Here is a 72,089-nt window from a genome sequence, read left to right as displayed (position 1 = left end):
TTTGAAGCAGGAAAAGGCTCCGCCTTCAAGGAATACGTAGATGAAGTCCCCAAGTTTGAGAATCGGGTATTCAAACACGGGTGGCTCAAGGCCCTTGATGCCGCTGGGGTTACATTGGACTTGCCAATTCCATATGAGCAGGTGGACGTTGAGCCACTTGAGTCTGACCCCGAGGATTGATCTGGGAGGCATTCGAATTTTATGAAATGCTTTCACTTTTGATGTATGTTTTTGTTTTAAGGGCTTTTGGTGGTTCCGAGTAGTTTTCATGTATAAATTGGTTACTATCTGCGCTCAATTTATTAATGAAAATTACCTTGTCATTTCACTACTACTTATGCGCAGTTTGTGATGTTGTGCTGGTGAAGTATTTTTGCCTTTCACTACTTTAGATAAAATGATTATTCTGTTGAGCTTTCTAAGATTGAATATCTTGGCAATATTGACTTATCATTCATATGCCGAATAATTTGATGAATCTTCCCTTAAGCCAATTAGATTAATAAATCTGTCCCTGCCATAGTTGAGAATACGCCGGATGGGCGCATGGATTCTGCCTCTGCCCTAGGCGGTTCATGATCATTCGGGCGCCGGAAGAGACGAACTTAAGAGTTTTGAAGAATCGATTCATGGGTCGGCTGGGGCGCATAAGCCGAATATATATTGATGAATCTGCCCTTAAGCCGATTAGATTAATAAATCTGCCCCTGCCATAATTGGTTTATGGTCATGATACGCCGGATGGGCGCATGGATTCTGCCCCTGCCCCAGGCGGTTCATGATCCTTTGAGCTCCAGAAAAGACGAACTTAAGAGTTCTGAAGAATCGATTCATGGGCCGGCTGGGGCGCATAAGCCGAATATTTATTGATGAATCTGCCCTAAAGCCGATTAGATTAATAAATCTGCCCCTGCTGTAATTGGCTTATAGACATGATACGCCGGATGGGCGCATGGATTCTGCCCCTGCCCCAGGCGGTTCATGATCATTTGGGCGTCGGAAGAGACGAACTTAAGAGTTCTGAAGAATCGATTCAAGGGCCGGCTGGGGCACATAAGCCGAATATTTATTGATGAATCTGCCCTTAAGCTGATTAGATTAATAAATCAGCCCTTGCCGTAATTGGCTCATGGACATGATACGCCGGATGGGCGCATGGATTCTGCCCCTGCCCCAGGCGGTTCATGATCATTCGGGCATCGTAAGAGACGAACTTAAGAGTTCTGAAGAATCGATTCATGGGCCGGCTGGGGCGCATAAGTCGAATATATATTGATGAATCTGCCCTTAAGCCGATTAGATTAATAAATCTGCCCCTGTCCTAATTGGCTCATGGACATGATACGCCGGATGGGCATATGGATTCTGCCCCTGCCCCACGAGGGTCGACTCAGTTGGTGCCAGGTGATTGAGTTTTTCACAATTAATGAGATTGCCTCGGGGGTGCTGCCTTCGTAAAGGATAAAGCAACAAAGGTACAACTGTTATGAGCTTAGTGAACAACTGACTCCAGCTCTTGAAGGAAGATTCATCGTGTGAATGTCGAACAGACTCTTTTTTAACAGTAGAGGGAAAGCGAGGACGCTAGCTGAGCTGGGCAGAGATATGAATCGAGGTGGTGACCCTTCACGCATAGGGAGTAGGAGTTCTAGGGATCGAGAGAGGCGTCAGTCTCCTCGACGTCGAAGTAGGTTGCCCAGGCGGGACAAGCAGTCGCAGGGCAAATCTCCGCAACCCCGAGTCGAAAGGGGATCTGACGCGAATCCGTGCCCATTAAGCTTTACGATATTTGTGGGGAATAAACCCATGACAAAGGCGGGCTCGATCGTTCGAGACTCGAATGTAGCGGTCGAGTTTGCTCGACAAATTTTTCCTCCTGAGGTTCAGCAGTCAATGGTAGGTCGACAGGACTACGAAGTATTTCGTGAAGGCATTCACGGGGCAGTGAAGGGGTTTTACACTGCCTATGAAATTGGCATTCACCGCGCACTGCCCACCGAGAAATGGAGATGAGGGAGGAATGTATTCGAAGTTTAGAAGCTCGCGCGAAGGCGGCTGAGCGTGATTTAAGGAAGGTTAGGGCGGCTCAGGCACAACCTGTCGGGCAGGGAAACCCAATCGTGGAAGAAAGGGTTACCCAGCGACTCATCAGTACCGCGCTCGCCGATCGTGAGACGGTGAGTATGTTCGCAATGGAGTCTGCGAAGGGGAGGGCCTGTGAAAAAGGTTTTCATGAAGGCCGAAAAGTTGGAATCGAAAAGACCAAGGAGAAGCTTGCCGAAGAGGTTTGCCGATGTGAAAATTGTGGATTTAGGCACGGTTGGATCAAGGCATCTCAGGCCATGGAAGTTCTTCGAGCGTTGGGCATTGATTCGGTATCGCCACTCTATCAGAGTAAACATTTTCCATTTTCTGCTTTTGAAGTCGAGAAGAGTGAGGATGAGGGTGACGCCGTATAAGGATACTCATTGTAAGGTTGAAATGCAGATCACGCTCAAAGCTATGTAATTTATTGTTTGATTGAATAAAAACATTCTATTTATAAATATTTCGTTGCAGTTCGTATTCGACATATACATGTTTCGTTTTATTGCGTAAATGTTTGAATGAATGTATAAGCATCGATCGGCCCGAGTATCTGTTAAATGTCTAGTGATACGCCGGTTTATAGGCAAGGTTGGCCCATACATGATATTCGTTTTAGTCTTGAATAAGGCCATTGTAATTGGGCCATTTGTAACTAGGCCATTTATCTGTGATCGTCGTCTAGATTACTAGGTCATTGTAGCTTGAGGAAGCCGAAAACCAGTGAATGGAGTGGCTGCGGCAAATTCGTCCTGACTCGGGGCTTGGATGTTTGGCCGGTTGGATTGATAATTCTGTCCTTGCCCAGCCAGTGCATGTGCTTCAAAAAGCCCTTTGGATAACTAGGCAGTGGTGAATGTCGACCGACGTTGGTCTCATGGAGTTTAGCGTTAATGAAATCACTTCAGGATTGGGGCCTCGAGATCGCTACCAGTATTGAGAATAAAGGGAGTGGGCACCTCGCGCAAATAAACACGATTGATTCCTCATCACTTGTTATGTGGGGTGAGATAAGTGGGGATGTGTGTTAGAGAAGCTCGAACTTCGGCCAAGCATGGTGTTGCAATGGATCGCAGCAGAGAACCCACCCGTATGGGAGGTAGGGCGTCCAAAAGATGGCATGAGTCTTCAAGTCGTCGAAGCAGATCGCCCCGAAAGGAGAGACAATGACCGTTGAGTTTATCCTTCCTTGTCTTGGATCTTTGCCTTGACATTGTCAATGGTATTAGGGGAAGTTTGGCAATGTGCAAGTCATGGGCTTGGGCATAATTGGCTCAAGGCATTGCAAGCCGTGGAGGACTTCCGGGCGATAGGTGTTGATTTGGCGCTGCCGTTTTGCCAACGCGTCTTTTCCCCTTTTTCGCTTTTGAGGTTGAAAATGGATATTGTAATGTTCAAATGCGGGTTGCATTTATGTAACTACGGTTTTAATCAAATAAAATGTTTCATTTCGAACGTTTGCGCCTTATTCCGGGCTTTTTTATATATTCAATTAGGCACTTCGTTTCGCATACTGGCATATTTTGTTTCGTTCATGCGGACTTGTAGTTTGTGTAATAATTTTCGTATGTAACAAGGGGTCCATAAGATGTGCCCAATTCGCTAAGTTGACGAATGGGGTTGCGTTCAATTATAGTCCGATTCGGCTTAGCTTAGATACTTGGCCGACCGACGTAATGAATCAGCCTGTGCATGTGAGCTTTAGGAGCCGAATGGGGATATGATTTGCAGAAGGGGCTCCAAATCCAGAGGCTCAATCGGCCCTGAGGTGTCATGCACCGTAGGGCACTTCGAATCCAGAGGCTTATTTGAGCCAATTGTGATATCCACGAAGGGCGCTCCGAATCCGGAGACTTATTTGAGCCAATCATGATATCCACGAAAGGCGCTCCGAATCCGGAGACTTATTTGAGCCAATCGTGATATCCACGAAGGGCGCTCCGAATTCGGAGACTTAATCAGCCCCAACGTGTTTTGCACCGAAGGGGACTCTAAATCCGGAGGCTTATTTGAGCCAATCGTGATATCTACGAAGGGCGTTCCGAATCCGAAGACTTAATTGGCCCCAACGTGTTTTGCACCGAAGGGGGCTCTGAATCCGGAGGCTTAATCGGCCCTGAGGTGTCATGCACCGTAGGGCGCTCCAAATCTAGAGGCTTAATCGGCCCTGAGGTGTCATGCACCGTAGGGCGCTCCGAATCTGGAGGCTTAATCGGCCCTGAGGTGTCATGCACCGTAGGGCGCTCCGAATCCGGAGGCTTATTTGAGCCAATCGTGATATCCACAAAGGGCGCTCCGAATTCGGAGACTTAATCGGCCCCAACGTGTTTTGCACCGAAGGGGGCTCCAAATTCGGAGGCTTAATCGGCCCCAATGTGTTTTGCACCGAAGGGAGCTCCGAATCCGGAGGCTTAATCGGCCTTAAGGTGTCATGCACCGTAGGGTGCTCTGAATCCAGAGGCTTAATCGGCCTTGAGGTGTCATGCACCATAGGGCGCTTTGAATTCGGAGGCTTATTTGAGCCAATCGTGATATCCACGAAGGGCGCTCCGAATCCGGAGACTTAATCGGCCCCAACGTGTTTTGCACCGAAGGGGGCTCTGAATCCGGAGGCTTAATCGGCCCTGAGGTGTCATGCACCGTAGGGCGCTCCGAATCCGGAGGCTTATTGACACTAATGGGAAGTGAATTGCACGATGGAAAAAGATGAAACTTTTCATTGCAGAAGTTAGCCAAATACAAGTATCAAAGCCCACAAGTCGGGTTAGTGATAGAACTTTCACAAAACTGTTCATGCTGACTGCCGGCAGCCACGGATCTCTTCAACGCCACGGGCTATCGGGAAGCGCATAAGCTGATGATAGGTGCTTGGCACGGCCTGCATGATATGCAACCAGGTTCGCCCCATGATGACATTATACGGCGAAGGAAGCTTTATGACCAAGAATTCAACCTTGACTGTTCTGGAGCCCGCTCGAACGGGTAGTGTGATCTTCCCCAGCGGGTACTCTGGATTCGTGTTGAAGCCGAATAACGGATAAGGTGCCAGAGACAGATCTGACTCGTTGAAGCCGAGTTTGATGAGGGTCTCATAATACATAACCTCCGACGTACTCCCTGGATCTATGAGAATGCGTTCAACGGTAAACTGGTTTACGTGTAATCTGATGATCAACGGATCAATGTGGGAGATTGTCATGCCGACAAGATCAGAATCGTTGAAAGCAATACTCGGAGCTTTTTTTCGGCCGTTTGGTTGGAGTATGTTGCTCTCGGGGGACTGGATGCGATTGATTTGTATGCATGGTTAGAGGTGCTGGTAGGCTGTATATCATATGGATCATGCCAAGTGGAGGTGAATCTTGTCTTAAGGCTAGTGCCTTAGTTGGGTTGCCTTTTCTTACGTACTGTTGCAGCCGGCCGTCTTGCACCAGTTCCTCCAAGTGATCCTTTAATGCGTAGCAACTTTCAGTTTCGTGGCCATGATCTTTGTGATACTCGCAGCGCTTATCCCGCCTTTGTGTGTCAGGAGGGCCTACCATCTTCAACGGCCATTTGAAGAACGGGAGATGTTGGATTTTGGTCATTACCGCATTGATCGGCTCTGTCAGTTCCGTATATTTTTTGTCGGTACGTCTCGTGCGCCTGCTGTCAACTTGCAGTTGTTCATTCGTTCGGTGAGAGCACTGATCGTTCGATCGGCGAGAATCCCGCCTTTTATCTCGTTTACCCGCTGCTATGGTTCTGGGCTTTGAGGCGGTACGGAACTTATTGGCTGAGCAATTTCACGGCAGGCCGTTTTACTAGATACGCGTCCGGCTTTAACCCGCAAGGCATCCTCCTCTACCTTGCAGTATTCTTCAACTCTCTTCATCAACCCCCAGACCGTTTTGGGTGGTCTCCTGGTCAAGGAACTGCGGAGGGCATTATCTGGTTGCAATCCCATTTTGAAGGCGGTGATGGCCATAGAGTCATTGCAAGCATCGTCAACAAGATTAAAGCATTCCCAATAGCGCGCCGAATACGCTCTCAGTGTTTCTTTAGGTTGAATTTGCATCGCCCAGAGAGAGTCTTCTTATTTCAGCTGGACCTCGTTGGTGATAAATCTGGACCAGAAGGACTTCTATAATTGATGGAAGCTTTTGACCGAAGCCGGCTCCAGTTTATAATACCACCTGACTGCCAGAGGTCCCAAGCTGCTGGGGAATATTCGGCACATGAGGGCCTCGTTGTCTGCATGCAATGTCATGGATTGCTTGTAGTGACAGATGTGATCGGTTGGGTCTGATTTTCCATCGTAGAGGGTAAATGACGGAGCTTTGAACTTCTTGGGTAGAATTGTCCTTGCAATCCGTCGGACAAAGGGATCGTGCTGATCTTTTTCATCCGAACTGTTTCTCCTGTGCTTATTCCTTGTTCTTAGACTTTTCTCGGAGGAGCTAGAGGTTTCGGATCGTCCTTTCTTGTCGGGCTCCGTGGATAATGAGTTAGAGTCACTATCGGTGTCCCTTGGTCGGGCTCGAGGTCCTTGTTTACCTGCCCTTGGAGGTCGTTCGGGATCTTGGCGCGCGGCTTCTCTGGATTTCACTACTTCCAAGGCCAAATCTTGACGGAGACGTTCATTTTCAGTGATCATATTCTCCAGTCTCTGTTCATTCTGCTTTGCTTGTTCCATAATTGCTTGCATTGTTTCTTGTGCTTGGTGAGTCGAAGTTCAAAGCACGTCTTGCAGCGATGGTTTCTTTTCCGAGCATATTTGCTGGGGTAAGGTCATCCCTCTGTGTAATCTCGTCAGTGGCTACCAGAGGATCTTCGGTTATGCCTTCCATGGATGTATTCGAGTATTCCCACAAACGGCGCCAATTGTGGGAAAGTGGTTTGGAAATACCCTTCTGATCTTGGGAGACGCTAGGAGTCCTCAGATAGTCGCCTGAAAGGAAATAAACACTCCGACGTGGGTGCCAGAATTAGCACTCCGACAGACAAGTCAGTCTCCAGCTTTAGATTACTTGTATTCTAAGTTAAATAAGGAGATTCTTACCCTTCTTTTTTCTCCCCCTTCTTTGTCTGTAGTTCCTGTATTTATACTTGTTTGCTGGGCCTCGGGGCTAGGGCCTACTCGTTACTCATTGTCCTCTCTCATATTCGGCTCCATGGATTTACGCTTATCCGGCCTATCTATTGTATTCGGCCTTCTGAGCGCGCCGGACAACGCCGAATAGTGTGTTCTGCAGAGTACGCTCTTCCCGGCATTGCCAAATATTCGGCTCCCACACATCTCTAAATTTTATTTTTCGTCGCAAAATAAATTCCCACTTTCAAAAATTTTGGTGGAAAATTTGGGCACCATATTAGAGACGAAAAATTCTGTCACTATTGTAAAAATTTTCAGAGACAAATACAATTTCATCACCTATAATTTAAGAGGACAAAACGACGCCGTTTTGTCTCCCAAATCACTCTTCCCAAATTACTCTTCTCTTTTGCACTCTTTCTCTCACTCTCTCACCCAGTCTCATCTCTCTCTCTCTGGTCTGAGCTCATGAAACCCTCTCACCGATCTCTTCCTTGCCCTCTCACATGCACACGAGCACTGCCGAAAACCCTCTCTCTCTGTTCGAATCGCAGCATCGAAAGCCCTCTCTCTCCGTTCGAATCTCACCACCGGAAGCCCTCTTTTCTATTCGTTTTGCTTCACTGATGTGGCACCACTGACACCCTCTGGCCTTTCCTCCCCTATCCCCACCAGCTTCGGCTGACTTAACACCACAACTCTCTCTTTTCAATCCAACCAAAATCTCTCTGATCTCTCCATCGATATGTTTCAGGTAATTCAATCTTCTTCCTCACCCCTTAATTTCTCAATTTCTTCATTTTCTTTTTTCTTTTCCCTTGAATCAGATCAATCTCTCTCTAGAAGATAGGCTATTTGAATGTCTGCCTATGTATTTTGATTGTTTGGTTCAATTCCATAGAAGAAAAAGGTAGGTAACCTGATATATATATATATATATATATGTGTGTGTATGTATGTATTTATGTATTGTTGGGAATATGTATGTATATATTTCTGTATATGCGAGTAATCATTCGTGGAGCTACATAACCCCACTCAAAATTCGGATTTTCTTTTCTTTAGATATGTATGTTTATGCAAAAGTTTAGGAGTTTTAGAAATTTAAGGCAGTGGAATAATTAGAAAATTAAAATTGGGTTTTTTTTTTTTTTGTGTGTGTGTGTGTGTGATTGAATCTTGCATTTGGAGAGTGATTTATGGAGGGAAAAGGAAAGTGAGTGGAAAAATGAATGAAAGATAAACAAAATGAGCCGATTGTATGAACAGTGTCTAAAATTAAAAATTCAAACTAGGAGCTTTGTTGAGTTGTTGTTGGTGGTGCTTTTTTTTTCCCCCTCCTTAATTATTACATAAACTATAATAATAGTTTGATTTTTAAATTTGATTTTGATAAAACGCAATTGTAGTCGTCTGGTTATGTGATGTATATGAGGCAATTAACAGATTTAATTATTGTTCTTTTTTTTTTTTGGTCCTGTCTTGTTGTTGTTATTGTTTATGTATGTGTCTTTTGTGTTAATTTTGTGTTTTTGGTTCTGAAATTAGTTTATATGATTTTCATGATATACATTAAAGTTAGGCTTACCAGCTTTTTTATCTTGACATTTTTATCATTGTTTAGATTTCAAATTGGAATTGATGTCGGTACTACTTTCGTTCTTTCTTTTGCCATTCAAGGTGAATCGCAATCCTTCATTTCCATACATGCAGATATGTCCTGTTTATTTTCATTTTTCCATTTTGTATAAGAATTTCAAGTGGGCCTTACAATGTTGGGTGGTTACTCCAACCTTATGTAACATGTGTATGTGGTGTATTTGTTATGACAAAGATGAGTGTGACTTTCAAGGGCCATCTGGATTGTATTTCAGGATTAACTGTTAGAGGTATGGATTTGACTTGGTGCTTTTAGACTTTATTTATGGTGCCATGAAACCATCTTAATTAAATCCCTTTTCATTTCTCTTGTAGGTCGTTTTCTTTTTAGTTCCTCCTTTGATAAAACAGTCCATGTATGGTCTCTGTAGATATATACCTTGCAGTGAACATTTGTTAAAATTTGTCAGTTAATCCAACTAGCATCAAATTATTGCTTAATGGTTTTATATTCTTTGTGGCACACCTTTTTGTAAATAATGTAGAACCATTTCAAGCTTGTCAAAAAGTGACTTTTCGGTACTCCTCTTGTTAACAAAATCTATGCTAAAAACATGAGTGTAGCACCCAGAAAATTTTCTTGCAAACTTCTGTTACAAAATATTCTGACAAAGTATTAAAAAAATCTAACTAAAATAAAATCATACTAAAAAAGTAAACCCAGTTTACTTCCTATTTAATGGGGCTCTAGGAGGGGTAGATTGGGTGCAGGTTCAACCCACAACCTCAAGGTAAGTAGACCAAGTTTTAACCATTGAAACTAATATATTGGAAGTAAAAAAGTTCAATTATAAATTTGAAAAACCTTTTAAGTTTCAAATTTTGCAAATCACTATTAATTAAATCATAAATATGATAGAATGAATGACTTATTTTCATTTTGCAGTCTTGTAGTTTCCTATTTAAATATCCTTTTATACTGAGATTCATTAGTGGATCTACCCGTTGTAGGATTTTACTCACTTGCATACATTTATGGGTCATGAGCATAAAATTACGGCTATAGTTTTCACAGATGAAGAACAACCATTGTGCATAAGTGGTGATGGTGGAGTTGGCATATACATCTGGGGTATTACTGATCCATTTGGTCAAGAACTAATAAAGAAACTGTTTGAGCAAAAAGATTGGCGCTATACTGGTATTCATGCCCTTGCCATTTCTGGAACTGGATACCTATATACTGGTAGTGGAGATAAGTCAATAAAGGCATGGTCCTTGTAGGTAATGGGCTTATACTCATTTTGTGACCACTCTGGTTACACAGTAATTTTATTGCTTTGGAATCTGAAAATTGAGGTTTTGTTTAATTTTTATTCAGGATTACTCTCTGTCCTGTACTATGAATGGGCATAAGTCAGTTGTCTCTACTCTAGCAGTTTGTAACGGGGTTCGTTATAGTGGAAGTTAGGATGGAATTGTCCGGTTATGGTGTCTTAGTGATCACAATCCTTTGACAGTATTAGGGGAGGATGCACCTGGAAATGTGACCTTTGTTTTGTCTCTTGCTACTTATGGGGATGCTCTTGTTGTGGCTCATGAGAATGGGTGTATGATGGTAATGTATTTTTTAAACCCTACTTAACTTGGTTGTATTTGGTCATATTTCTATAGGCACTACTTGGAAGTTGGAACTGCTAGGGGAATATAATGACACAACATCAGTCACATCACTTAATTTTCCTCAACTCAAGTTATTCACGTTGCATAGTCACCAAAAGTTACCAATAAAGTAGCTACGATACCATGCAAGAACTATAAGTCTCAAAATGTGTGAATTGGCTTGTAAAATAACTTGGAATTTTTTATTCTTAGGTTTGGAGTATTTGGGCTAAAACTCTGACAAATTTTTTTAATGAAGGCCATCACTGGATTGGCATCATATCAATGCACTACAAAATGATAAAGAGTTCCTAATTAAATTTAGTACCACACAATCATTTTCTTTCCTCTTTGTTCTTTCAGATTTAGAAAAATGTTGTGCTTCTGAAATCCAAACAAGTTCACAATGGTGCCATTTTTTCTGTTGGAATGGAGGGGAAGTAGCTTTTTACAGGGGGTTGGGACAAGGTTGTTAATGTGCAGGTAAATTTTGTAGTATATTGCATAGATTCTATGTCAATCACCCTTCTAAGTCCTGAGCTTTTTTTTTTTTTTTTTTTTTTTTTGAATTGACTGCGTTGTTGATGCTAACCTAGATAAGAATTTATGCTATGAACCATTGGAACTTCCAAGAAGTTTTTTTTATTGAATTTGATACTTTACTCTCTCTTTTTTATGAATAAATGTGATGCTCTTCTCAAAGTAATATTTATATTTTTTTGTTCAATGTTTTCTCTAATTTATATAATTTGGATCATCCTGCATTTTGTTGAAGGCTCGTGAGCTTGTCTACTGATTTTCAGGAACTATTAGGGGATGAGTTTGGAATAGATGCCACGAGCCTTGGATCTATTGCCTTGGATCTATTAACAGTTGAGTGAACTTACCTCTAAGTTCTCTAGAGTGTTTTCCTTTTATCTTGTTGTGAGTTGATGGGTTTTACCTTATGTATTGCTTTGGTTTTTGTTGAGGGTTGAGTGACAATAGACGTGGCTCCCCATTGGAACAAGCACATGACAACTAGTTTGAAAACTACTTTGAATTATGAATTATGAATTTTTCTAACACTTAAGCTTGAAAATAAGCCATTGATGGACAAAATAGTAAAATATGAACAAGAAGGCCCAGAAAACATTATGAACACCTCGAGAGGAACCAATGTAAATTGTGAAAACTTATAGAACAAGCACAAGACTTCCAATTTAAAAACTACTTTGAAATTTAAAAATTTCCAACATTTAAGCATGAAAATAAGCCATTGAAGGGAAAAATTGTTAAATAGGCACGAAAAGGTCTAGAAATTATCATGAACACCTTGGGACGGATCAACATAAGTTGTGAAAACTTACAGAACAATCATAGGACTCTCGGTTGGAAAAACATTTAGGCTTGAAAACAGGCCGTTAGGGAGTAAAATCCTGAAATAGTCGTTCAACATCTCGGGAGAGACCGATGTGAGTTGTGAAACTTACGGAACTAGCACGGGAGTCTCGGTTTGAAAACTAAGTCCAAAAATACACTTTTTCACACTTCAGCTTAAAAATAGGCCATCGGAGGCCAAAATCGTGCAACAGCCACGAGACGGCCCAGGGAACACCTCAAACACCTCGGGAGGGACCAATGTGAGTTGTGGAAAATTACGGAACTAGCACAGGACTCCCGGTTTGAAAACTAAGTCCAAAAATGTACTTTTTCACACTTAAGCTTGAAAATAGGCCATCGGAGGTCAAAATCGTGCAATAGCCATGAGACGGCCTAGGGAACACCTCAAACACCTCAGGAGGGACCAATGTGAGTTGTGGAAACTTACGGAACTAGCACGGGACTCTCGGTTTGAAAACTAAGTTGAAAAATGAGCTTTTTCACACTTAAGCTTCAAACTAGGCCATCGGGGGCCAAAATCGTGCAACAGTCATGAGTCGGCCCGGGGAACATGTCAAACACCTTGGGAGGGACCAATGTGAGTTATGGAAACTTACAGAACTAGCACGAGACTCCCGGTTTGAAAATTAAGTCGAAAAATGTACTTTTTCACACTTAAGCTTCAAACTAGGCCATCGGGGGCTAAAATCGTGCAACAGCCACGGGACGGCCTGGGGAACACATCAAACACCTTGGGAGGGACCAATGTGAGCTGTGAAAACTTACGAAATTAGCATGGGACTCCCGGTTTGAAAACTAAGTCGAAAAACACACTTTTCCATACTTAAGCTTGAAATAGACCACCGGAGGCCAAAATCGTGCAACAGTCACGAGACGGCCCAGGGAACACGTCAAACACCTCGTGAGGGACCAATGTGAGTTGTGGAAACTTATGGAACTAGCACGGGGCTCCCGATTTGAAAACTAAGTCCAAAAATGTACTTTTTCACACTTAAGCTTGAAAATAAGCCATCGGAGGCCAAAATCGTGCAATAGCCATGAGACGGCCTAGGGAACACGTCAAACACCTCCGGAGGGACCAATGTGAGTTGTGGAAACTTGTGGAACTAGCACAGGACTCTCGGTTTGAAAACTAAGTCGAAAAATACACTTTTTCACACTTAAGCCTGAAAATAGGCCATCAGAGGCCAAAATCGTGCAACAGTCACGAGATGGCCCAAGGAACACCTCAAGCACCTTGGGAGGGACCAATGTGAGTTGTGGAAACTTACGGAACTAGCACGGGACTCCTAGTTTGAAAACTAAGTCGAAAAATGAACTTTTTCACACTTAAGTTTCAAATTAGGCCATCGGGGGCCAAAATCGTGCAACAGCCACGAGACCACCCGGGAAACACCTCAAACACCTTGGGAGGGACCAATGTGAGTTGTGGAAACTTACGGAACTAGCACAGGACTCCCGATTTGAAAACTAAGTCAAAAAATATAATTTTTCACACTTAAGCTTGAAAATAGGCCACTGAAGGCCAAAATTGTGCAACAGGCACGAGACGGCCCGAGGAACACGTCAAACACCTCGGGAGGGACCAATATGAGTTGTGAAAACTTACAGAACTAGCACGGGACTCCCGTTTTGAAAACTATGTCCAAAATGCCCATTTTCACACTTAAGCTTGAAAATAGGCCATCGGAGGCCAAAATCGTGCAATAGCCATGTGACGGCTCGGAGAACATCTCAAATAGCTCGTGAGGGACCAATGTGAGTTGTGGAAACCTAAGGAACTAGAATGGAACTCCCAGTTTGAAAACTAAGTCGAAAAATGTACTTTTTCACACTTAAGCTTCAAACTAGGCCATCGGGGGCCAAAATCGTGCAACAGCCACGAGATGGCCCGGGGAACACGTCAAACACCTCGGGAGGGCCCAATGTGAGATGTGGAAACTTATGGAACTAGCACGGGACTCCTGGTTTGAAAACTAAGTCCAAAAATGCATTTTTTCACACTTAAGCTTGAAAATAGGCCATCAGAGGCCAAAATCGTGGAACAGGCACGAGACGGCCCGGGGAACACCGTAAACACCTCGGGAGGAACCAATGTGAGTTATGGAAACTTACAGAACTAGCACTGGACTCCCGGTTTGAAAACTAATTCAAAAAATGCATGTTAAATTATATATTTTATGGATAAGATAATAATTGTCTAACTTGCATTTTTTTTTTTTTGTGTTTCTTTTTTTTTTTCAAATTCGAGATTTGATATGGACATGTGTGGTAATTTGGAGGGCAGATGGTAGCTCATTTTGTGTTTTTGTTCATATTACCTTACATGTATTTTGGTTGCGTTGTAAATTTTATATTTTTCTTGGTATTACAGGGCATGTTTGGTAATCCGCGCTTGATATTTTATTTTTGTTGATATTCGTAGACTTGTTTTTTGTTGGATATTAGGAGATGTGTTTGGTAATCAGCATGCGGTTGATATTATATTTTTGTGGATATTAGTAGACATTTTTTGTGGATATTAGGAGACATGTTTATAATCCGCATGTAGTTCATATTGTATTTTTGTGCATAGTGCTGAAATTCGATTGTGGTGTTTATGAAAATGAACAGATTTTTGTATTGATTTGTAATAGATATTTTATTGAACATGTTATTGAAATGCGCAGGGAATTGTTCCTGAAAAGAAAAAATTTCGGAAGAAAATAGTATCCCCATTTTCAAAATTTTTAATTTTTATTAGTGACGAAATAAAAAAATGTCACTATTAGTTTTCAAAAAACATGGAGAATAATTTTGTCACATTTGCTGAATATTTCATCGCTAAATTGAAATATTTGGTAACAAAATGTTTTTTGTCATTGAAGAATTTTCTTTTCTGCTCATTTTAGTGACGAATTTTTTTGTCACCTTAATCTATATCATTGGTGAGGAAAACTTTCGTCACTAAAATCTATTTGGTGACGAAATATTTTGTCGCCAAAAACAATTAAAATGAAATATTATTTAGTTTTGGTGACGAAATTGATGTTATAGAGGACGAAAAATTCAACATTCGGAGACGAAACATTTCGTCGCCAAAAATAAAAAATAGGCGACGAAATTATTTTTCATCACCAGGCACTTTCAGCGACGACGTATAGGCCACGAACGTGGTGACAAATTTTTTTCATCGCAGATCACTTTAGTGATGAAATTTTGATGTTTGGAGAAAAAATCAGTCTGCCACCAAAGGCTTTTTTGTTGTAGTGCTATAATCATCTCCTTTTTGGCTAGTATAATGATGTTAACCAAATTTCTACAAAAATCTCCCTTTTTCTCACGTGCACCCATGCTAAGTTGGATATCCATCTATCTTCCTCACTTATTGGCCCAATTGGTCAAATTCTCTTTAGTCCTAGTGTTACCCTTCCAATTTCCTCTTTCTCAACCCCTTCTGGCATTTATTTCTCAATCTCTTCTACTTGGATTTTTCTAGCTTACTGTTTTTCTTAGTTTTACTGCTTTCACATGTCTTTCCTTTACCCTTTGCTTTTTTACTAGCTCGCACTTTCCTCCTTGTTTCCTTGTCATCCCCTTCTATTTCTAAATCCCCCTTAGTGTTTTTCCATCCATGAACCCTAGACAAATTGTTTAGGTTCCACCATTTAATTTGTACATCTTCCAAGCACTACTCTTCGATGAAATAGAGGCTATCCAAGTCTTCTTCCAAATCATCCAATCCCTGCTCAGGTACATCTTCCCTGATAACACTAATAGAGAATGCATCAAGTAAGATGACATTTGGTTTTGGATAGTTAGCCAAAAGTATATATCTGCTGGGATCGTATCCTTCTTCTGGCAACTTCCTGATTTCTATCATTGGCACCTCCGTCATTTTTGCTTTGGGTTTTGTCTCTTCCTTTATCTTCTTCTCTTTTTCTTTCTCTATCACTAACTCTCATTCTCTAGATTCTATCACCACAAGGTAGTGGGGTTCTAATTAAGATTGAGGTGCATCCATCATGCACATACCAGTGCCCTCGGGAATGTGAACCTTAGGTTAGAGTGAGTGGGAAGGAGTAATCGTAACATGCCTGGGAGGGTATTCGCACGCGTTAAACAGTTCGGACCCTTAGTCTCTTCGATCTAGTCTCACGAGTGCAATATAAAATGTAAATAAGAGTCCAGATTTGACAACTTTTAGAAAATCTATTTTATTGCAAAAATATTTTCCATAAAGGGACTGCATCATCAGATCTCAAAGTTACCACCTAATATTTTGAGAGAATTAGAAAACTCGTGACTTGTGCCAAGGCCACTGTTCATCATAACCAATAATGCTTGGCTCGAACCTTAGGTATGAGGGGGGAAGGTCATTAATTGAGCACTCCGCACACCCAATCAAAAGATCAGCCTTTACTTACCATGATATGATTTTTTTTTCCTTTATGTGTTCATGTTTTAATTTATTTAATAAATCCTAAAAACTACCATGTGAAGCAAACACATATAGACTGTGTTATTCAGTTTGGAACAATTTGATTTCATCATTTTGAAGATGTTTTGAATAGTGAATGAAGGTGGACGATATAAGATCTGGTGTTGTTGAAGGTGTTTCAGCAAGTGATTTCAGTTGTATTGAACTTGCTTTGCCTAATTTATTTTCTCAGTTGAGGTTGAGATACAAACAAAAGAGTATTAAGGTTGATAAAATATTGATAAAATATGCCCCTCTTTGTGCACCCAATGCCAATGAGTTGGTCCGAGTAAATGTGTATGATCGGAGGTTAGATAGTAATGACAGTCTGCAGGCGTATTTTATTTTCCCTGTTGATTGTCAATGCGAGTTAGTCTATTATGGGAATGGTTATTGTTCAATTAACGACAAACAGGTGCCATAGATGGTGAAGTGTCGACTTGAAAATTCGAATATTAAAAGACGGATTACATATTGTAAAATGAACGGATATTTGAAGTATTCTACGAGTGACATGCCAGATGATTCACAAATGAGGGCCCCCTCTATTGTTATGTTGTCTACAAAATATACTAATGATAATGTTGATGTTTGGCACTATGCTCCAACCAAGGCCATTCTGATTCTAACACGGACTATGTTTATCGGTTTACCTAGAAGCAAAGAGATTTGTTGTTAGGAGGTTTTGGGAAAAGTGGTTCAGTTATTCATGAACGCAGAGGTCGTCTAAGTTTGTCTGAGATTGATGTATGCAGAGGTGGTGATGGTGCTAGTGATGTTGATCCTGGTCCATCAATTTCAGAGGTGGATCAATTTTATTCCAAATTAAATAACACAACATTCACTCATTGGCATGCATAGAGTTATATCAAATAAGCACAGAGCCACATGGTAGAATGCTAAACATAATAAAAAACTACACACAGGGGGGATGCTAAGACATAAAAACTTATATATTTACCGACGTCCCTCAAATAGGCACAAAAAAAAAAATTAGTAAAACATGCATGATTCTATATACAAGATCCTAATGCAATTCACTCATGAAATACAACTACCGATCCGACTTCTAATATATGACATGTAAATCAACTCAAGACATGAGGTAGTGCCCAAAATCACATAATGATCAATTAAACTCATAGATGCAAATTTAGTCGGATCTTAAGGCATAAAGCATGGATGCAAAGGATGGATATGTTGGCAAGAATAGTGCACTACATATTTAAAGAATACGGAAAGCAAATAAAAGAACGGGATAGAAAGAAGCGGGGCGGGGAATTATTGCATCATTTGAATATTACATATCCGAATAAAAGGAGGAATAAAAATATTACATGTCAGAATTGAAATGTGTGAGCTGCGTGTTCAACATGAGGTATATGAGCTGCGTGTTCAGAATTGAGGTATATGAGCTGTGCGTTCAGAATTGAAATGTGTGAGCCGCGTGCTTAACATGAGGTTTATGAGCTGCTTGTTCAGAATTGAGGTATATGAGCTGCGTGTTCAGAATTGAAGTGGATGAGCTGCGTGTTCAACATAAAGTGTAAGCTGTGCGTTCGGAATTGAAATGTGTGCTGCTTGTTCACAATCAAAATGGGCTGCGTGTTTAGAAATTCAAAAGTTCGGGCTGCGTGTTCGACTTTCAACAAGTGTGTGCAGCGCGTTCACATTCAAAATATGAGCTGCGTGTTCAGAAATTCAAAAGTTTGTGTAGACACCCCATTTTTGACCGACCTTAAGACTCAGACGTCACCAGTTGAGCGCTTGGTGATGTTGCATATTGCGCTCGTTCAGAAGTTTCAGAGTCGCGGCCGTGAGCCCTGCCTCCGGATTTCCGAACCCTCTTCTGTGCTTTGCCTCGGTTTGCGAACCAGACTCGGTTTTCTTTCTTTCTTTTCCTGAGGGGAGGGAGAGGTCCCGTAGACCATCTCTCAATGGCCGTGGGCTACATTTCGTGGCCGTAGGCCATTTTGCCCATTTCGGAGTCCGGTTCCCAGTTTTCGGAGCTGTCAGGCCGTGTGCCTAGGTTCGGGACCGCTCAACCGTCTCCGTTTGCTCTGAATTTTGGCATGCATCTTATTTACTCCCTTTCGAGGGACACTGGGGTCTGAGAAACCCACTTCGTGGCCGAACGCCACTTTCGGTGTTTAACGGGCAGTTTCCGGGACCCCGAACTGCGTGTTTTGGCCCCCGAACATTCGTTTTGCATTGGTTTTCATTCATTTTTGGCAGGTACCTCTGTTTTATCACTAGGAAGGCCGTAGAAGGGTGGGAGGCCAGCAATTGTTGCAGCAACCAGTTTTTTACTCCTCCGGCGCCCTCCGACGCCCGTTTTTCGCACTTCCGGGCCAATGTTGAACACCTTGGAGCCATTTTCTTCAAACCCAAACCACATATTTGTGATGTACACACATGGGAGGACCCTAAAAGTTCATGGCCGGCCACTAATGCTCCTTGACCCTTTTGAACCCCTCCTTCCGAGCCAATGTTGAACACCCTTGGGCCACTTTCTTGAACTTTGAACCACATATTTGTGATGTACACATATGGGAGGACCCTAAACGTTTATGGCTGGCCATTAATTCCTTTTGACCCTTTTGAACCCCTCCTAAAATTGGCTTGTTCTCTCTCCTGTTTTAGAATTTCCAAATTCGAACCACAGGGTTGTGAAGAGGAGACCTGGGAGGCCACCAATATGTGGTGGCCGGCCGCTATTTCAAGTTGACCCTTTTGACCCCTAGCTGGCCGGCTAGGGGGGGTGGCCGGCCGGCCACTTTCAAGCCCAAAAACCAGTCGGCCATTTTCCTTGTGCCAGGAACTTTACAGCTGTGTAGCCCTTTCCCCCAGAAAATATCCCAATCCGGGGGATATTTTGTGGGGGAAAGCTTGCCTCCTTTCCCCCCACCTTTACACCCTCCTTTTGATCCTTATAACCAGCTGTCATTGTTTGTTATGGGGGTTAGAAAATTTGTTCTTCAAGCCTCAAGACACAAATCCTCCTCCATCCCTCTCATTTTCCTAAAAATCCTTAAGTCCTATACCTTATTTTCTTCATCACCACCAAGCTCTACCACCACCACTCCAATCCAGCAGAAAGGGGAGGAATTCCAGCAGCTAAGAGGCAACAAATTTGGCCCAAGAAGTAACAAAAGAATTGGTCTTCAAGGGTAAGTTGCAATTTCCCCTTTTTGGCCCTTTTCTTGGATCTTTTGCAAGCCATCCATGCTTTTTGCTTTGAGCTCCGGCCATAACTGAAAGTGGCCTTATTTTGAGCTCATTTTCATGTCTCATTAAGGGCTCAACCCTGTTTGAGCCCTCCATATGCCACTTGCTTCAATACCCTTCGTAAATACCGTTTTCTTGCATGATTTTTTTAGCTCGTGTGTAATCTTTTTTGGAGCATGACATAAACTGTAAATAGGATTATTTTGAGCCCCTCTTCAACATTGAAGAAGGGATCAACACTGTTTGGGACCTCCATGTTATACTTGCCTTTATGCTCCCCTTTTGGTCCCATTTTTGCATGCTATGGAAGCCTATCATGCTTTGGTTTTTGGCCATTTTACAGTTCTGTAAACATGCTTATTTTTTGTCCCTCTTCAATGTTGTAGAAGGGAATTTTTCAGTTTGGGCTTTGTATATACCACTTGCCTCTTTGGCCACCTCTTGGTCTGTTTTCTTGCGTAAGAACTTAGCCTTATCTATGTTTATTTTTGAGGTTTTTACATTTCTGTGAAAGTGCTTATTTTTGGTCCCTCTTCAATGTTGTTGAAGGGTCCTAACCCATTTGGAGTTTGCAGCTGTGAGTTGCTTCATAATCTCATGTTTAGGGCCATTTACACATGCTAATTTTACCCTATCTTTGCTTGCTGTTTGGCCATGTTTTGTACTAGAAAAATGCTAATTTTGGGACTGCCTTGCTTCTGTATTTTCATTGCATATCCATATTGTGCATGTTTGGTATAGCTATAGGCCATTTCGGGTCCCAAAATTCATGTTTCGGGACTATTCCTTGCATCGGGTGTGTTTTCGCCTCATTTCAGGGCTGTTTTCCCCCACATTTCAGTGTTGAAATCCATTAACATGTTCCCATATCATATTTTCATACCATATTGCATTGCGTATGCCATTGCCTCGGTTTACGTGCCCGTGTGCACGCGTTTCGAGGCACTTCATTTTCATTCACCGGCCTCTTATGTGAGTGTGGCTGAGGCTCTCTCATGTTAGCATAAGTCCATGCTGCATTCTATATGCCATTTTTGCCATATTGCATTGCAAATGCCATTGCCTCGGTTTGCGTGCCCGTGTGCACGCATTTCGAGGCACTTCATTTTCATTCACCGGCATCTTATGTGAGTGTGACTGAGGCTCTCTCGTGTTAGTATAAGTCCATGTTGCATTCTATATGCCATTTTTGCCATATTGCATTGCAAATGTCATTGCCTCGGTTTGCGTGCCCGTGTGCACGCATTTCGAGGCACTTCATTTTCATTCACCGGCATCTTATGTGAGGGCGGCTGAGGCTCTCTCATGTTAGTATAAGTCCATGTTGCATCCTATCTGCCATTTCCATGCCATATTGCATTGCGTATGCCATTGCCTCGGTTTGCGTGCCCGTGTGCACGCGTTTCGAGGCACTTCATTTTCATCCATCGGCCTCTTATGTGAGTGTGGCTGAGGCTCTCTCATGTTAGTATAAGTCCATGTTGCATTTTATATGCCATTTTAGCCATTGCATTGCGTATGCCATCGCCTCGGTTTGCGTGCCCGTGTGCACGCATTTCGAGGCACTTCATTTTCATTCGCCGGCCTCTTATGTGAGTGCGGCTGAGGCTCTCTCATGTTAGTATAAGTCCATGTTGCATTCCGTATGCCATTTCCATGCCATTTGCATTGCGTATGCAATTTTCTAGGTTTGCGTGCCCGTGTGCACGCATTTCGAGGCATCTCATTTTCATAGCATTGTGCATGCTAGGCTGTATCTTAGTTGCATTCATGCATATCATGCATATTGCATCCTGTTCGGAATAGGAGTTAGCCCGGGCACAGGAAACGAGGTGCGTTTCGTACTCCGAGTGACGAGACGTGTCTCAATTCCCTAGTCACCGATACTCCGGATTACCCATGATGGAGTTAGGTCTTTTTGTGTTTATATGTGCATTCATTCTATATTGAGTTGCACATTTCGATTCCTCTGCCATCATGCATCGATATGCGTGATTGGTGGCACGAGGATCGAGACATGCATATATCTGTGAAAATACATTGTTATGCCCCTTTCCTGCTCTCTGTTGCAGCAAATCAAGAATCAGCGGTCTTCCGAGGCTTGGCGCGCATTTCAAGAAAAGGTGTAAACAGAGGCTAGTTGGGGCATCCCAGTGGATTTCCGCGCAAGGCAGCCCAGACATGCATCATCCATCAAAAGCAAGGCAGTCCCTGGCTTGCATGCCAGTTTTACAGCTTTCTTAGTTAATTTGTTAATTAATTAGGAATTTGTATATTATTCGGACTGTAATATTCTTTTATTCGGGACTGTATATTTATTCAGACCCTCTGTGTGAGAGCACAACTGTAATAAGTGTGCGTGAGTGTGTTGTATGTCTTCCAACCCCACGTCTTTCTTCCCTTTTATTTATCCGCTTTTGATGGTTAGATTAGGGCATATTTCAATTAGCATATAGTATGATAGCATGTTTGCATCATTCATCTATTTTTGCATGCACCGGGCTCGGCGCATCATACTAACTGCATTTGTATTTCAAATTGAATACATGATAGTTGTAGCATTTCATATGCCATCTTAGAATAGCCGAGCTTGCTATAGTTGCATTTTGCATGTGTTGCATTAGGCATTTCTGTACGCTTAGGATCATGCATGATTTCTAATGTAGTTTCTGTCTTGGCTTGGAGTACTCGGTAAGTTTTATGCTTTAGCATCCTTGCATGCGTGTGAGTGACTGCCATGAATAGCATGCTTACCATGAGGCTAAATGCTTATGTGACATAACTGCCTGAATGCCTGTGGGTGAAGGTTGGGTTATTTAGATTGGAACAATTCATCAAATGTTTGTTTTAAGCCCACTAGATAGTGGCAAAACCATTGTTTTTCTAAGCCCACCCGAGGGTGGCAAATCCATGACTTAGCCTACCTGCGGGTAGCAAACCATTTTCAAAACAAACAAACATGAAATGTTTTGTTCTAATTCAGACGACACAGTCTATACTTGTATGCTGTGCGCATCACATAGTAACCTAGGCTAATAAATGGAATAAGAACATACAATGTTTTCAAAAATAGATATCATGGTTAGTAGAGGCCGGTCTATGACCGGGCGAGCGGGGGTGGTCACGAAGTGACCTTCCCCAATCATACCCAAGTTCCCGAGCCGAGGCAACTTTGGCGATGACGGACACGTGGCCTTTGGCAACGAGTCAGGGTTTCCTAAATTTCCCGAAATAAAATATTTAGGTAGCGATTCTGTATCTGGCAAAGCAGTCCATGTTTGGCACTTCTTTCAAAAAATCTATTTTTTCTCAAAACGATTTGCCGGATTTGGACTCTTTGGTTCAGACTTAGAACCGTGACAAATTTGAGAGTCCTGAGCTGTAGTGACCCCAAAATGAACAGAACGGGAGCTCGTTCCTCCCGGAGCGTTCGGGGACGTCTACAGTTTCTGGCGACTCTGCTGGGGACTTAGAGAGCTTGACTCGAACTCATGATATCTGTTTTTGACTACACACTAGTGATTCTTTGCATTGCATTTGCGTTGGCGCGCCTAGGACACCGTGTTTGCCATCTGCTATTCCTGAACGGTTTGCCGGAGGCTTGTCTTGTCAAGGCATGACCATAAGGCTGACCGGTTGTGGGCTCTGCCAGTATGGGAACACAAGCCCCGGTTTTACCGGGGCTCCCTCTTTGACCATTCGACCTAGTGCATATTCGGATCCGTAGTGACCATTCCAAACTAGGACAGGTTGCTTACCCGTTTATAGGTTGTTTGAAACCACTGCGTGCGTAGTGAAACCCTAGCTCCTGACAAAATAGGACAGGGAAACCCTACCCCAACATAGGGGTGTTTTGGCTCTCACTTATCTGTTATGTGCTTTAGAGTGCGTCTCTACAGGAATGCATGTATCAGTTTACAAGTTTGGGCATCAGGCCTGCGGGCATTACTATCAGTATTTGGGAGTCAGCTTTACCTGTGGGTATCAGACTCAGATTTTGGGGCAGAATTCAGTAGAGGGCACACTCATTCAACTATGCTCATATCTGTTCAGATGGAATCAGGCTGAGGTGCTGTCTGTTTTCTCTTTTGCTAGGTAGTCTTGGAACTATAGCTTCAGAAGGCTCTGATATCCCCCGAGGTTCATCGAACTTGTGCTGATAGACTTTGTCAGGTCAGAGATTCAGTTCAAGGGTAATCAGTGTTCCTTTACCAGAAGCAGGGTAAAAAGGGCTAGTCGGGCACAAATCACCGGTTCAGCAGTTACCAGATCAGTGGCCCTTATCCACCCCACCAGTGAACAGTCAGGCTGAGGTCTCAGTTTCTACTGCAGGGATAGATACCACTCAGTCAGATGGAACAGCAAAACACGTCAGGGATGGAGGCCATGATGCGTCAGATGCAAGAAAGCATGAAACTCATGCAGCAGGATGCTGCCCGTCAGGAGGAATTTTCCAAACAGCAGACTGCGATCATGGCTCAGCAGGCCGAGCTCATCATCAAGCTGCAACAGCAAAGCGACGCGTCCGCTTCACAACAAGTTCCTCCCCCAATAGGAGCTCCAGCACCTGGGGAGACGCCAAACGTCCAGGATGATACGGACATTCCAAGCGGGCCGGCTCCGCCCCCAATCTTACCCCAACTATCCAAAACACCTACCAATCTACCGGACTCTCCCTCCGAGTTCGAGGTTGACCCCACAGCGTTGAAGTTGAGCAAGCTCGAAAAGCTGTTCAAGAAATCCCAGGGGGTAAAGTCCATCCCGGGCATTGAGGACGGGTACACCGACGCAGCTGTAACTCTGCCGGACAGGTTCAAAATGCCTCACATCGACCGTTTTGACGGGTCAGGAGATCCCATGGTCCACTTGAGCTTGTTTTCAGATGTTTTGCGCCCGATGGGCTTGACAAGATTACAGAAGCTCTCCCTTTTTGGCAGGACCCTGTCAGGTATTGCGGTCACCTGGTATGCCAAATTGGAGGATTCAGTAAAACAAAGCTGGGAGGAGATGGTCGAGGCCTTCGTCGCACAATATTCATACAATACCCAAATCGAGATTACGACCCGTGATCTTGAGACGATGAGGCAGGAGCCGAAGGAGAGCTTCTCAGAATTCGTGACCCGCTGGAGAGCCAAAGCCTCAATGATGACCATTAGGCTAACAGATAAGGATCAAATACGGATGATTGTGCGCAATCTCCAGCCCAAGCTAATGCAGAAAATGATTGTGATCCCTTTCCCTACCTTTCCAGACTTGCATGAGATGGGAGTGCAGATCGAGGATGCTATGAAGCAGGGCCTTTTTGACCAGGAGAAGGAGCAGCCCAAGAGGGCGTTTTCCCGCAGTTCGAATGCGACCACCAGTGGTGATGCAGCTGCAAGATCTTCTGATGTGGGCATGGTGGCTACCACCGTATCAAAAACAGCTACCCCATTCGCCGGTGCGTCCGGAAGTAGCTCGCAAGCAGCCAAACATCCACCCCAAGCCAAGAAGGTTTTCACCTCACTTTATATGCCTTTGTCAAAGGCTCTAGGGGCTTTGATCAAGAAAGGGCATCTGAAGCCCCTGGAGCCGCAGCCATTACCAAAGAACCTCCCTCTCTCGCACAACCCAGCCGACTACTGTGCCTTCCATCAGCGAGCTGGCCATGACACTGACATGTGCTTTCGCCTCCGCCACGAAATACAAGATCTGATCGACAATGGGGTCATCCCCGCACCAGGTCCTGCAAAGTCTATCGGCACTTGACCAGTGAACTTGTAGGGGATAATGTGATGTGATCGAGGGATGAACCACCTGCAGGCGGCGCTCAGTTTACCCCAGATATGGCGTATGGCACGCACCGTTTTGAGCAGTTGACGAATACTACATTCTGACTTGGGTATTGGGTCAGTCTTGTTGTTTTGTTTTGAGTCTGTCTTTTTGTTTTGAGTCAGTCTCTTTTGTTTTGGGTCTGTCTTGTTGTATCGAGTCAGTCCTGTTGTATAGGAGTCAGGTGATCCCAGGGGGTGTTGCCTCGGGCATCACCATTTTGTTTTGTGCTTGTCTTTTCGTTTTGTTTTGAGTCTATTTCTGTCAGGGAGCCAGTTGTGCCAACAGATTCTGAATGAAACAGCAGTGGTTTTTCATGCTTTGTGCTTGCTTCTGCTCTGTGCCAGTTGTGCTAGAAAGTTTGAATGAAATAGCGGTACTCTTCGCCTACTCTTCTGCACCCCAAAATCATTGCGTTGACCTAAGTTTTTTAAAACTTTTTGAACACTGCGGTGAAAACGAAGAGGAAGTAATTCCTCGGGTTTTGCAAAAATTTGATCATTTGAGAGAAAGAGAGGCGTGCTAAGCCCTTAATGAATGAAATCATGCTTGTTAGCGTGAGTACTGAGAAGGACCCTGGCTTGATCCAGACTAGTTTCACACTATCTTCAGCGCGAGCGATTTGTCGCTTTCTTAAAAATTTTCAAAAACAAAATGTTTTGCGCGGTCCTGCGAAGACCTGTGTGGAATCACTCTTGAGATTGTGCAGCCTAGGATCGCTCTCAGCCTCGAGACTCAACCCCTTCACTTCCAAACCTTGAACTTGAATTCAGAAGGCTCAACGGTCAACTACGATCTGAGGCCTGTGTGGCCAAATTTGAAGCAGCCCTCGAACAAGAGGCCAGGAAAGTCAGATCAAAAAGATCAGAAGAAGCTTGCAAACCTAGAACAAAAGTACCCCTCGAACTAGGGGCAAAGATATCAGACATGCTCGAAGAGCTGAAGATGAGTCCTCTTGCAAATCAACAGCCACTCTCCTGGATACGGATGGCTTCGAAACCCTATAACCATTTGGCATGGACCAAGCTACACTTTTACCCTTGAGAGGCTCGCTGGGCCGAAAGCCCGGAAGGGCAACCCAGGCAAAAGTTAGAGCAAGAGAAAAATACAAAAAAGAGAACAAAAAAAAGAAATATGCAAAGAAAAGAACAAAAAAGAAAAATCAAAAAAAAAAGAAGAGAAAAGAAATGAAAAGAATTGAAAAGAAAAGAAAAACAAAGCTCGCAAGGTCGAAAACCCGCGACGGGCGCCTTGGCAAAAGTTAGAGCCTAAAAAGGAGAGGTTAATACCCGAGTGTACCTTAACCCCGAACTACGTGAGGCTTGATTCCCATCTTTGGGATACGTAGGCAACTTCATTCTGAAGTCCAACCGTAAAACAATTCGATTGTGTCCATGTAATGGTTTTGATCATCTTTGCCTTCTCTGTATCCGAAAGACGGATTGTGTTCGTCACTCTGAGGACTGCCTACAATGCGCTGCGGTGCCATCCAAACAAGGGGCAACTTTCCGTTGCTATTCAATGCACCGCGGTGTCATTCAAACAAGGGGCAACTTTCCGTTGCCATTCAATGCGCTGCGGTGCTATCTAGACAAGGGGCAACTTTCCGTTGCCATTCAGAACACCGCAGTGTCGTTTCAAACGAGGGGCAACTTTCCGTTGCCATGCAGTGCTATTCAGACAAGGGGCAATTTTCCATTGCTATGGATCCGAGGTTGTGCATCTCGAGAGTAGGTTCCGTGCTCGTTGAGCAGTGGTCGTTTGCAAAAATAGTTTTTGAGAATTTTTACTGAGGTTGACTAACCTTTTCGAAAAGTATTCCATTTTCAAAACTGGACCATTTCTTGGACCCAAAAGAGGAAAATTGTCAGTGCTCACAGCCTAACTTGCATGATTTTAAATCAAAAAATTGAACAAGCATGTTAATCTAACTCTCATTTTGGTCAAAATTTTTTAGGAGAAAACTAAAACAAAAAATGGTCAAGATGATGAACTAGGGGCACGGTTGAGTCAGGCTTCCTGTCTTTCCCATTGTCACCATATTTGCCAGAAAAGGGCACAACAAAGGGCATAAAGCTCTCTCATCCTCCAAGCAGCGAGGTATCAAGCCGAGTGCGAAGCACGAATTGGAATGGATCAAGATGCTCCATTCCCTCATCCGGCGCATCGACAGATGTCACCAAAGGAAATAGCCGCGAGCTGATTATGTTGGGCGTGAGCCCGCAACTTCCTGTTCATCCATCAACCTCCCAGGGGAGGGATGAAAACGAGAGATTGAAGAATAGAGAGATGTACGATGAGAGAAAACGTGAGAAAAGGGCTTTTTCAGAAAAAACAGAGCCTGAGGGCCGAGTGATGTGAGAATCACAAATGAGAAAGGGTGGGAAACACTACCCGGTGAAATAGGCTCCCTGTGTACGTCTGTGTGTCGTGTCTTTCGTTTTGTTTATCTCGATTCTTGCTTTGAGTCGTTCCGAGCGTGTCTCGATGTGTTTAGGTTGTTTTACTTTGTTTTTCCTTTGTTGAGTTGTGTCTAGGCTGTGTGCCTTTTATTTCCTTGTTGAGTCGCTTTGCTGTGTTCAGTCGTAGGCTCAAAACCTGGTCGAGAACTCATTTCTTAATTTCAAAAATAAAATCGTTTTGCGCTCCGAGTGCCGTGCCGTTCTCCACATCTGTGCAAAATAAGATTCGTTCTTTCATAAAACTGCAGGGTTCAACCCAGGTCATGCGAGAACAGTAGAACTAGGACCTATCTGAAGCTATATATGGTTCCGGACTGCAAAGCAAAAGCAAAAGAGGAAAATGTCGGGTATCTGAGTTTGTTTCAACTTTAGTAAGTTCCGAGACTACATTTTGTGTGTACCTCTTCAAAGTCTTGCCAAAGCTCCGAAGTATGAGTGTGCCTCTACCTCAAGCTCAAGATCAAGTCTGCTTCAAGCCAAAATGGCAATCGAAGTGCTCCCTCAGAAAACCAGCCCCTGCCAGATGCATCTTGGCTGTGTTTGCAATGAGTTCCTAGGAGACCAACTGCGACGGTGGAAACTAGAGTTCGGACGGCTATTGCCTAGAACGCAAAGGTTCAGAATTTCTGAGACTAAAGTCTGGTTTAAATACCCAGGGGTCTATCCTCGGCTTGAAATCTGTATGGCAGCCCCATAGATTGAGATAGCATGTGAATGCGCCTCGATTCTGGATACTGAATCAACCTAGTCTGTTACCCCGTTGGAGAATAGGGAAAGTTGTGAACATAACCAGGAAGGAAAGGTAGTAACTGCAGTTTGGAAGTACAATCAAGAAAGTGCAAGGAGAACCCACTCTTTTCAGCTCAAAATGTTTCTGCGGAATTTTCAACTCATGTCTTCGATGTGTAACTCATCGTCAGTCGGCATGCACGAGGTGTACCCTTTTTGGAATGTATGGTGACCCCTTCGAGAAGTAAATCGGAGGTTGCGTTTGGAATTTGGTCTACTTAAGGCTTGCATGCCCTTATTCGGTATTTTTGTGTCAAATATGCGTTGTCACGCACACTCCACTTGCATTGTTATGCATCCTTCCACCAGCATTGTTATGCACATCTATCTAGCATTATTATGCTCATTACTTGCATTGTTATGCACCCACTTCACTAGCATTGTTATGCTCATTGCTTGCATTGTTATGCACATTTATCTAGCATTGTTATGCTCATTCGTTGCATTGTTATGCACATTTATCTAGCATTGTTATGCTCATTGCTTGCATTGTTATGCACATCTATCTAGCATTGTTATGCTCATTACTTGCATTGTTATGTACACTTCACCTGCATCGTTATGCACCTTTTCACTTGCAATTGTCATCTTTTCTCCTCTCGCATGCGGCGCGTTAGGACATCTTCAGTTTCGAACATTCGGATGAGTTCCGGTGTTCATTCTTACCTTTTCTCTCTTGCATGTGATATGCTGAGAAGTTTTCTCTTGCGTGTGATACGCTGAGAAATTTCCCTTTTCTCTCTTGCATGTGATATGCTGAGAGGTTTTCTCTTGCGTGTGATACGCTGAGAAGTTTGCCTTTTCTCTCTTGCATGTGATATGCTGAGAAGGTTTTCTCTTGCGTGTGATACGCTGAGAAATTTATCTTTCCTCCCTTGCATGTGATATGCTGAGAGGTTTTCTCTTGCGTGTGATACGCTGAGAAGTTTCCCTTTTCTCTCTTGCGTGTGATACGCTGAGAAATTTATCTTTCCTCCCCTGCATGTGATATGCTGAGAGGTTTTCTCTTGCGTGTGATACGCTGAGAAATTTATCTTTTCTCTCTTGCATGTGATATGCTGAGCAGTTTTCTCTTGCGTGTGATACGCTGAGAAATCTCCCTTTTCTCTCTTGCATGTGATATGCTGAGCGGCTTTCTCTTGCGTGTGATACGCTGAGGAATTTGCCTTTCTTCTCTTGCGTGTGATACGCTGAGAAGTTTACCTTTCCTCTTTTGCGTATGATACGCTGAGAGGTTTACCTTTTTCCTCTCCTATGTGTGATGCGCAGAGAGATGTTGTGTGTAAGACTCCGGGTTTTCTCAGTAGTCGCTTTTAGCCTTCTCCGCGTGAGACGCGGTGAGAATTGCATAATTTTCTTACATCCTTTCTGCATGAAATGTAGTTAGATTTGTATTCACTTGCTTAAAATTGTCGCATATTTGCTTCATTACAGCTCTCTTTGCATGATCATGAGTGATAACCGGCTTCGCGTAGCGTATAAGTCCAACTTTCAAAACCGACTTCGCGTAGCGTATAAGTCCAACTTTCAAAACCGGCTTCGCGTCGCGTATAAGTCCAATCTTCAAAATCTTCTTGCATATCATTTTGCATTTTGCCCCTGCCTGAGGGCATGCCTGCGGGCACATCTTTGTCTATCTTGTATGTTTTTCTAAGTCTTCGGCCTTGTCAAAAATGGGTCGTCTCTGGGGTTTGACATTCACTCCCGTCACTTGTGACTTCCGAGTTCTGTCAAAGAGGGGCAACTGTAGACACCCCATTTTTGACCGACCTTAAGACTTAGACGTCACCAGTTGAGCGCTTGGTGATGTTGCATATCGCGCTCGTTCAGAAGTTTCAGAGTCGCGGCCATGAGCCCTGCCTCCGGATTTCCGAACCCTCTTCTGTGCTTTGCCTCGGTTTGCGAACCAGGCTCGGTTTTCTTTCTTTCTTTTCCTGAGGGGAGGGAGAGGTCCCGTAGACCATCTCTCAATGGCCGTGGGCTACATTTCGTGGCCGTAGGCCATTTTGCCCATTTCGGAGTCCAGTTCCCGGTTTTCGGAGCTGTCAGGCCGTGTGCCTAGGTTCGGGACCGCTCAACCGTCTCCGTTTGCTCTGAATTTTGGCATGCATCTTATTTACTCCCTTTTGAGGGACACTGGGGTCTGAGAAACCCACTTCGTGGCCGAACGCCACTTTCGGTGTTTAACGGGCAGTTTCCGGGACCCCGAACTGCGTGTTTTGGCCCCCGAACATTCGTTTTGCATTGGTTTTCGTTCATTTTTGGCAGGTACCTCTGTTTTATCACTAGGAAGGCCATAGAAGGGTGGGAGGCCAGCAATTGTTGCAGCAACCAGTTTTTTACTCCTCCGGCGCCCTCCGACGCCCGTTTTTCGCACTTCCGGGCCAATGTTGAACACCTTGGAGCCATTTTCTTCAAACCCAAACCACATATTTGTGATGTATACACATGGGAGGACCCTAAAAGTTCATGGCCGGCCACTAATGCTCATTGACCCTTTTGAACCCCTCATTCCGAGCCAATGTTGAACACCCTTGGGCCACTTTCTTGAACTTTGAACCACATATTTGTGATGTACACACATGGGAGGACCCTAAACGTTTATGGCTGGCCATTAATTCCTTTTGACCCTTTTGAACCCCTCCTAAAATTGGCTTGTTCTCTCTCCTGCTTTAGAATTTCCAAATTCGAACCACAGGGTTGTGAAGAGGAGACCTGGAAGGCCACCAATATGTGGTGGCCGGCCGCTATTTCAAGTTGACCCTTTTGACCCCTAGCTGGCCGGCTAGGGGGGGTGGCCGGCCGGCCACTTTCAAGCCCAAAAACCAGCCGGCCATTTTCCTTGTGCCAGGAACTTTACAGCTGTGTAGCCCTTTCCCCCAGAAAATATCCCAATCTGGGGGATATTTTGTGGGGGAAAGCTTGCCTCCTTTCCCCCCACCTTTACACCCTCCTTTTGGTCCTTATAACCAGCTGCCATTGTTTGTTATGGGGGTTAGAAAATTTGTTCTTCAAGCCTCAAGACACAAATCCTCCTCCATCCCTCTCATTTTCCTAAAAATCCTTAAGTCCTATACCTTATTTTCTTCATCACCACCAAGCTCTACCACCACCACTCCAATCCAGCAGCAAGGGGAGGAATTCCAGCAGCTAAGAGGCAACAAATTTAGCCCAAGAAGCAACAAAAGAATTGGTCTTCAAGGGTAAATTGCAATTTCCCCTTTTTGGCCCTTTTCTTGGATCTTTTGCAAGCCATCCATGCTTTTTTCTTTGAGCTCCGGCCATAACTGAAAGTGGCCTTATTTTGAGCTCATTTTCATGTCTCATTAAGGGCTCAACCCTGTTTGAGCCCTCCATATGCCACTTGCTTCAATACCCTTCGTAAATACCGTTTTCTTGCATGATTTTTTTAGCTCGTGTGTAATCTGTTTTGGAGCATGACATAAACTGTAAATAGGCTTATTTTGAGCCCCTCTTCAACATTGAAGAAGGGATCAACACTGTTTGGGACCTCCATGTTATACTTGCCTTTATACTCCCCTTTTGGTCCCATTTTTGCATGCTATGGAAGCCTATCATGCTTTGGTTTTTGGCCATTTTACAGTTCTGTAAACATGCTTATTTTTTGTCCCTCTTCAATGTTGTAGAAGGGAATTTTTCAGTTTGGGCTTTGTATATACCACTTGCCTCTTTGGCCACCTCTTGGTCTGTTTTCTTGCGTAAGAACTTAGCCTTATCTATGTTTATTTTTGAGGTTTTTACATTTCTGTGAAAGTGCTTATTTTTGGTCCCTCTTCAATGTTGTTGAAGGGTCCTAACCCATTTGGAGTTTGCAGCTGTGAGTTGCTTCATAATCTCATGTTTAGGGCCATTTACACATGCTAATTTTACCCTATCTTTGCTTGCTGTTTGGCCATGTTTTGTACTAGAAAAATGCTAATTTTGGGACTGCCTTGCTTTTGTATTTTCATTGCATATCCATATTGTGCATGTTTGGTATAGCTATAGGCCATTTCGGGTCCCAAAATTCATGTTTCGGGACTATTCCTTGCATCGGGTGTGTTTTCGCCTCATTTCAGGGCTGTTTTCCCCCACATTTCAGTGTTGAAATCCATTAACATGTTCCCATATCATATTTTCATACCATATTGCATTGCGTATGCCATTGCCTCGGTTTACGTGCCCGTGTGCACGCGTTTCGAGGCACTTCATTTTCATTCACCGGCCTCTTATGTGAGTGTGGCTGAGGCTCTCTCATGTTAGCATAAGTCCATGCTGCATTCTATATGCCATTTTTGCCATATTGCATTGCAAATGCCATTGCCTCGGTTTGCGTGCCCGTGTGCACGCATTTCGAGGCACTTCATTTTCATTCACCGGCATCTTATGTGAGTGTGGCTGAGGCTCTCTCGTATTAGTATAAGTCCATGTTGCATTCTATATGCCATTTTTGCCATATTGCATTGCAAATGTCATTGCCTCGGTTTGCGTGCCCGTGTGCACGCATTTCGAGGCACTTCATTTTCATTCACCGGCATCTTATGTGAGGGCGGCTGAGGCTCTCTCATGTTAGTATAAGTCCATGTTGCATCCTATCTGCCATTTCCATGCCATATTGCATTGCGTATGCCATTGTCTCGGTCTGCGTGCCCGTGTGCACGCATTTCGAGGCACTTCATTTTCATCCATCGGCCTCTTATGTGAGTGTGGCTGAGGCTCTCTCATGTTAGTATAAGTCCATGTTGCATTTTATATGCCATTTTAGCCATTGCATTGCGTATGCCATCGCCTCGGTTTGCGTGCCCGTGTACACGCATTTCGAGGCACTTCATTTTCATTCGCCGGCCTCTTATGTGAGTGCGGCTGAGGCTCTCTCATGTTAGTATAAGTCCATGTTGCATTCCGTATGCCATTTCCATGCCATTTGCATTGCGTATGCAATTTTCTCGGTTTGCGTGCCCGTGTGCACGCATTTCGAGGCATCTCATTTTCATAGCATTGTGCATGCTAGGCTGTATCTTAGTTGCATTCATGCATATCATGCATATTGCATCCTGTTCGGAATAGGAGTTAGCCCGGCACAGGAAATGAGGTGCGTTTCGTACTCCGAGTGACGAGACGTGTCTCAATTCCCTAGTCACCGATACTCCGGATTACCCATGATGGAGTTAGGTCTTTTTGTGTTTATATGTGCATTCATTCTATATTGAGTTGCACATTTCGATTCCTCTGCCATCATGCATCGATATGCGTGATTGGTGGCACGAGGATCGAGGCATGCATATATCTGTGAAAATACATTGCTATGCCCCTTTCCTGCTCTCTGTTGCAGCAAATCAAGAATCAGCGGTCTTCCGAGGCTTGGCGCGCATTTCAAGAAAAGGTGTAAACAGAGGCTAGTTGGGGCATCCCAGTGGATTTCCGCGCAAGGCAGCCCAGACATGCATCATCCATCAAAAGCAAGGCAGTCCCTGGCTTGCATGCCAGTTTTACAGCTTTCTTAGTTAATTTGTTAATTAATTAGGAATTTGTATATTATTCGGACTGTAATATTCTTTTATTCGGGACTGTATATTTATTCGGACCCTCTGTGTGAGGGCACAACTGTAATAAGCGTGCGTGAGTGTGTTGTATGTCTTTCAACCCCACGTCTTTCTTCCCTTTTATTTATCCGCTTTTGATGGTTAGATTAGGGCATATTTCAATTAGCATATAGTATGATAGCATGTTTGCATCATTCATCTGTTTTTGCATGCACCGGGCTCGGCGCATCATACTAACTGCATTTGTATTTCAAATTGAATACATGATAGTTTTAGCATTTCATATGCCATCTTAGAATAGCCGAGCCTGCTATAGTTGCATTTTGCATGTGTTGCATTAGGCATTTCTGTACACTTAGGATCATGCATGATTTCTAATGTAGTTTCTGTCTTGGCTTGGAGTACTCGGTAAGTTTTATGCTTTAGCATCCTTGCATGCGTGTGAGTGACTGCCATGAATAGCATGCTTACCATGAGGCTAAATGCTTATGTGACATAACTGCCTGAATGCCTGTGGGTGAAGGTTGGGTTATTTAGATTGGAACAATTCATCAAATGTTTGTTTTAAGCCCACTAGATAGTGGCAAAACCATTGTTTTTCTAAGCCCACCCGAGGGTGGAAAATCCATGACTTAGCCTACCTGCGGGTAGCAAACCATTTTCAAAACAAACAAACATGAAATGTTTTGTTCCAATTCAGACGACACAGTCTATACTTGTATGCTGTGCGCATCACATAGTAACCTAGGCTAATAAATGGAATAAGAACATACAATGTTTTCAAAAATAGATATCATGGTTAGTAGAGGCCGGTCTATGACCGGGCGAGCAGGGGTGCTCACGAAGTGACCTTCCCCAATCGTACCCAAGTTCCCGAGCCGAGGCAACTTTGGCGATGACGGACACGTGGCCTTTGGCAACGAGTCAGGGTTTCCTAAATTTCCCGAAATAAAATATTTAGGTGGCGACTCTGTATCTGGCAAAGCAGTCCATGTTTGGCACTTCTTTCAAAAAATCTGTTTTTTCTCAAAACGATTTGCCGGATTTGGACTCTTTGGTTCAGACTTAGAACCGTGACAAATTTGAGAGTCCTGAGCTGTAGTGACCCCAAAATGAACAGAACGGGAGCTCGTTCCTCCCGGAGCGTTCGGGGACGTCTACAGTTTGGGTTGCCTGTTCAACTTCTTTCAACAAATGTGTGCTGCGTGTTCCCTATCAAAATGGGCTGCGTGTCTAGAAATTCAAAAGTATGGGCTGCGTGTTCAACTTTTTTCAACAAATGTGTGCTGCGTGTTCACAATCAAAATGGGCTGCGTGTTCAGAAATTCAAAAGTTTGGGCTGCGTGTTCGACTTTCAACATGTGTGTGCTGCGTGTTCACATTCAAAATATGAGTTGCGTGTTCAGAAATTCAAAAGTTTGGGCTGCGTGTTCAACTTCTTTCAACAAATGTGTGCTGCGTGTTCACAATCAAAATGGGCTGCGTGTTCAGAAATTCAAAAGTTTGGGCTGCGTGTTCGACTTTCAACAAGTGTGTGCTGCGTGTTCACATTCGAAATATGAGCTGCGTGTTCAGAAATTCAAAAGTTTGGGCTGCGTGTTCAACTTCTTTCAACAAGTGTGTGCTGCGTGTTCACAATCAAAATGGGCTGCGTGTTCAGAAATTCAAAACTTTGGGCTGCATGTTCAACTTCTTTCAACAAATGTGTGCTGTGTGTTCACATTCAAAATATGGGCTGCGTGTTCAGAGATTCAAAAGTTTGGACTGCGTGTTCAACTTCTTTCAACAAGTGTGTGCTGTGTGTTCACATTCAAAATTTGAGCTGCGTGTTTAGAAATTCAAAAGTTTGGGCTGCGTGTTCAACATCTTTCCACAAATGTGTGCTGCGTGCTCACAATCAAAATATGAGCTACGTGTTCAGAAATTCAAAAGTTTGGGCTGTGTGTTCAACTTTCAAAAACTATGTGCTGTGTGTTCACATTCAAAATATGGGCTGCGTGGTCAGAGATTCAAAAGTTTGGGCTGCGTGTTCAACTTCTTTCAACAAGTGTGTCCTGCGTGTTCACATTCAAAATATGGGCTGTGTGTTCAGAGATTCAAAAGTTTGGGCTGCGTGTTCAACTTCTTTCAACAAGTGTGTGCTGCGTGTTCACAATCAAAATGGGCTGTGTGTTCACCTCAAAAGTTTGGGCTGTGTGTTCAACTTTCAAAAACTGTGGGCTGTGTGTTCACCTCAAGAGTTTGGGCTGCGTGTTCAGATTTCAAAAACTGTGAGCTGTGTGTTCAGATTACAAAAAGTTTGGGCTGTGTGTTCAAACTTTCAAAGCTGTGGGCTGTGTGTTCATCATCAAAAGTTTGGGCTGCGTGTTCAACTTTCAAAAACTGTGGGCTGTGTGTTCACCATCAAAATGTGGGCTGTGTGTTCACAACAAAAGGTTTGAGCTGTGTGTTCAGATTTCAAAAATTCAAGTGCTAGAGCTGTGAACAGAATGCTGTGTTATAGATTGAGTGTTCAGAACAAGCTGTGTGCCAACTCAACAGAATTCTGTGTTGCGAGCTGTGTGCCCGAAGAATGAGTTGTGTGCCCGAAAGAGTTGTGTGCCCAGATCAACAGAGTGCTGTGTGTCGAGCTGCGTGCCGAATGAACAAAATATTGTGTTGCGAGCTGCGTGCCAAACAAACAAAGTGTTGTGTTATGAGCTGCGCGCCAAATGAATGGAATGCTATGTTGTAAGCTGTGTGCCAAGTCTTGCATTGTGCATGCATTTTATCACTCACGCTTTCTTGCGCATTGCACTGTTTTGTACAGTTTACACTCGCGCTGTTTAGCGTATTGCACTGTTTTGTGCAATTTACTTTCGCGCTTTCTTGCGCATCGCACTGTTTTGTGCACTCTACTTGCGTTGTGCATGCATTTTATCGAGCTATCTCACGTACCTTACCTGCACTTGTTAGTGCATTGCATCATTCGTGCTATTTTGCGCATCGCACTGTCTTGTGCATTACATTCATTCACGCTATCTTGCGCACCTTATCTGTATCGCACTGTTTTGTGCATCTGTTTAGCACTGTTTTGTACATTCACTCTGCATCGCACTGTCTTGTGCACCCTTTGGTCTAGGAGACCTTAAATCCTCTAAAGGTGCAATTCCTTTGGTGTTTGTCATGCCCGAACGACTTCCGGTGGTCTGGTATAGCCACCTGTCTGTGTTTGCGGTGAGTTCCTAGGAGACTAACTGAGACGGTGGAAACTAGAGTTCGAATGGCTCATGCCTAGAACGTAAAGATTCAAGATTTCCGAGACTAAAGTCTGGTTTAAATACCCAGGGGTATATCATCGGCTTGAAATCTGTATGGCAGCCCCATAGATTGAGATAGCATGTGTATGCACCTCAATTCCAGATACTGAACCAACCTAGTCTGTCACCCTGTTGGAGAATAGGGAAAGCTGCGACCACAGTCAGGGAGAAAAGTAGTACCTGTGGTTCAACCGAAAAGAAGGGGAAGATTCCCACGTCAGCATGAGGTAGGTCATTGCCAAATGCCCCTGTAAGGTACCTTCGCTTCCTAACTGCTACATCGTCTAGTATGTCCATTACATTACATATATAAGAGCATCTCCAACGGTGTACCAAATGTTTCACCAAATCTAAGTCAAAAATGGGTCATTTCTTTAATTTGATACTTCGCGCTCCAACGGTTCAACATCAAATCCGTTTCATCAAATTTGTGCTGGGCAACCGGTTGGTTGACTGGCCGGTCAACCGGTAACGGCAATTTTTTTTTTTTTTTTTTTTTTTTTTTACCGGTTTGAACCTTTTTTTTTGAACTTTTTCAACTTTTGGTGGTCGACCGGGTGGTCAACCGGCCGGTCGACCGGGTGGTCGACCACCTAGGCAAAAAAAAATTTTTTTTTTTTTTTTTGACTGGTTTCAACCTTTTTGTGAACTGTCTGAACTTTCTCTGGGGCGACCGGTTGGTTAACCGGTTGGTCAACCGGATGGTCGACCCGTTCGTCTCATCCCAACGGTTAGGAACAGTGATTTGGTGAAATGCTTCGCCTGCACTCAGTTTGGTACCATTTTTGCTGAATTCTGGATTTGATATCGATTTGGTGAAAACGTTGGAGCTTAAAAAAGTGACTTTTTCACCAAATTTTAAATTTGATGCCAGGTTTGGTTCACCGTTGGAGATGGTCTAATACATTGCATTATAGTTTGCATGCATTTACTGCATTATCCATCTATGGCTTGCGCCTTTCCATGTTGAGCTTGGTCTGGTATGTGCCCATACTTTTCACGTCGAAGCATGGTTATGAGATTTTGTGTACGCACCTATCCCACTAATGGGATTGTGGTTTGAGGGTGACAGCACCATTTCCGTGTTAGATGTGGTTTGTTTGTGTCCATGCCTTTCCTAGGCAATATACGGTTTGGCCGCGCCGCTTATCCATTGCATTGTAGTGTAGTGTGTTGCATCCAGCATTTAGGATCATGATCTTTCCTCAGCAGATCATTCCTCACTTATATCATGTCACCCAATTACTTGTATCTTGTGTTCCGTCTACACACACATGGTTCTGCATGTGTACGAGCCTATTCCACTGATGGGATTGTGGTTTGAGGGTGTCGGCACCTTTTCTATGGTAGACGGATTTTGCATCTCCATCATCTTTATGATATTTGTGTGGTTTTATACTGCTTGTGGTTTGATCATCTCAAATGCATTGCATATCATTGGCATTGTTTCATTACATTGCATTGCATAAATTCTGAATTTTCAAACTGGCTTCGCGTAGCGTATAAGTCCAATTTTCAAATCAGCTTCGCGTAGCGTATAACTCCAATTGTCGAAATCTTCTTGCATATCGTTTTGCATTTTGCCCCCGCTTGCGGGCATGCCTGCGGGCACATCCTTGTTACCTTGCCTGTTTGTCTAAGTCTTTGTTTGTCTAAGTCTTCGGCCTTGTCAAAAATGGGTCGCCTCTGGGCTTTGAGATTCACTCCCGTCAATTATGACTTTCGAGTTCTGTCAAAGAGGGGCAACTGTAGACACCCCATTTTTTGACCGACCTTAAGACTCAGACGTCACCAACTGAGTGCTCGGTGATGTTGCATATTGTGCTCGTTCTGAGGTTGCGGAGTCTCGACTGCGAGCTTTGCCTCCGGACTTCGGTGCTCTTTTGTGCTTTGTCTCGATTTGCGAACCAGGTCCTATTTTCTCTGTTTTCTCTTCCCGAAGGGAGGGAGAGGTCTCGTAGACCATCCCTCAGTGGCCGTAGGCTACGTTTCGTGGTCGTAGGTCATTTTTCCCGTTTGGAGACCAGTTTCCGATTTTCGGAGCCGTCGGCCGTGCGCCTCGATTCGGGACCGCTTAACTTTCTCTGTTTGCTCTGGTTTTTGGCACACACCTTGTTTCCTCTCTTTTGAGGGACATTGTGGCCCGGGAGACCACCTTCGTGGTCATACGCCACTTCCGGTGCCTAACAGCTTGTTTTCGGGGCACCAGACTGCGCGTTTTGGCCCCCGAACCTTCGTTTTGCATCCGTCTTGGTCCATTTTTGGTAGGGACCCTATTTTCATTGTTAGGGAGGTGGTAGTATGGTGGGAGGCCACCTTTTCCCCTTGGAAACCAGTTTTCTCTTTTTCTCTCTCCTAAAGCCGGTTTTTCTGACAGAAAGCTGGTTTTTCTCACTTTTGAGCCACAATTTCTGGCTTTTCATGCCACTATTGTGTTGTGCTCATCTGGGAGGCCACCAATATGGGTAGGCCGACCAATAATTCTTCTTGACCCTTTTGAACCTTGCTAAAAAGCTGGTTTTTCTCTCTCTTGGGTCACATTCTCTGGTTTTCCACCATACAGCTGTGTTGCACTCATCTGGGAGGCCACCTTTTTGGGGTGGCCAGCCAGCATTCCTCCTTGAACCTTTTGACCCCTAGCCGGCCGACCAAGGGGAGTGGCCACCCGACCAGTTGAACTGGTCGGCCTGCTTCTTGCTTTTTGCTCTCTCTGAATGCATCACAGCTGTACCAGTTGGGAGGCATTTGGACCATCCTCCACACACGTGTATGGAGGATATTTGAAGTTTCCAAGAGAAGCTTTGGCCTCTCTTCTCTATAAGAGAGGCCCTCCTCTTCCATTTGAAGGGTTCAACAAATTTGTTTAAGGCATATACACTCCACCCTCCATAACTCACTATTCCAAGCTCCAAACCCTAATTTTCTTGCACCATTTGCACTACACCTCATAGCCTACCACCTCCACCATTCATTCCAGTACTTTGGGACTGATTTGCAAGGGTTGAAGGTTCACCAAATTGGTCCAGAAGTTGCTACTTTGCTGTGCTACAAGGGTAAGCCTCCATTTCCCCTTTTCTTGCCTTATTTTGCATGATAGCTTAGCCATATTTGCAAGCATTTTTGGGTTTTGTCATAAACTATAAAGTGTCATATTTTGAGCTCCTGTTGAAGTTTTATTAAGGATACTTTTCCGTTTGAGTCCTCCTACATCCTCGTATGCTTTATCCCTCTTTGTAGGCTTATTTTGCATCATATCATAGTCCTACTTGTGAGCATTTTTGAGATTTTTCAGAAACTTAAAAAAGTTTTATTTTGAACTTATAAACATGATTACGTAGGTCACTTTTCTGTTTGGGGTCATCTACCCCCTTTCATGCTTTATTTCCTCATGTTTTGAGCTATGCATGTGAGCATTTGCATTGGCCTTGGTGTGGCCTCTTAGCCACTGAAATCTAGTGGATTTTCAGTGGCTTGGATGTATTTTTGAGAGCTAAAATCATACGGGGGTGACCCCCTCTCTCCTTGTCTTGTTTGTTGGCCCTTTTGGCCTTCCAAAGGGCCCCTCACTTGCATGTTGTGAAGTCACTTTTTGGGCCCAATTTGGTGAGTTTAAAGGTCTTCCTTAGCTCTGTCCAGAGCCCCTTTGGCCATATTTTATGTCTATAATGCATGTGTAGAACAATTCCATTCAAGGCCTTTCAAAGGGGTCTTTCATTGTATGCTTCATTGACCCATTTTAGGGCCAATTTGGTGAGTTTTAGGGCTGTCATAATTGATTTCCAGAGTTGGTTTTGCTATGTTAAGTGTTCTTGTTGTATGTGTTGAGTAACCCCTTGCATGGCCCTCCAAAGGAGCTCATCATTTTTGCATGCATTGGATGCATTTTAGTGGTTATTTGGAGTTTATTTGACATGTCATGTTCCTATTTTTGTTTGGTTTGGTGACACCTCTTATGCTTCATGTACATGCCATGGAAACCATGCTTACTAGCCTAGGTTGCGTGTTGTTTTGGCCCTTCATGTTGGCACCTTTTGGCCATGCTTTGAACTAACATTGTGCTTATTTTGGACTACCCTAGCTCTGTTTTTGGGCCTCGTGGTTGAATGATGTCTATTTTTTATACTTGTAGTTCAATGCATTTGCCTAGCTTCGAGTTTTGAGTTTCATTGCATGCATATACTGAGGTGTGTTCATGTTTTGAGCCTATTATTTATCATATTTCAGAGCTTGTATCAATACCATATTTCCATGTTTTGTACTCTTTAAATGAGTTTGAGAGTTGGGCTTGTATGCCTCATTTACCGACCATTGAATGAGCTCCATTTCGTTGCATTCCAAGCCATCATTTTAGGTCATTTCCCCACTGTTTCAGACCTGCCTAGGGTCTGTTTGGGGTTGACTTTGCCATTAGTGCATTGTTTTGGGTACCTCTAGTGTAACGCACTTCACTAGTTTCGGTACCCGGGCCCCCTATCTTGCATTGTGTGCCATATTTGCATGCTTCGGGACCATTGCGCATCATATTTCAGTGCTGGAAATTGCATGTTTGTATACCATCTTTCATCCCTTGCCATGCTTTGGTAGAGTGGCATTCCATGCCTTAGGTTCGGTCCTTGGTATTTGTGCATGTGTGCACACATTTCGGTTGTCTCATTTTCATCTAATGGCCACTGATGTGAGTGTGGCTGAGGTCCACTCATGTTGGTGTAAGTCCATCGTGCATTGTGTATGCAATTTCGGTCCATAGCATTGTGTATGCTGAGTTGCATGTTAGAGCATCGTGTATGCCATGTTACATCGAGCATTGTGTATGCCATTTCATAGCATTGCGTATGCTAGGTTGTATGTTAGTCGCATTGTGTATGCCATCTCATTTGCATCGTGTTTGGGATAGGAGTTAGCCCAAGCACGGGAAACGAGGGACGTTTCGTACTCCGAGTGACGGAACGTGTCTCAATTCCCGGTCGCCGACACTCCGGATTACCCATGATGGAGTTTAGGTCTTGTTGTGTTTATATGTGCATTCATTTCACATCGAGTCGTGCAATTCGATCCCTCGGCCATCATGCATCGAGATGCGTGATTGGTGGCACGAGAATTGAGGACTACACTCCCTGAAGAGTAGTCATGCATACACATGTGAAAATACTTTGCCATGCCCCTTTCTTGCTCTCTGTTGCAACAAATCAGAAATCAACAGCCTTCCGGAGCCTCGCACAACATTCCGAGATTAAGTGTAAACAGAGGCGAATCGAGGCATCGCAAAGGATTTTCGCGCCAAGCAACTCAAGCATGCATCTTTCATCATTCGGAACAGAGCCGAGGCGGTCCATACCTTGCATGCTAATTTACTTGCTTTCCTAGTTAAACTGTTAATTAATTAGGGTTTTGTACTTATTCGGATTGTATTATTCTTTTGGACCCTCCGAGCGAGGGCGCAATTGTAATAAGTGTGCGTGCGTGTGATGTATGTCTTCCAACCCCACGTCTTTCTCCCTTTTATTTGCCAGCTTATGATGGTTAGTTTAGGGCATGTTTCAATTAGCATACTTATGCTTGCATGTTTGCATCATTCATCTGTCTTGCATGCACCGGGCTCGGCGCATCATACTAACTGCATTTGTATTTCAATTCCAAATTGAATACATGTTAGATGTAGCATCATCATATGCCATCTTAGAATAGCCGAGCCTATTGTAGTTGCATTCCTACATGTGTTGCATTAGGCATTTCTGTATAGTTAGGATCATGCATGAATTTCTAACATAGCTTTTGTTTTAGCTTGGAGTACTCGGTGAATGTTTATGCTTTAGCATCCTTGCATATGTGTGAGTGACTGGCATGATAACATGCTTACCATGAGGCTATTTGCTTATGTGATATACCTGCCTGAATGCCTATAGGTGAAGGTTGGGTTATTTGGATTGGAACAATTCATTAATTGTGAGTTTTAAGCCCACTTGAGAGTGGCAAATCATCATGTTTTCTAAGCCCACTTGAGGGTGGCAAATCCACATTTTAGCCTACTTGCGAGTAGTAAACCGCTTTCAAAAACAAACATGAAACGTTTTGTTCCAATTCAGGCGATCCAGCCTATACTTGTATGCTGTGCGCATCACATAGTAAATCTAGGCTAATAACCGGAATAAGAACGCATAATGTTTTCAAAACTAGATACCATGGTTAGTAGAGGCCGATCTTTGATCGGGTGAGCGGGGGTGCTCACGAAGTGACCTTCCCCAATCGTACCCAAATTCCCGAGCCAAGGCAACTTTGGTGATGACGGACACGTGGCCTTAGGCAACGAGTCAAGGTTTCCTAAATTTCCCAAAATAAAATATTTAGGTGGTGACTCTGTATCTGGCAAAACAGTCCATGTTTGGCACTTCTTTCAAAAAAATCTGTTTTAAAAAACGATTTGCCAGATTTGGACTCTTTGATGATTCATCGGTCTTGCATTGCAATCTGCGAGATTAGATATAGGATCGTGACTTTGAGTCCTGAACTGTAGTGAGCCCAATGAACAAAACGGGGGGATTTCCTCCCGGGACGTTCGGGGACGTCTACAACGCTAGAATTACCAAGAAGACCACCCCCTAGAAGTTGTCTACTCTGTACTTTGAAAAGTTAGCTGGCTATGCACAACAGTGACCAGCCGAATAGAACATGGACCGGCCGAACTCTTCTTTCGAGTAGAATCTAGGCTAGTGTAGACTTTCCAAAATAGAAGCCAATGACACTTTTTAAGGGGTGTTCATTCATTCTACCTCTATCACCCACATAAGCCACTTAAGGGGGAGGTAGATGAGCTACAACCCCCAACAATGATATAAATAGATATGTACAACAAATATTTTTCTTTAAAATCAAAAATTAAATAAACCAAATCAAGAACAAACTCAAGCCTAAGAAATGAATAGGAACCTACATCATCTCTTTGTGAATAAATGAAAGTTAATACCCAAATCTGTGCTATTAAGTAAAGAGTGTAGATTAATGCAGATCATTTCTTAGTGGAAGCTTTGCTTTCAAAATAAAGGATTCGTCAAAGCCATTGAAAACTTTGTCTCCACCCTTTTCTATGTTCACAAATGATTGAGAAGGGAGGTTACAACGCTCTTTGACCCAAAATCTCTTGTTTTACTTCCAAAAATAATCAACGAGAAGGGAAAACACAACTCTTTCAACATCAAATCCCAAGAATTCCCTAAGTAATCTTATGAGACACCTTTTTACTCATTAGCATTAAGCATAGGTTGAAACACATAAACTAATATGCTTAACGGCTAAGATAGATGAAGATTAAGTGTGAAAAGAAAGAGAGAAAAAAGAATAAAGAAAAACTATTCTATGTATTAAACTTGTGAATGGATGGCTAATTCCTACTCCCAAACACATCCACAAGTTTCCAAATACATAACAACAATGAAACTAAGCTAAAGAAAGAAAGAATGGAAAGAAAAAGCTATCAACTCAATGGATGGGTGGCTAAATTTTACTCCCTCCACTTCTATGAGGACTTATAACAGTTACATAATGAAAATATAGGGTTAGAACTGAAGAAAGAGTAGGAGAAAAATGTTTGAACATGCAAAAATTCACCTCTTAAAGAGGTGAGTCCATTTTTTTTGCAAACCATCTTTTGGTTCCCTCAAGTTCTTTTAGATACGTTGTATAATGTCTAAGTACTTTAGCCTAGAGCTCCTGATCAAGCTTTAATGACGTTTTAATGTTGGAAAGTAAAGGTGGTAGGTAAGGAATGAAGGAGGGGGGGAGAGAGAGAGAGAGAGAGAGAGAGGGAGGACCAAAGGCTTATATAAGCTTTGGGAAAAAATTTATAACCCTTAGAAAGAGGTTGTCGAGCTCTATTTATAGAGCCCATGGTGTAAATATCTAAGATATTTGCGTAAAGTATGTTGAACAAGTTGAAATTTTTTGAAAATGCTCTCTACCCGAAACATTCAGTCGGCTGTTCCATTTGGTGACCGGCCATCAAATGTTGTCAAGCCAGTCCAAAAGTACATCATTGGATCAACAAGGTAAGGTAGGCCTGAACTGAGAGGAAAAATAGTCATTTTAAAGGATTTTACCCTTTCCATTGACTTCCACTGCATCTGTTGCTCTGTTTGTTTTGAAAGAATAGAAAATTTTGAATTTGAAAATATGAGCCTCTGGACATATTGACAATATTTGGAACTGCACAACTAAATCCATTTTGAAAAAGGTTTTTCCATTGGTCAAAAATTTCTTTGGCCAAAACGGGTGTTTGGTTTGTTTAAAAACTCAAACCTTAGACTTCTGGCCGAGGACTTCATAGGACTAACATATCTCGTTTTCATCATTGGGTAGCCAAGAGAGAGCACTCAAGTCTTAAGACTAGTAAAAAATGGAGTGTCTACAGCAATCTTAAGCAAAGGATGAGGAGGAAAGTGAACTAAGCCCTCAGTGATGGCCAGCAACGGCAGAGCAATGGAGCTCGCATTAGCCATCTCTAGGTTAAGTACCCCATCCCTGATGAGTCTCAACTCAACGTCATTTGGGATCTCAAAGTGACGACAGAAGGAAACCACCTTCAACACCGACAATAACTCTTTTAGGTGATTCGCTGTGAACACTCAAAGGAAGAAAAAAAATGCAAAATGTAAAATTCTGGATAAAAAAAAAAAAAGGAGGCTCAAAAGACTTACAAAAGGGTTTGTGGAATGCTCAGAGAAAGGATTGCGAAACAACAACAATAAAGAAAACGAAGTTAAAGATTTTCAGAAAATTGAGGGTTATTCGGAGATGAAAGGGCCTAAAGCAGTTTTTGAAAAATAATAAATGAGGCGTATGAGGGAAGTTTAAAGAGGCAGGGAGAGATATATATCTTCTGTGGGATCCCATCAGTAGTATCAGAGATATATAGCGAAATACCTACTACACTCCCAAATTATGAGGCACAATGAGAGAGACTCACACATCAGGGAAATCGGTTGAAGTATCGGTCCAGCGTGAGCCGAGCATGCAGGCCATTCGGAAACACAAAATAACTAGGAGCTCGGGGGGGCGATTGTGTGAGACAAGTATAAAAATTGCACATTCAGCAAATAGAGCACATCCAGGCCCATCACGGTCCCAAATCCAACCAGGCCCACTAGATTGCAAACATTCAACGTCGAGCAGCCTCTTCGCCGATTAGGTGATATGCCGAGTAGGTAATACTGACAAAATCTGCAGACATTCATCCATTTCCAGAGGTGTAATAGGAACTTGGGCCTTGACATTGTGATGATCATGACAAGCAAGTCAAATTACATAGAAAATATCTACACCAAATCTCTTTAAAAGGAAAATAAATGGAAGGAGAAGGTATGCACATTCATCCAAACTCACTTCATTCTCTAAATATCCAACATATCTTCTTTCATTCAAAATCCGACTTAACCGTCAGAGTGCTAATTATGGCACCTCCGACCAAAGTGTTTCTTATTTTAGGCACCGGAGCGAGAATTAAACAAAGGTCTATTTGGAAGGAAAGAACATTATAAAACTACCCCTCACAAGCTCCATAAACCCAAACAGTGCTCTTCAATTCACATTATGAACGAGAGGAAATCCTCATCCATATCATATTAATCACATAAATCACGCATCATAGCTCTCCAAAAAATATAATGAAAAAATACCCATTTATAAGTAGGAGAATCAAACATTAAACTTTCTAATGAAATGATGGTTTCTTAGCCAATAAACTAGTCTCTGTTTATTAATTCTTTTGATCAATTGAAACACATACATCTGTACCTAAGCCCTCATTTTTGTCTATATTGATAATTACAGCTTTTCTACTACTTAATTATGCACTGAGATGACTATAATCACCCACTCACTGAACTATTGTATTTTTTGAAAACTGAAAACAAAATAATAAAAAATAAAATACACAACTTAGCAAGTCAAGAGACCAGAGATTGGCTTGCAAATCACTAAATTCTTAGCAAGGCTGTCTAATTTGTTTCTTAATTTAACGGACTATATCATATTAATTCAATAAATAACAGCTGTTAGATTTGATGGACGGAATATCAAATGATATGTCAATTTAATTCTTGTAATTTACACGATGTGTCAATTCGGTCTTTATCAAAATCGAGCAAATTAAAACAACAGGGACTAAATTGACACATCGTATAAACTATAAAAACCAAATTGATACATTGTTTGAGTAAGTGAGGACTTTTCATCCACCAAACCTAACAAACCTTATTTATTGGACTAATATGACACAATTCGTTAAATTTATGGGCAAAATCAAGCAAACTAAAATAATAAAAACCAAACATACTATATAAATTACTGGGACTATTTACATAATTTATGCCTTTTTCAATTACTTTGAGCTAATTTACAAATATATATATATATAATATTTAACGAGGAACTCTATAAGGCAGAAGTACTGTAAACCCACTTTTGTATATCAAATTCATAAATTTGTTCATAATTCTCCAATCCTTCTTCACAAATGGTACAGACAAAAGTATGTGGCTACAACCCACATGCAAAATTCGCACACCAGACCCTTCTGGAAAAGAGAATCCCATACAACATTTTAAAGATATTGAGTCATCAAAAATCAAATGTGGACCCAAAAAACACCTATAACTTTCCACTTGCTTTACCCTAAACAGTACTCTGTGGAATAGAGTTTGTACCACCCTAATTTGATATTGATTTTTCTTGTGCTCCTGTCTGATATCATTGCATGCTTCATCTATATTCTAGTAATATGCTTTCACATTCCTTGAAAATTTCTAGCATACCCACTTTATAGTGGATTGGATTTTTCTGTGGCTATCCTTTCATGTCACTAACATGCTTGATTAAAGGCTATAAAATTGCAATTAAACAATGTGATTCTATACCAATGGTTAAAGTTAAAACATAATGAGGCTATATATATTTTGTTTTCTCACTTCTAAAGTGAGAACATAACCCTATGTCCTTATTTGTTCATCTTGTGAGATTTACTATTTTTAAGCAAGATCATATATTTTTTTAAGAATGATTGGAGATGAGAGTTATACATCGTGTATATTATATTTGTTTAGTGTAACTTTTTTCAAATAAAAAATATTCAATTTTTATTAGCTTATTCAATTTTTAACGATATTCAATGTTATGATGGTGATGAAGAAGGGTATGATGGTAATTTTACCAGGAGTTGGATACCTACACCCACCAATTAAACCTAGAATACTCTGCAGTCAAGAATGATAGGTGGAGTTAAATTATGCTAAAGAGTAGTGCTTTAGAACAATTAAAGAAAGAGGAGAGCAAATAGATGAAAACCAGCCATGCATATTAGTGCTTTTTCTTTTCAAATCTAGGGAGAGCCATCCTTTTTTGGAAGCCATCAATCATGCATTACGGGCAAATCCCAGTCCGTCAAATTGAGAGTTTTCATATTACCCTCTTTTTGGCCCACTGATTAGTTATTTAGTTTTATGAAGCTTCAACTACCATAGAATGATTGAAGTGTGGGGTAAAACAAAGTAATTACTAATATACCAAGTAAAAAACTTTTGTTAATGATTGGTCATAAAAGCTATAACATGGATAAATGAGCGTAAATTACCATAAAATGCTCATTTTACGGTCAGCCAATTAAAATCTTCCACGTAAGTTTTAAAAAAAAAAAAAGTTGAGTATTAAATAAACATATTCCCATTCTTCTAATAACAATGTGCAAGGGCGCGTTTGGAGGTTGGAATCTCAAGTCTTGGGTACTCAAAGTTTGGAAGATTATTCCCTCTGTAGTTTTATGGTCAGTTTGGAGGTTGAGGAACCAATGCTTATTTAAGGATGCTATTCCTGATATACAAGTTCTTTGTGATCAGGTGAAGGTGCAGGTAGCCTTGTGGTCCAAATGGCACTTGAAGGTGGAGTATTCAGTCCATGATTTAGTGTCCAACCTCTATGAGATAAGATGGCAGTAAGGTTCTGGTTGTAGAGGTTCAGACAGATCAGGGGTGGAGCATAGTGTTTTGGAATCTGTTTTGCAGACATATGGGCTGAAGTCTGAGTGGTCTGTTGTAATCTGCATTGTAGTGCATTGCATTGCAGTGTTCTGGTAGCTACACTGCCGTGGTCTCTATGCTGCTTGGGCTTTAATCTGCTTTAGTTCTATGCTGCCTTGGGTCTGTTTTTGCTGCAGTTTTTTGGCACTGCAGCGTGGTTTGTGTTGTTCTGCTGGGAATGCTTCTGGGTTGATCTGCTGATTTGCTGAGGTTGGGTTGATTTGTGGGTTTGCAGCTCAGGAGCTCTGCTGTGGTTTAGTTTTTGGGTCATTTGCTGATCTGATTTGATCTGTTGGTGCCCAGGAGCTCTGCACTTCTGAGTTGATCTGTTGGTGCTGGGTAAGCTTCTGGTTGCAGTGAAGGTCCTATTTGATTGCTTTGGTGTGCTTTGCATTGGTAGATGATCTGTTCTGCTGCTGGTTTGAGGTTGGTCTAATATTGGACTGTTGGTTTTCCTTTGTTGTTCTCTTCTTTGTTTTTCTTCTTCTGGGGTTTGGTTCCTCACCAAACTCCTGGGGGTGAGCTAGCTTGCTGCTCTTCCCCTCATTTGTTGATGTAATCTCTTATTTTGTATGATTTTTGCATCTATAAAGGTTCTCTTTTGCTGATAAAAAAAAAAATGTGCAAGGGCGCGTAAGCTAACCATCAGGGATGAAACTACAAATATAACTTAGAGGGTGAACATGTACATCAGAATTTATTTCGAAAAGTAAATACAGACGTAATATCAATTTCTATTGGCTTAAGAAATGAAAAATTAACATAAAAATTATATCTATAACTAATGTGTTTTCTTATATTCAAATTGGGTAATACATGTTTTCTTATATTCACGTTGAATTATAAATACTTGTTTATTATATTAATTGCATCCATGTGTAATGGTTATCCTGTTATATATTTTCTTCAAAAATACTTTTCAATACTCTTAACACTTTACTTTTGTCAATCGAGTCGATATAATAAGACCATTTAAACTTTTAAAAACATCTTGAAGAGACTAATCTATATAGTTTGGAGATAATTAATAACCAATACTAATGTAATAAGGTGTTTTGACATTTTGTAACCCATAGATTTGTCTTTGCTAATCATCTCGTCATCAACATTACCAAAAAAGGTTTTTTTATTTAAAAAAAAATAAAAATAAAAATAAAATAAAATAAGAAAACCTACTCTCTAAGACATAACTATTCAGATTTTTCTGAGTAGTGTGTTGTGTAGTAGAGATTAAATTTAAGTAGTGTAAAGTTTATATATAAAATAAATTTGAACCATAATATAATATTTCTAAGTAACTTTTGTGTTGATAACTGTGAATTCGTAGTATTACTCTAAAACAAATCTTATATTTCTGTTGCAATAATGATACCAAATCAAAGAATACCATAGCTGACAACACCAAACCAATTTTCAAAAGCAAAAGTACATAGATTTTGTGTGATGGTAGGTCATGTCTTGTGTGTGGGCTTGGTAGTAGGACGATCGGAAGAGAGGGAAAGGGTAAACAATCAAACGGCATGCCGACAAGAGATCTTGTTATACCCCTGCTTCTGTCCCTCGTTCCGAAGCTCGTCATGGGCAACTCAATTATTAATGGAGGAATTAAACAGAAATTTTTTTTACACAAATATAGAAGGGTGATAAGTCTGTCCCTCACAGTATCTTATTTATATCTCATTACAAAATCATTTACACTTTATATCTTTTTATAAATTTTTTGTCCCACTGCCTTGTATTTCTCCCATTATTAATAAGTTTCTCAATTCTACTCCATGAAATAAAATGGAGAATTAAAAATTTTTAAAAAGACAAAATAATAATAATAATAATAATAATAATAATAATAATAATAATAATAATAATAATAATAATAATAATGGGTTTTTGGACTTATTTTGATTTTTTAAATTTTTGAGAATTTTCAAAAAGGTTTAATTTTCCAGTTGGTCTCGTCAAAATAGACTGGAATAATAAAAAAATTTAACATAATTTTGAAAAAAAAAAATAGTAAAAAAAAATAAAATTGAAATAAGATATGTCTTTTTTATTTGTTCCCAGCCAGAAGCAATTGAAAGTGAAGAGCATGTGGATCCCACTGAATAATCCAGCATTTGATTTGCATGATACCATGCTCGAGACAATTTTAATACTGATTTTAAGAATTAAATAATAACATAAGTAGTGTGGTATTAGATGGATGAGACTTTTCCATATTATTTTTTTCTTCATCTATTGGTAAAAAATAATTATTTTACTTTTTTTGTTCATGCTAACCCAATATAATATCTAACACTTCCGATTCAATTATTTTACCCATCTCTTATTTCATGCTATAATTTATTCTTTATAATTTTATTATATATTCAATCATTTATCTCATTTGATTTTATAGTATAATTTATTTATTTTTAAATCTTATTAATAATTTCGCCATATATCTAATTTTCTTAATAATAATAATAATCTAACAATGATCCAATATTACAAGCAGGGGGTGTGGTGGTAGGAATGGCAACGGGGGCGGGCGGGGCAAGGGATTACATTCCCCGTCCCCGATCCCCGATAGTAAAATTTTTCCTGTCCACGGCCCCGATCCCCGAGGGGGAACCTATCACCGCCCCCGTCCCTGCCCCCTAACGGGGATCGGGTTTCCCCGACCCCGAAATTCCCCGAACCAAAAAAAAAAAAAAAACCCTAACAGAGAGAGAGAGAGATCAACAACATCATCAAACATCATCAACATCACAAACAACATTATCAGCATTATCAACAACATCAAACGACATTAGAAGGAGAGATCTGAGTAGAGAGAAAGAGGGAGAGAGATCTGCTCGTTGCTCATTGCTCGTCGTCGTCGGTGGCATCGATTCAAATCTCATGGCGTTGATCTGCTCGTCGCCTGTCGTCCTCACATCTCTCTACTCGTCATCGTTGGAGGTGGTGCTCGTCGTCGTCGTCGTAGTCGAAGGTGGCGTCGTCAGAGACGGTTCGTTGTCGTAGTCGGAGGTGGCGTCTCAGACGGTGAGAAAGAGAGTAGAGGGAAGAGAGAGAGAGAGTAGCTATGAAATGAAACAAAAAAATAGAAATGAGAGACACGGAAACAAATAATAAAAAAATTATTATATATATCAGTTCAGGGGACATACGGGGCGGGCCAGGGCCGAGGCTTGGGCACTTATCATCGTTCCCCACCCAAAATTGATTAGGCATTGATTTTTGAATATCATCCCCGTCTTGTCGGGGGTATGTTTCAAGGAAAACCTGTTCAAATCGGGGTCAGGAGATCGGGTCCCCGTCGGGTCGGTTTCAAATTGTCATCCTTATATGGCGGTAGGTGGTTGGGGGTGGTAATTATGGGTGTTCGCGGTTTAATTGCGGTCGAGAAATTTCCAATCCATTAGCTGTCCGCTAGATTAGCGAATTGGAAAAAATCAATCCGCATCTGTCAACAATGATCCAAAATTACAAGCAGGGGTGTGGTGGTAGGGGGCTGGGGGTGGTAACTAGGGGTGTTTGCAATTCGATTGCTTGTCGGGAAACTTCCAATCTGTCATCTATCCGTCAGATTGGCGAATTAGAAAAAATCAATCCACATCCATTTGCCAGATTGACAGATGCGGATTGAGCGGATTGGCGAATTTGGCAGTTTAAACTTTTATAAATTTTGAATATAATATAACAAATTGTCAATATTTTTTTTTTTTGGATAACAATTCAACTCAACAAAACCAAAAGATTATTAAGTAAATTATCAAATACCATTAATAAATACATATAAGAAAACTATGCATAATCAAAATTATTTCATTATTTTCTTTTATTCAAAAACTATTTAATTTGATTTTTAAAAAAATGACAAAATTAAATCTTATATTTTGTACAAAAAATACCAAATATCAATGCTTGCCATTTGATAAAATGATTTCCAAATTGAAAACAAATTGAAAACACAATACAATATCTAAATTCTTTTTCAATTAAAAACATAAACAAAATATCTAAACAAATTAAAAATACAAAATTTTACAAATGATTAGGGATGCTTGTGGTTTGGCGGTTCAGTTGAGCCCAAAGAAACGTCAAATCCGCCATCCGTCCAAAAGTAGGCAGATTAAAAATAAAATAAAAAAACAATACACAACCGTCCGTTCGTCGTCACGCATTTGTCTAAAATACAATGGATCGATTCGATTTAATCTATTTGAAATAGTAACCAAGTGGATTAGGGGTGAATTGGAGATTATTCCATGCTCTAAGAGCACCACGTCCATCTCAAATCTCCCCGCTAATCAAGTCACGCCAGCCAAGCTCTTCCTTAGTTAGCCCGCCACATCATCAAATCAAATTGAAGGATTTAAAATTAAATAAATTGAAAAATAATAGAAAAAGATTAGTTGTGATAGAAAGATAAATATTTGAGAAAATTTTGGTTATGTTTGGTAAAATTTTAAAATTATGATATGAGAATGGAATTATATTTTAAGCTTGTGAGTTTTGGAATTATAATTTGAGAAATATATTTTGAAATGTGTGGTAGAATCATAATTCCAAAACTCCATCTAAACAATTAGGAATGACAACGGGCCGAGGCCGGGGATCACACTCCCCGTCCCCGATCCCCAATGGTGAAAATTTCCCCATCCTCGGCCCGATCCCCAACGAGAAACCTATCACCGTCCCCGTCCCGGCCCCCTAACGGGGATCAGGTTTCTCCAACCCTGAAAATTCCCTAGTCCAAAAAAAAAAAAAAAATCAACAGATCAACACAAAAAATGGAGACCAACATGATCTATAGAAACAGATCGACACAAAAAAAAAATAAATAAATAAAATACAGACCAACAGACCAACACAAAAAAATCAGCAGATCAACACAAAAATCAACAGATCAGTGCTCAGTACCACCAGATTCTATGCCTCAAATACATCAACTGACCAACAAAATTATCAAATATAAAATCATCAATGAATGTTGGCTATACATCAACTACCCAAAAAAAAAAAAAAATGGAGACAGAAAGATAGATAGAGATCAACACAACTTGTTAAATCTGCAAGAAATCAAAAAAAGAGAAATCAACACAACAGTTTTCTCTCGCTGTGATGTCGGAGTCGCCGTGATATTGTTGAGGAGGGGAGATCGGAAACCCTAACAACTTTCTCTCACTGAAGACAGCGGAGGAGGAGGGAGATTGACGACTACGCTGCCTCCGATCCACCGTCGTATCACGACGATTATGGCAGATTCACTGTGCACGAGGAGGTAACTAAAGGATGCCTCAAACAATGAAAGACTCTTAATGAAACATGAAGAAGGGGCCAAAATAAGGTCATTTTTAGTTCGGACCACAACTCAAAAATAGAAGCAAAAGAGGCTAACAAATCATGCAAAAATGGCCAAAAGAGAGATATAAAGGCAAGTAATAAATGAAAGCCTCAAACAGCAATTATCCCTTCAACAATGTTGAAGAAGGGCTCAAAATAAGCCACTTTTCAGTTCATGACAGAGCTCAAAACAGTTTATACATAGGCCAAAAATACTACACAAGACAATGGCATATAAGGGAGATAATGAAGCAAGTGCAACAAGGAAACCTCAAACAGGTAAAGGCCCTTAATTAAACATGAAAAATGGCTCAAAATAAGCCTAGTTCCAGTTAGGGCCGGAGCCCAAAACAGCAAGCAAATATGACTTAGAAATGAATCAAGAAAAGGCTAGAAAAGGGAAAATGGAAGATCACCCTTGAAGACTTGTCTTTTGGCAACTCTTGGTTTGAGTTTTGTGGTTCCTTAGCTCTGGAAATGAGCTTCTAGCTGCTGGAATGGAGGACGGAAGGGTAAGGCTAGATGGTGGTGTAGAGAAGGGTGTTGGACTTAAGAGGTTTTGGGCTTGGGAGTATGGAGAAAGATAGATACAAAGCAAGAGCTTAGGGGAGATTTTTTGTAACCCTAAACCAGCAGCTAGAGCTGCTGATATATAGGCCAAAGAGGGGGAAAAAGGGGGGGGGGGAAATGGAGGGAAAATGAGTCAAGTTTCCCTCCAAAAGTGCCAAACCCTCGGACATGGGTGAAGTGTAAAAAAAAATACATGGCTACAATGTACTTGGGGCAAGGATTATGGCCGGCCAGCTCAAAAAGGGCAAAAAGGTCATTTCACCAGCTAGGTGGCCGGCCTGCTAGGTTTTCTGGCCGGCCAGCTACTTTCAGGACAAAAAAATGGACTGCCGGAAAGAAAAGTGTCCGGTTGGTGGTAGGAAGGTCCAATGGTGGCCGTTCAAGTGTCCAAATTGAAGCCCTGGAAGTTAGATTTCCAATGGCGCAAACGTTGCATTAAAATTCCTCCTGTGGAAAAAGTTATGCCCTTTTTGGTGAAGCCGCGCAGATTTCGGTCCAACCGGAGTGATGCCCTACTTCAATCAACTATATCTTCCCCGTCCGGAATTAAATTTCGGAGATTCTTGAGTGAAAAATGAAGCCCCAGAAGTATTATTTCCAACGGTGGTGGCCTCATAGCTTGATTCGAAGTATGCCAATGAATAGGCCCGATTCGGCGAGGGCTGTTCGACTCTTTCTTAACGGTTCATGCCCATTTTCTTCCCCAACTGGATTTCTTCCATCTTCTCTTCTTTTCTTCAACTTCAAACCCCTAAGTAAGGTATTTTGAAACATTTTTTCAAAGATTTCATCTCTCTTTCATTCTTTTCCACTTTGCCCTTGCTCGGTTTACCGAAAAGCGCAACATTTAACAAAATGCGAGCGTCAGAACATCGTAGGAACTTTATTTCAAAAACGTTTTTGAGAGAGAGGGTTTTAAGACTAAAATATTTTGTTCAAGATTGTTTTGGTCCAGAACAGGGGTATGAAGTTGAGATTTGACTCTCTCTTTGCCGAAGAAATTGCACCTTTCCCCTGCACACCTTTCTCCACCAAGTAAACCATTAGTCACGTCCAAGTCTTAAAGGTAGTCAAAAATGGGGTGTCTACAAAAGTGCATTTTAACACCTTGTGCTTTATTACCCCCTTAAAATTTAAAAATGAGTGTATAATCCCATATGTCTACCACTTGTTTAACATTTACTATTAAGTTGGATGAAATATCTAATGGTGCATTTCAGTTCACAAACCATGTGGGAGTTTGTGGTCATTTCTTAACGTTAGGAGAGTATATTGCACATGGTCCAAACCATAGGGGATAAAGCCAAATTTGCCCTAAATTTTAAACATATATATTATTGATTATTATAAATGTCATGATATTTGTAGTGCTGATTGCTATAATCATAACTAAAAAAGAAAAATAAAAAATTATAATCAAACAACCTAAAACCTTTTGGATTAGAGTTTGGATTTGTTGAAGTTGAAGATCTTATGTCAACGATCTGTACCCATGTTAATGATCTAATCCGTTCATCTCATATGACAAACTGAGAAAAACATGCATCCAAGAAAATAGGACTGATCATGCATAAATAATCATATGATCAAATCACATATATGTTATAACACATTGATAACTATTCATAATAATATATAGGCTATATAAAAATGAAAAATAAAAATAAAATTTTCTAATATTACGATAATCAATATTGGATTAACTTGGTGTTTTGTATAGATAATTTTCTTAATTAATCGTATAACATAAAGGGTTTAGATTACAGATGTAAGTCCAAATTAATTAGATAATGGATCAATTTTATTGTAAAACGGAGAATTTTAACTTTAGTAAATCCAGGCACTTTTTAAGCAAAATAATATTATAACCGACATCACAATGAGCTAGAACGCTACAATGATTTACAATAAAATCTTAACTAACACTGCAACAAGTCATAACTAGAGACTAGGGGTGAGCAGCGGATATACCAATCCGTCAAAACCGACTGAACCGAACCGATCCGCCACATTTTGGACGGATGTGAGATGACGAGCGGACGGTTGCGGATTGATTTTCTCCAATCCGCCAATTTGGCGGACGGATGGCGGATTTGAGGTTCCTTTGGCCGCAACTGAACCGCCAAATAGCGAGCACCCTTAGTAATTTATAAGACTTTGTGTTTTCAATTGTTTAAATATTTTGTTTGTGTTTTCAATTGAAAAAGAGTTCAAATATTTTGTTGAAAAAAAGTTTTCAACTTGAGTATATTTTTTGAATTGAAAAAAATAAACGTATTATTTATCTATATTTTTGTATTTTTAAATCTAACTCTAAATGTAATAAATAGAAAATATGATATATGCTGGTTGATTTTTGTTTTCAAAAACATATATAAATGTAACAATACAGAGACATACAATCTTTACTATTGTTCTGTTCATGGTTTTGGTGGTTTGAATTATTTTTATATTTTAAGAACCATAGATTGTAATACTTTATGTGGACGAGACATGCTGTGATTATAATATGTGGATGATGCATGCAGTGATTGTGATAATCTAAAGTTTCAAACTTTCTTTCTTTGAATGAGACATGCAGTAATTGTAATACTTTTTTAAGTCATTGACTGCAATACTTTTTTTTTTTTAAGGAAGTGCACAAGTTGAACTATGTTGAAAATTTATACAATTTCAAACCGCCAAATCGATTCGTATCCATTCGCCAAACCGCCAATCCGCTCAATCCGCATCCGCCGGATTGGCAGACGGATGCGGATTGATTTTCTTCAATTCGCCAATCTGGCGGACGAATGGCGGATTGGAGGTTCTGTGGCCGCAACCGACCCGCGCCCACCCCTACTAGAGACCATAAACGTCATTACTAGCACATATGATGTGTATTATAGAATTCCTCCATTTTTTTTTTGTTTTGCTTTTTATTTATTTTTTATTTTTTGTAGAATTATGTGGCTTTATTTCAAACCAAAACTATACTTATAAAAACGTCATGATTATATTATTTTGACTAATTTTTATGCATAAAATTGTATTTATAAATCATTTTGCTTTACTTAATTTTCACTCCATTTTTCAACTTCTTACCAATTATCATCTTGAAACTTTGAATTTTATCATATAATTAAAAAGAGGAAGACCAAAATCGCAATCACGCCAAAGACCCAATAAGACAATCTTTTGATGTTGACTTCATAAAATTATATGGATGTCTAAATCCGACAATTAACAATGAACGATATCCAATCTTAAATTAAATTTTAAAAAATTTTTAAAAAAAAGAAAGAAGAAGAAGACAAAAAATGAACCGTACATTTAAACAAACATATGCACATCATCGTAAAAATAATAATAGCAAAATTTGTTTTACCTCTAATTTGAGAATGGAAAACCTTTTATTTTCTCATATTTTAAATATAGTCAAATTTTTTTTATGTGATTTTAGATTAAAGTGTAACCATTAATTCTGTTAATTACAAATATAAAATAACTGTAATAGCCTAAAATCATATGTCTATTTTGTTATTTTCTTTTTTTCTCATCTCTTATATACATAATTTATAATTCCTCACATTAATTCAATTAAATCACTATTAATCCTAAATCTATAAATATTTATTGTAATTCCTAACTTTTAAAACTAATTTTAATTTAATTATATTTCAAATTACAATTAATCCTAAATTCTTAATTATTTATTATATTCCTAATATATCTTAATTTAGTTATAGTTTAGATCAATCCTTAATCCTTAATTATTATTTATTTTAATTTAATTATATTTTAAATCAATCTTTAATTATATATTTTTTTATTTTATTTTAATTAACATTTTAATTTAATTTTATGTTTATAGAAAATGGAGTAAAATTGTCTTTTTGTTGTATTAATTTCACTTTAGTTTTTTTTTTAAAATCAGACCCATTCTAAAAACTGATATGTGATATACATTCCGTTAGTTTGATAGAAAAATAGAAGTGACACTTTGATCTGAAATCACAAGAGGTTTTTTTGACTATATGGTAAAATATTCCACTCTCAAACCACTAGCTAAAATGAACTTTACCTAAATAATAAAAGAAAAATAAATAAAGTGATAATTACATTTTACCCCATTTGGTTTACCCAAAATCACAAACAACAACATATAAGGGTTTGAGGGACTAAATTTTTTTTTTTTTGGTCTCAAAAAGTAAAAAATTATTGCAAAATATATTTGGAGACCAAACTTTTTGTGACAAAATTTTAAAAATGTCATTAATAAATTTAATTTTGTTGACAACAATTTGATGCCAAAAACTACTTTTTAAGACAAAAAAATTGGCCCCAAAAAGATAGTGATTCATCTCTAAATATTCAATTTTGTCGTTAAAAATTCAATCATTAAAATATTCCATTCGTAAAAATGATTTTATCTTTAAATTTTTGTCTTTAAAATTTGAATTTATTCTATTGACATGACTCCCTCTGATTCAAACATAAGCGTATAGCCATACAATTTGGACTAAAATGCAGGTATGATTCTGATAAAAGTTTTTGGGAGAATTACAATTCAGTCTAAATGACCAAATGTAATTACATAAATATGAGGGTGCAACTCCCCCCACCTTCCAGTAATTACTTTCGGTCTTGTACATTGATTTGTAATTCTCATAAAGTTTTTTGGAAAAGTCTATATATACTCTCTTTCTATGTTTCTTTTTTTTTTTTTAAACAAATTTTCTTCTATGTACAATTTTCACCATTACTTAAAAATCCTTTATCTTCCTTTTTCTCCTTCAAACTAAACATGAAGTTTTTCTCTAAAATTAGACTAGGGTTTTTTCTCTATCTTTTTCTCTTTAAAACCTGATATAAAATAAAGAACTTATTTGATGAAGAAACAAGGACAAAAGAATCATTTAACATACAGATTCCTGGTCAACTTGGGGCTTGAATCACAACTTGCTAAAATTAACGAATTTTAATCCATTTTACACTTTTAGTTCAAAACTCACGAGTCATAAAGGGTTACAATGCTTTTGGGGCCAAAATATTGGAGTAAAAGTGAATTACCTCACAAATAAAGATGCCAGATTTTTGTCCCCATGTATTAAAATCTAGGATTTGGGTTCTCTCCGGTTGGGTTTTTTTAATTGGAGGGTGTTGTATGGGCCCACTATGGAAGCCGTATTGATGATCCAAATCATTGAATGTGTAAAACTCGTCGAACACTTTATCCCTTGAAAAAATTATCACTACAAAAAAATTGACTTTTTGCGACGGTAAAATACCGTCGCTAATACCCCTACTGCCGTCGCTAATACTTTTTGCGACGGCAAAATAACTTTTTGCGACGGCAAGAGGGGGGTCGCAACTGCAGGGGTTGCAAAAGAGTTTTTGCGACGGTAAGTGCCGTCCCTAATGTTTTGCGACGGCATTTTTGCCTTTTTGCGACGGTACCGTGCAGTCGCTAATAATGTTTGAAATTTCTTGACTTTTTTGCGACGACCCTATTTTACCGTCGCTAAAAACGTTATTTGAGACGGCAAAAAACACTGTCGCCAATAGTCTTTTTTTTAAAAAAACACTGTTTTTTGCGACAGGTGGTGCCGTCGCAGAAAGTATAAAAAAATGAAATTTTCTATTTTTTGCGACAGTGTAATGCCATCGCAAAAAATATTAAAAAATAATAAAATTTCTATTTTTTGCGACAGTATAATATCGTCACAAAAAGTAAACCCTGTAACAAAATTAATAAAAATATTAAAATTTTCTATTTTTTGCGACGGTGGTGCCGTCTCTCTCTCTAAGAGCTAATTATTTACATTCCATTCACAAAAACATCATAACAGAAAATAAAAATAAAAATAAAAATAAAAATTAATCAAACCATCAAATTCAATATTTTACAAAGAACAATTAAATTGTACATGTTCATAAAAACATATTTAAATTATAAAATTCACCCAAATCCTAAAAACAATAAAATAATAAAATAAAACCTAAAAGAAACATATTTAATTGAATGTCAGACTCTCTAAGTGACTGAGAATCTACAGGAGGATTTGATTTTGCTGTTGCTGTGAGATTAATCCTGGGGGATCCAACATCTGAATCATCACCTCCAAAAGCCTAAATGAACAAAAAAACAAACATAATAATGAGGAAATAACAATGTCAGACCTGGTTAAATGTCTAAATAATAAAGAACAAATCACATTTTTTAAAGAAATAAACGAATGTTAAAAACAAATTATTACATTTTAAATAATTGTTGTTTCTATTCTTTGATCTGTGAAACTATTCAGCTAATCATTCAGCTCATATAATCTCTAAAGTGAGCACTAAATCCCTAGTCTTCCTCTTATTTAGTTTCTCAACCAAACCTGATCTTAAGGTACTGTTCTGAATGCACTGTTCACAGCATCCCAAAGGACCCAAACAGTCCTTTCCTTCTTTGTTCAATTAATTCTCCAACCCTTGACCTTATGATATACTCTTAATCCCCACCCACCCCACCCCCCAACATCCCTTCAAATATATTTCTTAAGAAATCATCATTCTCTTATTTTCTTTTCTTCTTTTCTTATTTTTATTTTTATGTTTTCAATCTATGTAAAGGACGTCAAAAAAAGGTTTCTTAATTTAAAGAGAGAGTTTTTAACTTACAGATGAAAAGAGAATCTATTAACAACACAATCTGCTTAAAGGATTAAGACTTGCCTTAGAACAGAAAACCTCAATCCATATCCATTCAAAGCTTCATGGGTTTCAGATCACAAGTCTCAGAGCACATAAGGAAGTACAGAAATGAATCTAAAAAACCAATCTGAGAACATTTCCTTGGGTGACTTTGTGTTTCATAGTTTTCAGTATATTATAAACTAAAGTAACATTTATTCTCTATCTCACTGTGTATGTATGACAAGCACATGTGGCTGGGCTATGTCCAAGTGAATCCAAAATGTTGCCCCCTTTATCCGTGATTAATGATTGGGTAATGAAATAAACATAGAATTTAATTTTTCATCATTTAATTTTTCTTCAGCTCTACCCAATTATTTATTACTTGTTCTGTTTGGACTCTTGAGGTTCCTCACTGAATAGGAGCACCATAAAATTTTTACTTCTTGAGGTTCCTCACTATAAAAGTATAGGTTATGGTTCAATTTGCACCAACTTCACAAAAGTGTCTTTCTCATTCTCTTTCAAGCCTCTTTCCAAATGAGACACTTTCGCATGTTCTACCATTGATTTCCATTTGTCTCCACTAACTTTTTCAACAACATCATATTTAACTAAAAAATAAATAAAACTATAAACAGCATTATAAGCTACACCAAACGACACATATATCTCATATAAAATGGGACTAGTGAGAAAATGGACACATGCACATACCCCAAGACCCATGATGTATGAAATAGAAATAGAAATCACAAAGAAGGTATTTAAACAGCTGCACCTTTATTAAACAAAATAAAAAATCACATTAAGAGCAACTTACATAAAAAAATGTTCTCATACTCCTCCAAAAGTGTTGTGATGATGGCTTGAGCATTATTAGCAGCATTTGCGGCTGCAAGAAGCTGGGCAGAATTATCACCGTTGACATCAAAATCATCCTCCAATTCACATTCACCAGCTAAAAGAGGGCACAAGAGCAATGGTGCCATAGAAATTGAAGGTAGAGGCTAAGGATTTGGGTTTCAAATGTTAAGAATGATAGTAGAATTGAGATTTAAGGATGGTGTTCAAATTAGGGCTAGCAGGGTGGCTTGGACGGGTTGAGGAGTGGCAAAAAATGTGGGGGAGGGACTGGCAAAAGTGAAAGTAAGTGCTAGGATTAGGGTTTCAAATGTTAGAGATAATGATAGAATTGAGATTAAGGTCGGTGTTCAAAGTAAAAGACAAATTTTTTAAATTTTGAGGTGACAGTTCAAAGAACATAACGGTCCAAGGTTTAAATATAGACAAGCATGTATTAACCAATTCAAAATACGTATCAATTATAACCGATACCATTGGTTCATAATGATACGACAGGTAGACTACTACAAAACACTTTCTTTTTATTTTTGCAGTTAATGATATTTTAAAAAGGAAAAAATTATAGTAAACTCCCTTCACCCACCATATAATATATACATACATGTATTATATGATCTTCTAAGAATCAAATATTTCAATTTGGCGTACCAAAGCCACTCATAGTAGTTCTTAACATAAAGGGAAGAAAGACAAGCATGACACTGCACTTCCATCTGCTAATCAGAGAGAGGAAGAAAAAGAACATAATGAAACTGAAAAAAATCCCCAACAAAACTGGGCTACAAGATCCATAATATCTTAAACAACAAGCCATTTTCTAATGGAAAGTGTTGGCTGGCTTAATATACATTGTTGAGTCCATTATCTAACAGTCCAAGCTTTTGTGAGAATTAGGTAACTTAACATGCAAAACTCTGGCTCCAGGAGGTTTTGGGTTCTTAATCTATGCTTGTTCCCCTTATTATGTTTGTTGTTATGCACTCCGTTCTATTTGTGTTTTAGTGCACCCATTCAGTTCAATTTGTTCACATCTGCACGTGTTTGTGCACACATTCAATTCAATTGATTCACCTCTCCATCTACGAGATGAGGCTGCACGAAAGCAGTGTTGTAGAGCTTAATATATATTGTTATACCCATTTCTTAACAAATTAAGAATTTAGAAAATTTGGTGGCTTAACAGAAGACATATGCAGCAAACTCACAATTCACATTCAAGAGTAGGCTTGCGCAATACCAGATTCTTGTTGCCCTCTTCTGATCCCCATTGATTATACATTTCAATACCATTTTACGGTTATCAAATCACAAAAAGATACTTCGCTTAGATGGAGGGGAAAATAGATAAAATGTAATCACGAGAAATAGGAATTACCAAAATTATAAATGTAAGTACCAAGCATAGAGATTTTAGTGCCACAATGAATTTGAAACCCAAAATGATCAGAGAATTGCAGAGAGATACTTATATGTACTCATTGATTTAACAAACACATCACACTACATGCAGGTTCAGGCAATAGTTTAAACAATAATCTAGGAAATACAAGTTGCAACACAGGCATAAAGCAATAATCATACCCTCCTGATTCTGATTACTGTCCAAGTTTCCTGTACTGGGGTCTTCAATATTAATATCAGGTTCTGCATTCGGTGGCATGTCTTCAACCTGCAACTTGTCACAGAACAACACATAATCACATTTTAGCATCCAGTATGAGACTTACGCTATCCTCTAAACTTATTATACACCTACATGCGTGAAAGACCTTACATTCTTCTCCATTTCAGTTGGTCCATCTGTCTGAAACAACAATAGCTGCAATGACACAGTACAGTAATACATGGGAAAGAAATATTGCTTAGTTTATACCACACAAAGAAAGCTCTTTGTGGTCCACAACTTTGTAGATGGTAAATACAACTTACAAGCATATATTTCAACAAAAACAAACAACAAAGAACATCGAAGCAAAGAGCATCAAAATCACAAGCTAATCAACTGAGGAAATTCAAAACAAAGGCCTAATTTTTTTTAAGAACATCGAAGCAAACATTTTAAATTTTTTTTTGAAAAAAAAAAACTAAAATCAAACTTCATTGAATAGATCCTCTCTAAAACATGAAATCAATCAACCAAAATATTATCTAGAGCATATTGTAATCAGGTCGAACAGATAAATCAAAGGAAGAAACTACTCCTCCGCCGACGACACTGCTCCTCCTCCGCTGCTCCGACGCCGCTGCTGCTGTTCCGATGCTGCTCCTCCGACAACACTGCTCCTCCTCCGCTGCTCCGACGCTACTCCTCCGCCGCTCGCCGTGGGGTAGGGATTGAGATTGGGGATTTGTGGGTTTGTGGGTTTGACATTGGGGATTTTGGGGGGGAGGGGGGGTAGTGATTTTTGGGTTTGAGATTGGGGATTTGTGGGTTTGAGATTAGGGATTGGGGGGGCGGGGTAGGGATTTTTGGGTTTGGGGTTTGAGATTGGAGATTTTGGGGGGCGGGAATGGAAAAAAAAGGGGCGGTAATAAAAGATAAGAAATTTTTTTTTTAAGTCACAAATGAAATTTAAATAATAAAATATTACCGTTAAAATTTTTTTTTTTTTTGTGACGGGGTTATCGTCGTCAAAAAATTTTATTTTTTGTTAATATATATATATTTTTGTAGTTAATGAATTTTTTAAATTTTTTTTTTTTTTAGTTACTAAGATTGAAATTTATTTGTTTCATTTTTATTTTAAAGAAAAAAATATTATTATTTTTTATTTGGTAGAAGTAGGGGTAATATTTTAATGAAAAAATTTTTTCACTAAAATAAAAATTAATTTTCTGTAGTCAATGAAAAATATTTTTCTGTGGCCTATTTTTTTGGGTTACTAAAAATCACGATCTAATTTTTTATGGTAGAGGAAATTGAGCGGCAATAGTGGTGGTGGTGATGGTGATAGCGAAAGAGATTAGTGGTGAAGTTGTGGTAGTGGTAGTGTAAATGGAGTGGCAGGGGTGAAGAAGAGGGAATGGTAGTAGTAGTGGCAGTAGTGGTAGTGGTAGTAGTAATGGTGAAGTGGCGACAGTGGAAGTAGTGGTGGTGGTGGAATGGTGTTTGCAATAGTGGTGAAGGTGGTAGAAGAGATGGGTGGTGAGAGAGAAAAATGAGTGAGAGACAGATAGAAGAGAGAGAGGAGAGAGACTGAGTGATGAGCGAGAGAGAGACAAAGTGGTCGCTAAAAGTGTATTTTCTTGTAGTGGATCGATAAATCGAGAGGGAGTTCAGTAAATAGAGAAGACGAGAGTGAGAAAGTGAGCAACGCAAACACAGTAGGAGAAAGAGAGAGAGAGAGAGAGAGAGAGAGAGAGAGAAAGAGATAGAGAGTAAGAGACAGAAAATAGACATAGAGAGAAGAGAGATGGACGAGAGAGACAGAGAGAGATAGAGAGAAGAGAGATGAGCGAGAGAGATAGAAAAAGATGAGAGATGAGAGAGATAGAGAGAAGAGAGATGAGCCAGAGAGATAAAGAGAAGAGAGATGAACAAAAGAGATAGAGAGAGAAAATAAATGAGAAAAGAGATGAGAGAAGAGATAGATGAATGAGAGATACACAGAGAGAAAGACAGATAGACAGACAGACAGAGAGAGAAGAGTAATGAGTAAGAGAGAGAAAGAGTGATGAGTGAGAGAGAGACAGGGAGAGAGAGATAGACAGAAAAAGAGATAGAGAGAGAAAGAGAGAGAGAGATAGAGATAGAGGGAAAGATAGAAAAAGAGAGAGAAACAAGAGATGAGCGAGAGATAGACAAAAAGAGAAAGAAATAGAGCGAAAAGAGATGAGCAAGATAGAGACACAGAAAAAGAGAGAGACAGAGAGATAAGAGAAATGGGCGAGAGAGATAGAAAGATAAGAGAGAGAGAGAGAGAAAAGAAATGAGAGAGATAGAGAGAAGAGAGATGAGCGAGAGAGACAGAGAGAGAAAACAGATGAGAGAGATAGGCGAGAGACACAGAGAGAAAATGAGAGAGAGAAACAGACAGACAGAGAGAGAAGAGTGATGAGTGAAAAAGATAAAGAGAAGAGAGAGAGATAGAGGCAGAGAGACATGAAGATGAAAAAATGAATGAAAAGAGAAATGTTACATCAAAAGAGTAAGAAGACAATGTTTTTTTAAAATTTTTTTGTGAAAGAAAAAAGTACTAGAATTTATTCAAACCATTTTGTGACTGTATATATATAAAGTTGTCTCAAAACCACAATCACTATGCTAGGTTAGAGTTTTCCAAAAATTCTTTTGAGAAAATTATACTTTCTTGTTTTCCGTGTTATATTGTTTTTACTGAATTTTTTTAATATTTTAAGTATTTTTTTTTAATTTTTAGACACACCTAATATAAATACACCTAAAAATTAAAAAACAATTGTAAAATTTTTTTAAAAAAAATTCACTAAATACCAAAAATACAATACATTTTTTTTTGTATTTTTATGTATTTATTAATTTTTAAAAATATTTTTTCATAATTTTTTTTTAGATACATCTAAGTAAGGTGCATCTAAAAAAAATATTTAAAATTTTAAAAATATTCACTAAAAATTAAAAAAAAAACACGAAAGTCACTTTTTGCGACGGCAGAAAATGCCGTCTCAAAAAAGCAGAGTATTTGCGACGACACCATTTGCCGTCTCAAAAAAGCAAAGCATTTGCGACGGCACAATTTGCCGTCTCAAAAAAACAGAGTATTTCCGACGGCAGAAAATACCGTCGCAAATGCTCTCATTTTTTGAGACGGCAAATTGTGCCGTCGCAAATGCTATGCTTTTTTGAGACGGCAAATGGTGCCGTCGCAAATACTCTGCTTTTTTGAGACGGCATTTTTTGCCGTCGCAAAAAGTGACTTTTTGAGACGGCAAGTGTGCCGTCGCAAATAGTCCCGTCTCATATACCCACTTTTCTTGTAGTGTATGTTGATCGAATATCGATAGTCACTTGATCATGACACATTTGTGTCAATAATTTATTTTTAAAATTATATTTATCGTTGACACAAATGTGATCTGATCAAGTTGCTATTCGTATTCGATCAACATAATTTTTCACGTGAATGAAGTACTTGACGAGTTCTACACATTGAACGGTTCAGATTATTAATATGGGTTCTGTGGTGAGCCCACAAAGACCTCTCAAGTTCGATATGGACTTGAGAAAAAACTCTCCCTAAAATCTAAACTCACGAGCATAAAATTATGGTTAAAGATTCTCACGTGATTCAATAATTATAAATTATGAATTGTCAGGCTTTCAGACCCATGAGGTTTACAATGGTCTTGTTTTGCTCATGTAAAGTGTTCATTTTTTAGGTCACTTTTTGTAAATTATCCATTTAAAAACTCATATTGATTTGATATCTATTTGTCTTTGAGAAAATGAACGATATGAATGATTTTGAAATAAACTGTACATTTTCCGAAAAGAAGAAAATTTTGTAGCTGCATATATCGGATCAACCTAATTTTTTTTGGATGATCTACACAAAATGACCTTTAAAATGAATGGCTTAAATGATCAAAACAAGTTCCATGGTAGGCCTATGAGCTCGAACAACATAGTCCAATCCAATAATTAGACTGGAGACAAGCCATTCCTTAATTGTAAGTGTTTTTAGATAGAAGGCAGAGTGATTTGGAGAAAGAGAATCAAGTACATGAAATTTATGTAACACCACTTTGTAGTATGAGGTTTCAAGTTCAATTCTTATAGCAAGAAGTTTGATACTCTTTTTGGTGTTTATTTTTTTCCCAATATGAAGTTTGTACATATAGTCGATTATTTCTTCCCTAGTTTGAGCTTGTGGTGGTTGTTAAGTTTAATAACTGTTGGGCTTTCCATTTACTGTTGGGCAATACCCATCAAGTCATACATGGATTTGATATATTTTCACTTGTTTATTGCTCACAAATTAGTTACACCTCTTAAAACGTATAAACTGATTCAATTGATAGGGTAAAAACTAATGGGCCGAAACTAACATTACAGGTCCATAAACATCAATTTCGGTGCAATCCTTTGGTCCGTTGTACCCCCCCCCCCCCCCGGGGCCCCTATTGGGGGTATAGCGAATACAAGACACCTCACAACAAATAAAAATTTTTATTTGAATTGAAGCACCTCTGTGATGGATTGAGATTGAATTTAAGACTCAATTGGGGGTGGGTTTGTTGTTACTTTTGGGATGGCTATGTTTAATGCAGTTCTATTGACCTTTATATTATTTCCTTTCACTAATTCTACATGCAAAGAACATTACATTATTGAGCATAAGTAATAAAAAAAAATGCATGATTATTGAATAACCTCCATCAAGTTATACAATGCATTATAATGGTCACTGCATAACTGAAGGAATGTTATAAACTATATGAGCAAATTATATCCTAGATGTTTTCATGTGTGCCAAACTTTCTTGTTGATTTTTAACTACGTTCTAGAGGGACAAACATGCACCTAACTCATGCTCACTTTATACATGTGCTTCAATGAATCGTCTATGGAAAAAGGTTTGAAAAAATTATTTATGTCGTTCATAGTAGTGAAAGGGGAAAGAAGGCACTAGGTTTTGTATACTGGATGGCATATAGTTAGGGCTCTTATACCCTTATGTTAATTAATCATTTTAACACTAATTAGATATGGCTTCCGATTGTCCTCGCAAAATGAAAAACAGTCCTTGAACCACTCTATGGATGTCATGGGCAGCTTTCACGTGACAAATAGGATTTGTGGGGACATACGACATATAATTAGCACACATAAGTTGGGAGTTAGAGTCGAAAACGCCTTAAACTTGGTCGAAAAAGGGCGTTTGGGAGGTAAAAATGAAAAAACAACCTCTGAACCACTCTATAAATGTCATGGACAGCTTCCTTGTGACAAATAGGACCTGTGGGGATAGATGACATGTAGTTAGCACACCTAGGTTGGGAGTCAGAGTCGAAAACGCTATAAACTTAGTTGAAAAAAGGCGTTTGGGCGACAAAAAAATGCAAAACAGGTCCCGAACCACTCTATGAATTTCACGTGCAGCTTCTTTATGACAAATAGGACCTATGGAAACATATGGCATTTAGTTATCACACGTAGATTGGAAGTTAGAGTGAAAAAGGCCTAAAACTAAATCGAACATATTTAGATGACTAATTATGTCATATGTACTATTAATTATAGATAACTACTTTATGAGTCTTCAAACATATTTTACCACTGCTCTTAATCTTAAATGTTATGAGTGATTATTGTTATTCACATGAATTGTGCTACTTGAGTCTGTTGTACTAAATCTACTGATATTTTCTATGGCAATAAGTGTTGCTACTTGTTTCCATGCATCTGCTATTTTTTTTATAAAAAAAAAAATGCAAACAAAATGTCATCTTTTTAGTCAACACTAACCATGTCTAAGATTATATAATGGAAAAAGTATTGAAGAAGATGAAAATTTTAATTCACTCACAATAACCTCTGATCTTTTTGCCTCAGACTATCAAGTTTTGCATACATTTCTGGTACTAATGGGTGCAATTTTTTTTTTTTTTTTTTTTTAGTAGATGCCTTTTGGTGTGGAGTTGTGGATATTCTATTTTTGTGTATGGAGAACAATTTACACTTTTGTATAATCCCACTATTTGGTCGTCTTTTGCATTTGTGTGGATTAATATTAATCGTATAGATAACTTTTGGCATCAAACAAATAATTTTTTGCGTGGTATATAGACTACCTTTTTGTAATTTGTACCATGCCAAATGGCCATTTGGCATGATAGTGAATATATTTTCTTGTGTACGGAGAACATGTTTTCGTATGATTCTATGTTTTGTATGGAATTGTTATTTTAGGTTAGAATATACTTAGTTTGTATGAAATTTGATATTAAAAGTTATTTTTTTTGGATGGTTGGAAGTGAAATGGATGCAAATTACGGAATAGTTGATAATATATGTATTTTTTTTGTTTATATAGATGGTACATGTTGCACAGAATATATACAGGTTGTGAAAAAATTAATAAATAAAAAACCTAAAATTATGTTTTTGGCGACTAAACAATTGGCAGCCAAAAAGGAAGTACATATTTTTAGCGGCTATATAGTTAGTAGCTAAAAAATAAATAAAATGAAAAAAAAAATTGGCGACCAAAACTTTAGTAGCCAAAAAAATAAATCAAACTTTAGGAGTCTAAATTTTTAGTAGCTAAAAATATTTAAACTTTTGGCGTCACAAACATTTAGTAGCTAAAAAAAAAATAAGACTTTAGGCAACTAAATTTTAAGTAGCTAAAAAAATTTAGACTTTTGGCAACTAAAACATTTAGTAGCTAAAAAAATAAGATGAACAACAAAAAAAATTTTGTTGACTAAAACTTTAATCGTCCTAAATAATTTCAATTTTTGATGATTAAATATTTTAGCCGCTAAAAATGCAATATTAATTTGTTTGAAAGCTTTTGGCGAATAAAACATTAGTCGGCAATTGAGGACTTTTGGTGACGAAATGTTTTAGTCACTGAAAATACGATATTAATTTTTTATGAAATATTTTGGCAACTAAAACATTAGTCGACAATTGAGGACTTTCGGCGACTAAATTTTTTTTAGTCGCCAATTATCTTCCCCGACAAATATTCAACAATAGTCTAGCGATCAAAAAATTTAGTTGTCAAAAGTGCCATTTGTTGTAGTGAAACAAAAAGGGACGAGAGGTGCATAAGAGTGTCAAGGGAGAGGCTTAGGACATTGACAAAGAGAAGGGACTAGAGACTAGCGAAAATTGAGAGAGAGGTTAGAGCTTCGAGGGTAGGTAATGAGGCTATGAAGGTGGTGGAAAAGAAAAGGGGCCTAGGGGGAAATGGGAGTTAGGAAAGGAGATAGATAGGGTTTCAAGGGTAAATGAGAGTGCTAGAAGGAAATGAGGAGTAAAAGAGGCAAGATACAAGGAGGGTGGTGGCCGTAAGAGAGGGAAAAGGGTAGGGACCATTAGGGAAGGAAAAGGGTGGGGACCATCAGGTAAGGTGACAAGGTGGAGAAAATAGGGGTTACAATGGTGGCCAAAAAAGGGGATAGCTTGGTGTGGGTGGTCAAAAAGAAAAGGGGTTTGCGGTGGTAAAGAGAGATGATGTGAAGGGGTTGGAATGTGGCTATGAGTGGAGCAAACGCT

The 72,089-nt window shown here is 40.0% G+C and overlaps 1 long non-coding RNA gene across 2 annotated transcripts; it reads right to left on the bottom strand.

Moving 5' to 3' along the window:
• Positions 1-61,270: 61,270 nt before the first annotated feature.
• LOC145806395 (uncharacterized) lies at positions 61,271-65,369 on the bottom strand. 2 transcript variants are annotated; one of them, XR_014349442.1, is made up of 4 exons: positions 64,656-65,369; positions 64,463-64,550; positions 62,838-62,909; positions 61,271-61,462 (listed from the first exon to the last, which is right to left on the bottom strand). It is a non-coding gene; the product is annotated as an uncharacterized LOC145806395 (long non-coding RNA). The 2 variants fall into 2 exon arrangements; XR_014349443.1 differs by lacking the exon at positions 62,838-62,909 and having other exon boundaries at positions 64,463-65,369.
• Positions 65,370-72,089: the final 6,720 nt, after the last annotated feature.

Source organism: Camellia sinensis, chromosome 13 (assembly GCF_055761805.1).
Source record: "Camellia sinensis isolate YWXY chromosome 13, ASM5576180v1, whole genome shotgun sequence".
NCBI lineage: Eukaryota > Viridiplantae > Streptophyta > Magnoliopsida > Ericales > Theaceae > Camellia > Camellia sinensis.
This window is presented reverse-complemented; position numbering and strand designations above follow the sequence as displayed.